This window comes from Canis lupus, chromosome 26, assembly GCF_003254725.2.
Source record: "Canis lupus dingo isolate Sandy chromosome 26, ASM325472v2, whole genome shotgun sequence".
NCBI classification, from domain to species: Eukaryota; Metazoa; Chordata; class Mammalia; order Carnivora; family Canidae; genus Canis; species Canis lupus.
In genome coordinates this window covers 23,191,734-23,243,147 of record NC_064268.1, presented here as the reverse complement: position 1 = coordinate 23,243,147, position 51,414 = coordinate 23,191,734, and the positions used below count along the sequence as shown (strand labels likewise).

Below are 51,414 nucleotides of genomic sequence, written 5' to 3'. Positions count from 1 at the left end.
GCAGAGCCTAAGGAGTACTGAGGCGTGGGAGGAGGCCAAGAGGCTGGGGTGAAAGGATCTAGAGGAAGGGAACCCTAGAATTAGGACCACAGAACAGGCCATGGCCCAGATATTTGTCTCAAGCAGCCGCTCTAAGTATTTACTGCCTGCCCTCAGGGCTCAGGGCATGGACAGTCAGCCTGGTTGGGAGGACCAAGGAAGGAAAGGATAAATGCATCCACTCAGCTCTTTACCAAGATCTACTAGGTGCCAGGTACTGCATCAGGCATGTGTGAGGAAGACTGGGCCCCCGGCCTCATGGAGTTCACAGTCCAAGGCAAGACATTTAGGCAAAGTGATTTACTCACAGTTGTGCTAAGCCCTAATAATGAAGAAATGAACAGGCAAGGTGAATGGAAGCCAAGAGCAAAGAGACTTTTAAGAAACAGAGGGTAGTGGTTACAGTGTCAGGCAGCAGCTGGGAGGTCAAGGCTTACTCAATGAGGCTCACTGGGTTTCTGCCCCAGCTTTGCTAGGAAGTGATGGGGAGGCATGGAAAGAATGGAAGGTGAGAGAGAGAAGGCAGGAGTGTGGGCCTTTCCAAGGAACTTGGCATCAGAGAAGAGGAAGAGGGAGCTGAGAGCTGAAGAGGGGGCATTGGAAACCAGACCATGTTGATGGGATTACCTAGGTGTAGGGGAGGCACCAGAGTTCTAGAAGATCCACTTAGAGGGAAGGCTAGTCCGAAGTAGGAGTTCCCCAGATCAGCCTGGTGTCAGGTCCTAGCTAGATCTCTGAGTGCTGGGGCAGGAGGAAGGGACCTTGACTATGGCCAGAGGCCATTGTTGCAATTCTGCAGCCTGAGGTAAACAATGCAATCTAAAGGTTACTATCTCCAGCCCTGGGTGTGTGGTGGGGGGGGGGGGGGGGGGGGGGGAATGGAGGGCAGTATGTCTTAAAATGAGAATCAAATTCTCACTTCACATCACACTGGAAATTCCCAACAATCGATAATCATCAAAGAATTTTACACAGCTGGTAGACTTCGGGGAGCCCTAAAGGGCATTTTGTCCAGAGTTTCTCAACCTATTTAAACTCCCAACCCTCCCCCATTCTCAGACCCTGGGATCTCAGCTACCCCCACCACCCAGGCAAGTAGGAGAAGTTTGCCTCGCTTAAGAATTTGCTGGGCTTTCACAGCGCTCTCCCAGCCGTGGAGGTTATATCATTTAGCTTCACTCGCTGTGGTCTGAATTACAAAAACAACAGGCACTTAATTCTAGTTTCCCAACTATGAAATTATGACATTGAATATGCTTTTTCTGGCTGCACGAGCCCACGCTCGGCACTCTGATGGGTCCCCTAAGCGTTCCACCATCCCAAGGGAGTAATTATGGTTTTCTTCTTCTTAAAGTGGTTTTCACAGAAGAGCCAGGCAGAAAGGGGGCCCTTCAGTGGGGTGAGGGCCAACCATGCCCGTCCATTTAGGAATTTTACATGCAGAGCTTACACGTAGGCTCCTGCCCTGTCTCCCTTCCTGTGTTCTAACTTGCTTACTCTGCATTCTTTCCTGCAACCTCGCAGATCTCAAGAGCCCATCCTTTTTATTGTTCTTTTGTTCATCAAGGGTGGCAAAAAGAGCACTAGACTGAAGGTCAGGAGGCTGGGGTCTAGGCCCTTAGATTCCAACAAGCCGTGTGACCCTGAGTCAGTTCCTTGGCCTCTCTGGGCCTCAATTTCTTCTTACAAGAAATGGGGATGATCATTCTGTCACCCCTCTTGCCTTGTGGGCACGGCTAATGGCGAGGGCAGCTGAGAGCATGCTGGGTGGGGGCAGAGGGCACTCGGAGATTGGTGAATCTTGCTCAAAGGGCAGAGAAGAAAACTGAGGGCAGTTTTCGGGCTACTCTGCATTTGGGGCAATTTCCTTTCCTCTCTTTTAATCACCCTGCCAGAAACTTCTTTTGCACAAATCACCCATTTCCAGCAGGCACATTTCCAATGGAATGCCGGGGTTCTAGGGCCAGGAAAAGTTCGAGAGCTGCCTCCGTCTGGATTTTTGCTGACAGTTCTCAGTGGAAGGACAGAATCCGGGAATGATGTGAACTCCAAAGCTTTTGGCTCTATGAGCAAGTTCTGTCAGGAAACCCCTTTCCCAAAGCTCCTCCCTCTAGGGGGAGCCTGGGAGCTGTCGCACTGGGACCCCTCTGGGTGATTAGACTGTTGCCCCTTCCCTCTGACCGGCAAATCAGGCACTGCAGCACAGAACCGATGGGCAGATGGACAGAATCTGATCACTTCTGCATCCAAACCACCATATTTGTTCAAGCTGCCATGTCTGGGTTAGTAAATGGCTTCCCAACTGGTCTCCTTGCTTCTACCTTTGGCCCCTGAACTGCAGGCAACATGATCCCGTTAAAATACATGCCCTTAGTTTGTTCAAGTGGTTTCCTATCTTGCTCAGAGAGAAAGGCTAAGACCATACGATGACACTCAAGGCTTTCAATGATATGTCCCCCATTATTTTTCTGCCTCCATAAAGAGGAATTCATTGGCCTGGAATTCATTGGCCTAAAAATTCATTCATTGGAATTCACAGGAGAGAGGCAACAGATGAGGACCAGCTCCATGACCCCGCCACAGGGGTGTGTGCAGCCTGTCCCAGCTGGCAAGTCAGACTCCCCCACTCAGGAGGGGTCTACAGAGAAAGGCACTGGTTCCTTCCCCAGAGTATTAACACAGAGTAACATGCAATGGCCATGCCAGAACTTTTCTTTGGGGATCAGGGTCCTCCAAATGGCCAGTGGCCTATTTGGCTTTTGACATTTACAGCAGGGGCTGAGCTCTGGGGTTAGAACCAAACTAGTCTCAGCCACTCTCTGGCTCTGTGACTCTGAGCAAGATGGCCTCATTTTTCTGAGCCACAGTTGTCTCTAAATTGAGATGTCGGCAGGATGACTGGGACAAGGTGTGCAGTTCTGGCCCGCTGCGAGGCAGGCTAGTGAACTCATACAGCCCTGCTCACTGGGACCCAGGATGAGGGTGGTGGGTGCCTCCCACCAATGCCCCAGATTTCTGTGTACCCCATCTCTCACCCTTCAGCACATCTGCTATGACCCCTCTATGGCAGTATTCCAGAAACCTCTAGGCTCAGGATAATCTGGACACACAAGAGCTGGCAAGAGAAGAAGACTGGTACAATCCAGCCTGGTAAGTGTGTGATAGGTGCCCTGCTTAGCTTTGTGTGACAGAAATTACCTTACTGAATCCTTGAGACAAAGCTAGATGATAGGTGTGATTGTAAGCCTCATTTAAAGGTTCAGCCACTTGCTCATGGCTGAGTCAAGATTTAAATACAGGTTTGCCATCCTCCAAAATCTGTATTTTCTGCCATTTGGCTTTCTGCCTCCCTATAGCTTGACACTTACTCCATGCATAGTTGGCTCAGCACAGAAAAGAGGACCTTTCACCTCCTTTGTTCTAAACACCATATTTCTATTAATACAACCTGTAATCAAGTCATTCCACTGACAGAGATGAGAGCAGAAAGTTGGGCAGGATATATTTTCCAAATCTCCACTTTGCAATAGTTTCCCCTGTCTGCTAGTAAAAGGAAAGCATGTCCCTTAGAGGGTCCAGTTTGACAGAGGTATATCATTAGGAAAGATTAGTGAGCCGAGGAGATAAGACATCACACAGAATTGCAGCCCCAGGGCAGGAAGTAGCCTCTCCGTTGGAGGCCTGTACAGAAGGGAGACAGCAGTGCACTCAGACAGCTGGAAAGGAGGAAGATAGACAAAAGCAGAGAGGAGTCCGTTACATGGTTAAAGGTGTGGGGAAGAGATAAGGACTGCCTGAGGAATACACGAGTCTGCTGGAGTTTAAAACAGTGTTAGAGACAGTGAAAACAAGATTATCACAGGACACACACAGGGGAGCAGGAGAAAGTGATCAGGCCTTAGAGGGATAGAAAGGGTATCAGGAACATGGTTTCAAAACAGCTGGGACAAGGGGTGGGGCATTTGAATGATTCAGCTGTACAGTCATCACCAAAGCTCTCAGCCTGTATTTTGTGGATCGAATATGCTAATTAGGCACTGTTCCCTGAAGACCGTGTGGGGGCCCCCCCACTCAATGTACTCACTGTAATCACATAACAAAACCACTCCTGTTGGCATGTGCTAAGAACATGTCAAGCATTATTTCACATCTCTTCCCAACCACCCTGTGAGATACAGTTATCATTATCCCATTTTTCCACAGGAGGAAACAGGCTCACGGAGGGGAAGGTCACCTGGCTAGAGAGTAGCAGAGCTAGAATTCAAACACAGGCATGTGCTATTTCCATAATCCATGCCCAGGCACAAGATGGGAGGACAAAGGGACCCACAGCAAGGACCGTATTTGGAAGGTTTGTAAAGTGAGATTTGAGGTAGCTTGAATCTTAAGCGTCAGGTTATGGAATTTGAGCTTGATCTTACCAGTAGTGGGGAGCCATTGAAGTTGTTTGAGCAAGGGAGTTGACCTGGCAGTTTTATGACGGTGCAGTGGAGAAGAAGTGTCCAGAGCAGCCGAGGAAGTTTTCTGTGCAGGAGTTTTGAAGGGAGGATAGGCCATGAGCAGCAGGAAAAGCAGTCAGTAACTCTGTACTCACAGACTGCCGGCTAACTGGCTCCCAGCTGACACTTTCTCTGCATTCCATCATTGCCTTGTCCTTGATGCCGGCTGGAGTCTGCCCTTGGCATGCAGTCTGTGTATAAATCCAAGCATATCAGGCCAAGGCCCCAGTGAAGAGAGATAAATGATTTTTACACAGCATGGAGCTGTGGATATGAGCATAGCCTCTGGAGCCAACTGTCCTGTATTTGAACCTCTGCCCTACTTTCTCTAGCTGTGTTACCCTGGGCAAGATACTTAAGGTCTCTGAACCTCATTTTTCACGTGTAAAATAGGGGTAGAGAACAGTGCCCACCTCAGATTGAGGATATAGTGACATAGGATATGTTAGTGGTACCAGGCCCAGGCCTGGCGCTGGTGAGTGCTTAGAGAAGGCAGGGGTGTGTGTGTGTGTGTGTGTGTGTGTGTGGTGTGTCCTCTGCATGGGCTAGTGCCTGCCCCTTTTACTAGGTGTTCATTCATTCTTCGTTTACACCGAAGCAACTGCCCTAACCTCCATTTTGCCTAGGTTATTTGTATTCCCCGCAACTTTGCACGTTGCTCAGACATTTTAAATTCATTGATTTCTGTCCTTTCTTCACAAGACTTCAAATTTATCCATAGGACAGTCCTTGTTCCTTGTTATTGAAAGAGCTGGCTGAGTTACAGGATGGAATCTATTTCTTATTAATAACTTACATTGTTTCCCCCCCCCCCTCTTATTACAAAAACGGTACAATGCTTCACGGCGTGGTTCACATCAGTAAGCAAAGAGAAAGAAAATTTCCACCATCCGGAAATAATTGCTGTTAGGATTTTAGCTTTTATCCTTCCAACATTATTTTAGAAAAAGGAGTATACATATGTGGATTTTTTTTACATATGTGTTTCCCACGAAAATGGGATCATATTACACATGCCATCATCCTTCATTTTTTTAAAAAAGATATTATTTATTCATGAGAGACACAGAGAGGCAGAGACATAGGCAGAGGGAGAAGCAGGCTCCCCGTGGGGAGCCCGAAGTGATACTCGATCCCAGGACCCTGGGGTTTACGACCTGAGCCAAAGGCAGACGCTCTACCACTGAGCCACCCAAGTGCCCCTCATCTACATCCTCTTTAATGGATTAGTGGTGTTGTATCATGATACTATACTTCAGTCAACCCATGCCCTGTCATTGTGCATTTTGATCGTTTCTCATTATTTGCTATGAAACTACAGTGAACCTCCCTGGGTAAATATTTGTCCACATCCATGACTATTTTCTCAGGGCAAATTCTTTGAATTATTTTTGACTGTTAGGTTGGCCTTCCTTCTAAGCAGGGTTTGAGAAGGATCATTTCCTGTATCATTGCTCACGCTGGGTATTATAATTTTTAAAAATCTTCACAAGTTTAATACATAAGAGGATATCTAGCTATTTTTATTTTGCAAATCTGTTCTCACAGAGCCTCAAGGAGTAGATGCAGGTATAAAATGGAGCAGAGAGAGTGGGGGAGATGGACAAAATGGGTGAAGAGTGGGAGATACAGGCCTCCAGTGATCAAATGAGTAAGTCATGGGAATAAAAGGTGCAGTATAAGGAATATAGACAATGGTATTATAATAGCATAATGTGATGACAGATGATAGCTACACTTAATGGTGAGCATAGCATAATGTATAAACTTGTCAAGTCACTGTATTATATACCCGAAACTAATGTAGCACTGCGTGTCAACTACAAATTAAAAAATTAATTTAAAAAATTAAATGGACCTGAGAAATAAACCTCCTGCACACTAATCCCCAACCCAGAGTCCTGGGGAACCCAGCCTATTATAGGCATCGTCCTTGTGTCTACTGGGGAAAAGCCTAGAATGTTCTAAGGGCTGGTCACTTTTTTCTTTGAGCTGCCAGGACAACTTGGACTCCACCCAGAGCTGAAAAGTTTTGAACCTTGGCAGGCAGCTGTAGAGTGCCAGCCTGGATAGTCCCTGGCTGGGTTAATTAAGCAGTCAGCTGGGTGAGGATTTACCTCACAGTAATCCTTACTCCCCTTGACACCCCTCCAAGATGACAACATCTCCAGAAATAACAAGAATCATAGCTGCCATTGTGCAATATCATGGTGGATATTTTACAGATGAGAAAACTGGCTCACTGACAGTAAGTAACTTGCCTAATTCACACAGCCAGTGAGTGGTGGGGCTTGAATTCTAACCCAGGACTGTCCATTCTTTACACCTCACTAGACCTATTCAATGGGAATAATAAAACAACCTCTTGGATTATTGTTCAAATAAAGTGACACATAAACTGCAAAGCACTTAGTACAATGCCTGGCTCATAGTAGGTAGTTGAGAAATGTAACCTATTAATCAGAAACCCTCCAGGGGCTTACCTTTCTTTTTAGAATAAAATTCAAACTCCTTTGGTATGACCTACAAGACTGTACAGTATCTGACCCTATCTATTACTCCTTCACTTCCTTCAGTTCAGTGAATAAGCCAAACCCATATCCACCCCAGGTCCTTTTCACTCGCTGTTCTTACTTCCTGAAATACTCTTACTCTTGATCTTTACCTGGCTGAGATTTCTATTTAAATCTCAGCTCAGGGGCACCTAGGTGGCTCAGTGGTTGAGCGTCTGCCTTTGGCTCAGGTCGTAATCCCGGGGTCCTGAGCGAGTAGAGCAATACTGGATGCCAACTTCCCAGAAGAGGATTTCAGAGGGCTTTGGTAGCTAGCTTTATGAGGCACCCAAGCATTTAAGCTTTTCCTGACACCTGTGGGAGGGGAGCAGGTGGGGAGTCCTTGGGGCTTTCTCACTGTAAAGACTGTCCCAGCTCTTGACTCCAGGAAATACCTCAGGCTGAGCTTGGGAAGGAAATTTTTCCAGTAATAAACAGCTTCTTGGTGCCAGTCTGAGGAGGGTGTTAATCCTCATTTCCCCCACCTGGGAGGCACACCCACCCAAGGAGCTCTGGGGAGGCCCAGCTCCCAGTTGGCAGTGCTACTCGAGGATGAATCCTCATTGCAACCTCAGGAAGGGGAACTCTGGGCCTCCAAACAGCTGGGTTCTAGGCCAGGAGCCAGGGCGGGGGGCTCACATTTTGCATTTCTTTGCATTCACACTTTCTCTGGGCAGCCCCCTTTTAACTTATTCCTCCCCCATTATAAGAATAATACATGCTTAGGCCTCCTGAGTGGCTCAGACAATTAAACATCTGCCTTTGGCTCAGGTTATGATCCCAAAGTCCTGGGATGGAGCCCTGCAACTGGCTCTCTACTCAATGCAGAGCCTACTTCTCTCTCTCCCTCCGCTCCTCTCTCTGCCTTGTGCTCTCTTTTTCTCTGCACTCTCTCTCTCAAATATTTTTTTAAAAATCTAAAAAAAGGGATCCCTGGGTGGCGCAGCGGTTTGGCGCCTGCCTTTGGCCCAGGACGCAATCCTGGAGACCCGGGATCGAATCCCACGTCGGGCTCCCGGTGCATAGAGCCTGCTTCTCCCTCTGCCTGTGTCTCTGCCTCTCTCTTTCTCTGTGACTATCATAAATAAATAAATTTTTAAAAAAATCTAAAAAAAAAAAAAAGAATGCATGCTTGATGCAGAAAACTTAAATAGCAGAGAGAAATACAACAGAAAATAACTCAGAGTTAACCTTTATTAACAATTTTTAAAAATATTTAATTTATTTATTCATTCATGTGACACACAGAGAGACAGAGGCAGAAGCAGGCTCACCGAAAGGAGCCTGATATGGGACTCCATCCCAGGACTCCAGGATCACCACCTGAGCCATAAGGCTGAGCTCATAAGGCTCAACCATTGAGCCACCCAGGTGCCCCTCTATTAACAATTTGTAGTGAGCATTTCCAATTTTTTTCTTATACCAAAAAAATGCATCATGCTTTACATGAATTTGTGGCTTTTTTTTCCTCACTTAGCTTTATATTTTGGCTTCTTTTTTTTTAATAAAATTTTTACTTATTTATGATAGTCACAGAGAGAGAGAGAGAGAGAGAGAGAGAGGCAGAGACACAGGCAGAGGGAGAAGCAGGCTCCATGCACTGGGAGCCCGACGTGGGACTCGATCCCGGGTCTCCAGGATCGCGCCCTGGGCCAAAGGCAGGCGCCAAACCACTGAGCCACCCAGGGATCCCCAGGAATACGTATTAAAGAAAAACAAATTGGATTTCATGATCTTTTTTTAAGGTTTTTTAAGTAATCTCTACACCCAACATGAGGCTCAAACTCACAACCCTGAGATCAAGAGTCCCACATTCTTCCAGCCAGGCGCCCCAGGGATCCAAAATTTAAGAGCATGCATATGTACATAGGGGGAACTCACACACAGATATGGAAATTCCCTGGTATTGCTAATCTTTTTCATCTTTGTTGATTTGGCAGGCAAAAAATAGTATTCCACTTTGTTTATTAATGAAATGGGCATCATTTCCTGTTTGTAGCCATTTGTATTTCTTGTAATAATTGCCTATTTGTGTCATTAGCCTTAGCTTCCAAGTTATTCACCTGTTTCTTATTAATTTGGAAATGACTGTTTCATGTATTAGTGAGGTTGGTGCTTTGCCACATTTGTTGGATATTTTTTCCAATTAAAACAAGGTTTTATTTATTTTAAAAAGATTTTATTTATTCATGACAGACACAGAGAGAGAGGTAGACACCAGGCAGAGGGAGAAGCAGGTTCCATGCAGGGAGCCCAATGTGGGACTCAATCCCAGGTCCCCAGGATCATACCCTGGGCCGAAGGCAGGCGCTTAAACCGCTGAGCCACCCAGGGATCCCCAAAACAAGGTTTTAAATGACTGCATATTTTACCCCAATAGTAATTCCTATTTTGGATATTTTGTTTTCATTTTTCCCATTATAAAAAACACCATGGTGAACATCTCTTGTGGACACCCACATTTTTTTTTTTTTTTTTTTTAGAGGCAGAGACACAGGCAGAGGGAGAAGCAGGCTCCATGCACCGGGAGCCCGACGTGGGATTCGATCGCAGGACTACAGGATCGCGCCCTGAGCCAAAGGCAGGCCAGGCGCTAAACCGCTGCGCCACCCAGGGATCCCGACACCCACATTTTTTAAGGAAAATTTGCCACAAGTGGAATTTCTTGGGTCAAAGGTATGCACATTGAAGATACTAATACCTAGGTACAAAATATCCTATAAGATGGTGCCATTTCACACACACTTTCCTATAGTACATGAGTCCTATATATATTTGATATAGAATGGCATTTACAGTATCTCCTGTAGGATTTTCAAGCCTCGTGTTTGCCACCATATGCCTAGCAGCACCGAGTACAGTGCCTCACACAGTGGCCACCCAAATGTTTGTTGAATGAATGACCAGACTATGTTCCTTGAACCTCTCTTCTTCACAGTCCTGCTGCTCCATGGCCTACCGGCAGTCTTCTGGTTCTCCAGGTCCTTAAGCATCCCATGTGTCTCTACCAGCAGTTATGTCCATGTGCCAGGATCTGTGAGCATTTAACTGCATTTAACTCCTTTAATACAAAGAACCCACACAGACAGCGCTTCCATTATCCCCATGTAACAGACCAGGAAACTGAAGCTCAGAGAGGTCAAGTGCCTTGTCCTTGGTTCACACAGCTAAAACTGGTAGAGTGAGGATTCAAACCCACCAAATAAGCACCATGATAAACCAAACTTATTAGAGAGGGAAACCCTGGCAGGATGGTCAGAGATTTGGTCCAACTTCGTCATCAGAAGATGCGATGCGTCATCAGAAGATGGCCCCAGAGAGGTATGCCAGCTGATGCCAGCATTTAATGGCAGCATAGAGAGGACCCTAGGGGCAGGGAGTGGCCCAAGACCCGTGGGCTAGGGTTTTTCTACCAGCTGAATCCAGGGCTTCCCTATAGTTAAGCCAGTCAGCCTCCCTCTCTATGATTTAAAAATGGAATTAATGGGGTGCCTGGGTGGCTCAATAGGATAAGCATCTGCCTTCAGTTCAGGTCATGGTCCCAGGGTCCTGGGATCCAGCCCAACATCAAGCAAGGAGCTTGCTTCTGCCCTTCCCCTACCTCTCCCCACCCTGTTCATGCACACAGACTCTCTCCCAAATAAATAAATAAAATCTTTTTTAAAAATGGAATTATTGGGGCACCTGGCTGGCTCAGTCAGTAGAGCATGTGACTTTCTTGGATTTATTTAAGTAATCTCTACACTCAACGTGGGGCTCAAACTCAACCCAAGATCAAGAGTCGCATGTTCTACCGACTGAGCCAGGCACCCTGAGCATGAGACTCTCGATCTCAGGGTTATGAGTTTGAGCCCCCACATTGAATGTAGAGCTTACATTTAAAAAGAAAAAAAAAAAAATAGAGAAAGAGTGGAACTACTGATTTAGAAGTTAAAGTGGAAAGTAACACCTTCAATTGTACCTCATGTTTTGTAAACCAGAGTTCTTTGGAAGTTAATGGGGAACCCAAAATAATGGAATCTGCCGTTCAGATGTTTGTAGAGGACTCTGAAGTGGTCTCAACCGACAAGTGAAGATCAGGTATAATTAACAAAGCACTAGATGCAGAAGCATGTCTCAGGATAATTTACATTTATTTATTGATGACTCCAACATACTTCAAATGTGGCAGAAGTCAAAGAGTCTGTCAGGTGAAGCTGTTTCTTGCCAACAGCTAAAGGTGGTTGATGAAGAGTAATCTGAGCATCATCTTCAAGCTGAGGCCCTGGTTCTGGGCAAACAGCTGGTGCGTGGATCTGGTCCTTTCAGCGTGGGTAGGGGTGTCCAAGGAACTACTCCTTATTCTCATACTTGTGCTTGATGTGTTTCCATAGCTTCTGCATTTTAAAGGCAAGAACCACAAACTTTTAGCTTTGTCTCTCATATTTTACAGCTACTCCTATTGTTCTGGTCTCTAAAACAAACTTAAGAGAAACATGTACCATGTCTGGACAGTTGGGGAGGGCAAACTGGAAGCAACACTAGGCTTGATGCATATACTTAACACTTGTAAACTGCTTTGATGTTATCAATCCCATGTAAAGTTAAGTGGAAAAGGATGATCTTTCTTTTATGGGAAACTGAGGTAAAGAGACTGAGGTAATTACTCAAAAGTTCACAATCATTAGGGAACAGAGCCTCGAAGAGGTTGTCAACTTCCAGGTATTACTCAAGAGGTCCTAAATGCATAGCCCCAAATAATTCACATTGAACCATTTTTTTATTTCCTTAAATCAATGATCCTTGGGTCAGGGATTAGTTGGATTCTCATCCCCACCCCCTTTTTAAAGATTTTTTTTTTTTTTTTTTAATAATCTCTACACCCAACATGAGGCTCACAGGGAAGTGAGATCAAGAGTTGAGCACTCTACTACTAAGCCAGCCAGGTGCCCTTAATTCTCATTCCTAAAAGCACAGATTGGTAAGCTGACAGCATACTTAAAGCCCTTTCCCGAAGACTGGGAATGGCCAGCAGAACTGCTTGCAAGAGATTGAACAGTAGTACAACACTTTCATAGCAGCAAGTGGTCCTGGCCACAGGCCGAACAGCATTAGTGGACAGGGTCGGCCTGGGCTGTAAGGTCAGACAGCTTCAAATTAAAAACACAAGTGAATGTTGAAACAAGGTTATATGCAGGAGACCTTCCCTAGTATGAGCCACAGCGTAATGATAAAAAGCATGTACAACAGCTAGCAGTGTCTGCACACAGTGAGTCTAAAAGGTGTAGTTATTCCCTATCTTCCGCTTTCACTTTCTCCTAAGGAATGTAACAAATGTTATTTTTTTGAGTACATCACCAACCAGGTACTGAGGTACCTTGCCTGCATCTCATACAATCCCCACAGTAGTTCCCTACTCTAGTTACCATTATCTCTAGATCACAGATAAAAATGAAGTTCAGAGAGGTTAAGAAACTCGCCCAACTGAATGCCACAGTTACCAAGGTGACAAGACCCAGTATCCTCATGCAGAGCTCTCGGATTTTATATTGTCTCCCAATCGTTGTTACTACCACAATGTCTGCGTGGGAATCCTTGGAAAGTGAAGAGTGCTGTATCTGAAAAGGCCAACCACAGTACCTAAGAAGCTTTCCTTTTCATGACCCCTGCACTTTTAAATCTGCCCTTGAAACCCTCAGAGGAGACTGGGTCCGGGTTCCAGCCCAGACTCACCCTGATGGTGTAGCCCTAATCAGTCCTTTCACTGGCCTTTAGTTTTTGCTTCCGCAAATGGACAAGTGGGTATATGGGGTGTAAGACATCAATACTTAGAACCCACCCACCCACCCACCCCCCAGAGTGGGATCATTCAATGTTTTGGGATTCACATCCTGCGGAGAGGACATATGCCAGTCGACTAACAAAGACGCCCAACGTTTTCCCTCCTCTTAGTAAAGGTAGACTGGGTCCCACCCCACCTCCACTCCCACTGTCACCCCTCAGGCAGGCCCAAGGTCAGGGATGGCCCAGTCCCTCACCCCCTGGTTGATGTGTTCGTAGATCGCATCCGCGCCTTGATCGAAGGCGCGCTCGAAGAACAAGGCGCCCACGGCGATGGTGAGGGCGAAGGTGGAGGTCCTGCGGAACAGCAACGAGTACAACCTCGCAGTAAACGTCGGGGCCGCCATGTTTCTCCGCTGTCAAGCCTGCGCCTGCGCCGCGGCCGACCATGCGCTCCAAAAGTCCTCGACGTACAACACTCTATGGGATTTGTAGTTTTTCTGAATCTCAGAGCTTATCGTTCTGAAAGACAGAGGTAAGTGATGGCTTGCGGGGGTAAAAGTCTCATAGGATTCAGATCAGGACAGCCCAAATAGTGTGGTAAGATTTGTTACCCAGTGTTTCTCCTCAATAATTTCTTGCTGAGTGAACCAATCCAGAACTACAGCACCCAGAAGGCCTCGCGCTTCCCTTACCCGCCCCCCACCTCCCGCGCCGTCTCCCCCCGCGTCGTCTCAGCTACTTTGATTCCCAAAGGTTTCTGGGAAGGTCGGGCTGATACTCAAGGAAGGACTACGAACCCCAGCAAGCAGTTCGCGACACCAGGGCGCAGAAGGAGGAGGAGCTCGAGCCGTGGGGCCCTACGGAACCAGGTACTCTACTCTCTTTGGCAGGACGTCGAGGGGCGGCGAGTGTTAGTCGTCTTCTCTCCACGGGAGAATATGGGCTCTTCTTTCCAAGTCCCTGCCCCACTCTGTGGACCGCACCATTTAACGGAACGGGGAGTGAATAAAAGGGCGCCCAGGTCCCCGACTCCTCTGCGAGTGTTTTCTGTTATCCTCGAAGTCCAGGCCTAGAGTTGGAGCCTTTGGCAAAGTTGGGCCCAGGAACTTGAACCCCTTTAACAGGCCTCTGGGGCAGGAGCGGTTCTGCACACGCTTTGCCCCCTAAAACTCTGGCCTAGAAGGGGCAGATCTGGGAGCCATTCATTCTTTCTTGGGAATAGAAATAGGGGCTTTGGTATACTAGTGCCGTTCAACTGATGTTTTCGGAGCGCCACCTCTGGGCCATGCCCTGGGGACCTAGCGGTGAGCAAGTCCCTGCAGTCATGGAGCGCTCACCCAGTGTGTGGATAGATGCGGAGATGTGGTAACCACAAACAAGTAATACTCTAAAAAGCAAAAGGCGGGTTGATTGAGGAGAGTCTGGCGGTGCAGTTTTAGAGTGCGGAGGGAGACACTTTAACCAGAGACGGGAATGAATGGAAGTCGGCCAAACAGGAAAAGGTTGGTGCAAAGAAAAGGCTGCAGGAGTCCTGGAGTGCTTTAGGGGAGGTGGTAGGGCTGACTGTGAAGAGGTGGGCTTGGGTCAGCTCATATATGGCCTTGTAACTCATACTAAGGAGTCTTTTTTATTTTTAATTGCTCTAGGAAGCCCCTGAAGGGTTTTAAGCTGGGATGTGACATGATCCAATTTACATTTTGGCTGCTTGATCATTCTGGCTGCTTTCTGGAGAACAGATCAAAGAGGGGAAGTTATTGTGTTGGGTAAATTGAGACGGGATGATGATTTAGACTGGGATATGGATTAGAGTAGTGATCAGATTTGGGATGTATTTTGGGAGGCAGGCCAGATGGAAAAAGCTGACAGATGCGTGTAGGGGTGCCGGAAAGAAGAGTGGAGGATGGCATCTCTTTTAAGTTTTGACCTTAACAACTTAAAATCCACAGGGATGACCTTAAACTGTTTGTCATGTTAGGTTTGACCTTTCTCTTAGACATCAGGTGGAGATTCCCAGAGGCCCGTGGTAATTTGGATCTGAAGTTCAGAGGAGAGGTCTGAGCCCGAGATAAGTCATCAGCATCGGTACTGAAAACCAGGAATTAGAGGCCTGAATTTACCATTGACTGGGAAAAGCAACAGAAATGCCTGATTGGGGAAGAAAAATGTGAAAAGCCCTAAAACCAGGATGAGTTAAACATAACTGGGGTTATTTTCTATTTGCAAAACATCCTGGTAGCTCCTTGGGGCAGAACGTTGTGAAGCTTCTAGGAAAGGATATTTATGCCGTGCTAACAACAAATCTGGCCAATGGGAAGTTCAGAGAAAGGAGGAATTACTTTAATAAGGATGAGTTAGGAAAGACCACAGGGAGTTAAGTTACTTTATCGTTTTTTAGTTAATTTTCATTTTGGAGCAACAATTTTGAAATACCAAATTTTCTTTAAGCCACTTACTCAACTTAGAAATTATTCTATACATATCATAAATCTAGAAAAATAAGAAAAATGACCTTTACTTTTCCTTTGATGTTTGAACTCAAGTTGAACTAACCTTAAATTCTTTTAAACAGCCCATCTACAGCTTAATTACATTCCTTTACACATTTATTTCACTTATAAATTTGATTTTCTTTTTAAGTACTTAAGGTACATAACCTAACAAGTATGATTTTCTAAGAATATTTAAACATTACTAGAAAATCTAATAAATTAAACTTACAAACATAATGGATTTCAAGTTCTTGTAAACAGTTCAATACTTTTAACAGAGACAAATTATTTTATGTCACTGGTTCTCAGTCTGGGAAGCTAAAAATATATATATACACGGGTGTCATCTCTGACACGAAATGAGGATATGGGGGGGTGGCGTCAGTAGCTTTCACAGTACTCCAGATGATTCTAATATGAAGCCAGTTTTTTTAATCATTGCTGACCATTCAACTTGAAATGATGGATCTAATATTAATTACTGATACATATTTTATCAATTGCCTAACTGAAGTTTAATACTGAAGGCGGCATTAAACCGCTGAGCCACCCAGGCTGCCCATAATTAATGTATTTTAAATTGGAATATCAATGCTTATCTGTCATACTCAACATGTCAGATTATCTTCAGTGTTATACTTTTAAATACCAAGTATTTAAAGCCACCTGGGGGGATCCCTGGGTGGCGCAGTGGTTTGGCGCCTGCCTTTGGCCCAGGGCGCGATCCTGGAGACCCGGGATCGAATCCCACGTCGGGCTCCCGGTGCGTGGAGCCTGCTTCTCCCTCTGCCTGTGTCTCTGCCTCTCTCTCTCACTGTCTGCCTATCATAAATAAAAAAATAATAATAATAAAGCCACCTGGGTGGCTCAGTGGTTGGGCATCTGCCTTCGGCTCAGGGCATGGTCCCAGAGTCCCAGGATGGAGTCCCACATCAGGCTCCCCTCGAGGAGCCTGCTTCTCCCTCTGCCTGTGTCTCTGCTTCTCTCTCTGTGTCTCATGAATAAAATCTTTTAAATAAATAAATACCAAGTATATGCTGATTATTACTAAACTTAGGTTAGGAACATCAATACAATATGTTTGATTTATTTTACTACCTCTATTTTCAATTTAAACTTACCTGGAGCATGACAGGATATCTAACCAGTAAGAAAACAGCTTTATCCATTCTAATGAATTGTGTTTAGCATTCCAATCGAGTTGGGTTTACCCTTTCAGTGAGCTGAAATTATTTATAATCAGACAGATTTCTGACTGAGACAATCCAAGGGTTGTGTCTACCTAGAGTGACTGTCCCCATCAGAGGCTGTCTTTGGGATGCAGGGAATAGAGAGGTCGATGAGCAGGAGAAGCTTGTTCCCCCAGGCTTTGTGTCTTAAGGGGTACCTACTAGAGGGCACTAGATTCACTGATTAAAATGCAGATTTCTGGGCCTTGCTCCAGATCTGCTGAGTCTGAATTCCTGGAGATCTGACCCAGGAGATTTCATTTGTATGAAGCTCCTTAACCAGAAGTCCTGAAAATCTTGAGCAGGAATCATTCTAAAAGGGTTGATCTGATTCTGCTGCTCAGGGTGGGGTGAACTGAAGAGGCTTGTTCAGATGCCAGGAGATGAGACCTAACTTGCCCAGAAGTGAGGGTGGTGACAGGACCAGACTGTGGGTAGAAGAAGGGGGAGGTAGAGGCAGTTCTGAGTCCAGGTTTCTGGTTCAGAAGTCTCAGACTATTTTTAACTTTCCTTTTTGGAAGCTCTGGCCTCCTGGGACTTGTAACTATCTGATGAGAAACTCTGTCTCCGGCCTGCAGTTCCCTAGAGCCCAGATTTGGGTTTAGCCACCCTGTGCTGACCCAGGTCTGCTTGGAATCATGGTGCGTTCTATCAGCCTTCAGCCAAGGATTGAGGGTAATGTCTATTGTAGATCTCTTTCAACACCACCCCTGACTGGTCCATCCAGGTGAATCAGGTCATTGGCACCATCCACAGCAGCTTCATAAGGGAGAAGGAATAGTATTTATCCTTGCTTGGCAAATTTCCCACTTTTTTGAAGGGGATTTTTTGAGAAAATTTAAAACAATACACACTAAATGTAGAAACTTAGAAAAATACAAAGTGAGAAAAAAATTTGTACATAATCCTATTATCCAGACATAATCATAATACTCTGTGTCTGCCTAGCATTGTGTGTGTGTGAGGTGGGGGTGTTGGGCAGGAAGTTCTTTCTCCTTAAAAAGTGGTATCATATTGTACAAACTATTGTGATAAGGAGCCATTTTTTTATTTAGCTATATAGGGAATGGTCTCTTTTGATTTGATTTTTTTTTTTATTTGATTTTTTTAAAAAGATTTTATTTATCCATTCATGAGAGAGACAGAGAGGCAGAGGCATAGGCAGAGGGAGAAGCAGGCTCCATGCAGGGAGCCCAATGCGGGACCCGATCCTGGGACTCCAGGATCATGACCTGAGCTGAAGGCAGATGTTCTTAACCACTGAGCCACCCAGGCATCCCTCTTTTTCTTTTTTTCTTTTTTTTTTATTTATTTATTTATTTATTTATTTATTTATTTATTTATTTATTTATATTTATTTATTTATTTATTTTTATTTATGATAGGCACACAGAGAGAGAGGCAGAGACACAGGCAGAGGGAGAAGCAGGCTCCATGCACCGGGAGCCCGACGTGGGATTCAATCCTGGGTCTCCAGGATCGCGCCCTGGGCCAAAGGCAGGCGCCAAATCGCTGCGCCACCCAGGGATCCCTCTTTTTCTTTTTTTAAAGATTTATCTATTTATTTGAGAGAGATAGAGGCAGGGGCAGAGAGAGAGAGAGAGAATCTCCAGCAGACTCCCCATTGAGCATGGAACCTGATATGGAGCTTGATTCTATAATCCTGAGATCATGACCTGAGTCAAAACCAAGAGTTGGACATTCAACCGACTGAACCACCAAAGCACCTCTCCTTTGACTTGATTTTTAATGGCTATGTGGTAGTGCATTGCACAGATGTGGCTCATGCCTTACTCTTGATCCTTGCAAACTGTGGGCTCCTTCTGTCCAGTCGTTTTAGGATAAGATGAGGATAATGGGCTTTGTGAGTCATGTCATTGAACCCCTCACTCCTACCCTGTAGGGGAAACTGAGCAGCCTGCCTATATGTAATGGGCAATGTTTAACTGTCAACTGTTCTTACTGTTGGACATTTAGATTTCAGTTTTAGGACGAGCTACATTGCACTGACCACCTTAGTACCTAGGTCTTTGAGGTCATCTCTGATCATTTCCTTGGAGGAATTCCTATTGGATGTAGGTGCCTCTCCTTGGTGCTCTCTGGCACACAGCTTATCACCTAGTATTTTTACTAGGGGCACATCTGTCAGCCATCCCAGCATATATTCAGTGCCCCTTCTTGATGAGAGTAGAGACTTTGTGTCATGAGGTGTGAACCCATCTGGCAGAGAGGAAGTGTTCAGCAAATGTTCGGCTAGTGAATAAATAGCTGAAGGGAACCATTGAACTCAAAAGTTATGCCTGTGTTGGACGGCTCTTTTGACTCAACTCAGGAGTATTTTGGGATATGGGGCACTATGGATCTGTGACCATCACATATTTTAAGGTGATTTAGTTTTTCCATTTGTTTATTTCACTGTATCAGTAAGCTATTGCTGCATAACAGAGTGCCCCAAAACCTAGCAACTTAACACGACAAATCTCTCATACAGTTTCTGAGGGTCAAGAATTTGGAGTGGGAGTATGGCTGGCTCAGTCAGTGGAGCATATGACTCTTGACCTCAGGGTTGTGAATTCAAGCCCACATTGGGTGTACTGCTTACTTAAAAAAAAAAAAAAAAAAAAGAATTTGGGGAGTGGCTTAGCTGGGTAGTTCTGGCTCAGAGATCCCATAAAGTGTCAGTCAAGCTATCTGCTGGGGCTGTACTCATCAGAAGGCTTGACTGGGCCAGAGAGTCCACTTCTAAGCTTATGCACATGGCTGTTAGCAGGAGGTTTTAGTTCCTTGCCACATGGGCCTTCCCATAGGGCTGCCTACAATATGACAGCTGGCTTCCCCCAGAGTAAGTGATCAGAGAAAGAGGCACCAAGATGGAAAGCATATTGTCTTATCACCTGATTTTGGAAGTGACATATCTCCATGTCTACTATGTTCTTTTAGTAACACGGTCCTGATATAGTATAGTTTGGGAGCAGACAACACAAAGTGCAAACCCCAGAAGATGGCCACAGAGGCTGGCTACCACATCCAAATGTGTACTGAGCACCATCAGCATCCCAGGCACTGTGCTAAGCATCTAGTATCCATGATTTAATCTTCATAGTAATCATATGGAATAGTATTATTACTCCTATTTGCCAGGTGAGGCCCAGGGAGTAAGTAGTTTGCTGAGAGTGTCACAACCTAGAAATGGCAGGGATGAGATGCAGATGTGGGTTGAATGATTAGAGTAAGGACTGGCTTAGGTAGCCTGTGTGACGTTGGGCAAGCTCTCACCCCCTCTGTTCTACAGTCCATCATCTTCCTTAGACCAGCATTTCTCTGAGTGTGGTCTGTGGTCTGTGGACTGTACATCAGTTTTCTTAGATCCTGGCCCTAGCCCAGACCTGCCAAGTTAGGATTGCTGGGGGAGGGGAGGTGGCGGGCACTGCCTTATAGTGCTGGGAGTATGATGATATACATGCCTTACCCAGGGGGTAAGGTCAGGATGAGAGACATGTGTGGTCGCTCCTAAGCACTGAGGTATCTGAGGGAGACCTCTAACATAACGGGACTCCTATTAGGGAAGGCATCTGGAGCTTCCTGGCACTTCTGTTGGAGTTGGGTTCTGAGTGGGTAGCTTGCCGGCCACCCCCACAGGCAGTTCCGATGCCATCAACTCCAGACGGCAGGCATATGTGGCTCTGGGACATTGCTGTGCTCCTAGCGGGTGTGCAATAAAGCCATCTTCTGGCTGCCGTTTACTGTTTACCTGGGGTCTGGCAGTGCCATAATTAGAAGAAATGACAGGTGAGCTTCAGGGCAGCATGTGGTGAGCACAAGTCCTGGATAATTATTACAGTGCGCATCCCAGCCCTTGGCCACGGCCGAGCTGTTGGCTTATTTTAGCCTTGTGCCAAAGACAGCTCTGTACCTGAGACACACACAATGAAGGGAACCAAGAATATCAATGAAGCACAAATCTCTGCCCCACGACAGCAGACCAGTGGAATGGAAAGAGAAAGCGTTCGAGGCTCAATCAGACCCCAGAGGCAGTGCTGGCTCTCCACGCCTTGGGTGTGGGGTGTCAGCATATAGCTTCACAGCGTCAGGGTGGGGTCTCTCCAAGAGGGTGTGTGGTGGTCCTCTGTGCCACTGGCCACCAGCAGCACTCAGGCTGATGAGAAATGACTGTTACCCGTGTGTCTCCCAGTCTTGGCTTTGAGCAAATTAGGAGTATTTTTGAACCCGTGTCCTCCTCTGTGAAATGGACACCTTGCTAACTACTCAGAGGGTCTCTGTGAGAGAACAAAAGCCAGGTGCCTAGCATGCAGGGATCCCATGCTATCTTCCCTCACTCCATCCCACTGCCATTCTCTTTTTTTCCCTTTTCCACCCCACATGTCTCAACTAGTAGGTAATCTTTTCCTTGAGCTCAGAAGACTGAAGTCAGGTGCCACAGGATGGCAGTGGTTTTAAGTCCGTAGAGCAGGGCTCTGCTGGAGACAGAAGTCCTGCGGGGAGGGCAGTGGTGGCAGCGAGAGACCCATATTTGGGGTCTTATGTGTCTTTCTTCTCTTCCATCCTTATCCTGGTCCCTAGATCCACCCTTGAGAGGAGGGCCTGGGTCTGGAAGCTGTAGGTGAGCAGAGGGTGAGAGGCCTTGTGTTCTGCGGGCTGCTCCTTCCACAAGCAATTGCATGCGTGAGGCCCTGTTCCTGGTGCTGGGATGCAGGAGGATGGACAGAATTCTCGGTCGTGGACAGTTCTCTGCCTTCATGGAGCCTGTAGTCTAGTGGGGAGGCGGTACACAGGACAGTACACCAGCAGGTGAGGTGAGACGAGCTATGGAAAACAGTGGGTTGTAAGGGGGCGTGAAAGTGCCTGCAGCTGCCACTTTGGCCACAATTTTAAGTCCGATGGTCAGGGCAGGCTCACCAGGAGGGCAAGGGAGTGAGCCACCTGGATGGTCATAGTACCAGCAGTTATAGCCTCTGTTTTTTGAGCACTAATTATGTGGTAGACATCCTAATATACTACTGCCTTGGTCAATCCACAGTAGCAGTGGGATCCCTATTTTATAGTTAAGGACATATGCAGGGAGATGAAATAACTTTCTAGAGGTCACCTAGCTGATAAGTGGCAGAGATGGGATTCAAACCCACACCTGTGTGATCCCAGAGGGCCATCCCACTAGCCTTGCCTGCTGCCCTTTGGCCATGAGGAGCCACCTTGTCACCTGGTGAAGCTCCAGGGAGCCAGCAGATGCTGTTGCAAACATGGACCTGGTCCTTAAGAGTGGGTGGGTGGCACTGCCTGCGTTCCCAGCAAGGGAGTGCGGCTTGATGGTTCTGTATCGGACAGGGCCTTGCTTACATGCTGCCCAGTGCACCAGCCTCAGAGGATGAGGATGAATCATGGCAGAGCAGGCCAGCTTAGTCAGCACCCCATGCTGGTGTCTGGGCGCCATCAGAGATGTCCAGCTGTCTCCACCCCCCTTCCCTGACCTCCCACTCAGGGCTGCCAAGTGTGGTGATGCAGGCTGTGCCTTGTGCAAGGACACCTGGCTGAGGGGTGAGTTGGAGTGAAATACGCTCTGCTTGCCAAATTGCCAAATAAACTCTGGCAGGGCACTGTATCCGTCTGAAGGATTCTGCACCCACACCTTTTCCTAATGTGCATCAAGGCACTAGAGAGGGAAGCAGCTGGGTCAGGAGCTCTGGAAGTTCACACATGGCTGCTGCCTGGGTGTGATCACTCACTTTGCTAAAGCCCAGCTCCTGCCCAGGACCTCTACCTCCATGGGGATAGGCCCGTTAGGTGGGTAGGAAGCACTGGCTGCCCTGGAGCTTATCTGCTCTCCAGACACCATCCCCAGGCAGTATGGGCTCTGCAGAGCTGCTGTTCAGGGCAGGCATCCAGGTCCATTGTGAAGGCTAACGTTCCAGTCCCACCCCTGCCTTGTGCTATGTACTTTGGGCAACTCACTTCCCCTTTCCTGGCCTCACTTTTCCTCATCTGTATATGGACCACCTGACCCCAGTGGTCACTTGGACACCGACATCCTGTTCCTTGTTCTGAGCCTGTTTTCTGAAATATGGGCTTTTGGAGACCTATAATAATGATGGTGATGTGACTATTGTTTCTTGAGGGGCTCCTGGGGGCCATATGTGGATGATCTGATTCTTAGAACAATCCCTGAAGTGGGCACTGTTACTACCCCAGTTTTCATAGGAGGAAACTGAAGCCAAAAGTTAAGTAATTGCCCAAGATCACAGAATTAAAAAGAAGTGGCACCTGAATTTAAATCTGGATCTGGAGAGGCCCTTAGAGATCACCTGGTCTAGCTGCCTGCCTTCTGCTTCACATGTGGGGAGACTGAGGCCAAGAGTGGGCAAGTGACAGAGCCATAGCCTTACCTAGCAGAGCTGGGACTAGGGCGTGGGGTCCATTGAGCCAGCCTAGACAGCTGAGCACCTCCGCTGTGCCCGATGCAAAAGGGTAGTACTGCCACTGCACCTCTCCGCTGAGGCTGGTTTGTCCTCTGCAGTTTGCGCATGTGAGAGAGAAGGGGAAATGTGAACACACACAGAATCCGCTGCCGAGGGGCTCCTCATTTAGCTTCATGGAGGCTTTCCCAGATGATGGAAGTGTGGACACCATGAGACCTACCCGGTCTTTCCTGGAAGTGTGTCCTGGGACACCCCACAGCATCCCTCTGAGCCTCAGCCTTCTTTGCAAATGGGATTATAATCCATATGTCTTGGGTTTTGAAGGGGCCATGTGGTCTGAGGGGTTTAGTGAGTGATTCAAAATGAGAGCAGTTAGCAGTATGATTTGTTAGGAGGAGACTTTTGTAAGTGATTAGGGGTGTGGGCTCTAGAGCCATCCTGCCTGGATTCTGAACCCAGCTTGGCTGCCTTCCAGCAAGCATTGTGACCTCAGCGAAGTCATTTTGCTTCTTAGAGCCTCAGTGCCCTCATCTGAAAAGGTGTAGTAGGTCCTACCTTACAGGTTGTCCTGATTAAATGAGATAATGCATCATAAAGCTTTTAGCCTTGTGCCAGCACGTAGTAGGTACTCGGTAAATCAAATAATAGGAAACATTTATTAAGCACTTGCTCAGTGCTGGACATGATTTGTGCCATTTGTATTTGCATTACTCTTTCATTAACAGTTCATTTGGATTAGCAAACTTCTGTGTACTGCTCCCCCCGCAGTCAGCAAACCTGTCAGACCCATTGTCTCACCTTCCGGCAGTGAGAAGAGAGGCCTAGAGAGTTCCAAGGTCACAAGGCTGGCTTCCCAGTGCCCTGTGTGGTTTTGTCCTGCTAAGTCTGCTGCAGAGCCACCGCTCCATCTCTGCCTCCTGGAGGGACACCCTCCCCTCCCCATTACTCTCCGGAGCCAGCAGCTCCTCAGAGCTTCAGGCTTCGTGAATGGCTTGGTTAAGCACTCGGCCGTTAAACGTTCATCTCTTACAATTTCAATCCAATTCCTATAAGTTTATTGGCAAGACGGGGTGTATTAGAGCTGCCAAATTTAATATATCAAGTCTGTGTGTCTGGGATGCGGTTTCTCAGCAGTAATAGGAGAAGAGAGGTTTTATACGTTTTCATTTTGAATGACTGTCTGTTCCTGATCCCATTACAGCCCTTGACTTAATGGCTGCTGTCCCTGGTGCCACAGGAACAGCCTTCTCCATCGGCCCACCTGGCTGCCTGAACTGTCCAGGAGGCTTGTTTGTCTCTGTCTCTCTCCCCCTTCTCCTCTTGCCAAGATGCATTCTCCCATCCATCTGCCCTGTGGTCAGGTCATGGCCATATCTTTAATTTGCTAAGTCCCGGGAGTCAGGCTTTTGCTGCTAGTGTTGCTTGGGGAAGTCACTTCCCTTCCTCTTCTGAGCCTCAAGAACCTGCTCTGGGAAGTGGGGAATCAGATTATAGGATCTGAAGGGTGAAGGGGCTGGTCTGGGCTTAGCCTTTGCAGATCCCACTTAACAGCCCAGTGTTGCCCATTCATCTTCTGGTCTTGTGTCAGCAAACTGGGGACCCCAGGGCTGGCTCTGACACTCATAGAATTGCCCCCTGCCTATGGCTGGAGAGCTCCTGGGTCAGGTATGGCAGCTGTGGTCACCATGGCTGAAGGGTCTTAAGAAGCTTAACACCCTGAAACATTCTCATTTCCCTCTCTGATTGGTGGGGACCTGCCACCTAAGAGTTTAGCTAATCTCCTTGGGAACCTGTTTGCATTTCTGCCTGAGCCCTCTGGCTTCTGTAAGCTTTGAGCTCGCTATGGAAGAGAGGACACCCAGCAGTGGGATTTTTAGGGCATCTAAGTTTGCCTTCTGCTTATCAGCTGTGTGACCTTGGGCAAATCACTTTCTTTCTCTGAACCTCAGTTGTCAGAGAAGAATTGGGAATAGGAGAATGGGAATTAATCCATTTACACAACAAGTAATGGTTACCTACTCTGTACCCTGCACCACTTTGAGTACTTGAAGCTTCAGCAGTAAACAAAACAAAAATATCCCCGCCCGCATGGATTTATATTCCTGTTGGGAGAAAAAAGTAATAAACATATCAAGTGACTTATTACTTCAAAGGTGATAAAAATGAAGCAGGGAATGGGGAAAGCTAAGTACAGCGTTCTGCAATTTTACATAAAGCCGTCAGAGGAGATTACTAAGAAGATAGTATTTAAGTGAAGATTGAAGGAATCGGGTGAGCTGGGGTGGCAAGGAAGAGCATCCAGGCAGAGGGACCAGCAGGTACAAACACAGGAGGTGGCTGTGTGCCTGGTGTGTGTGAGGAGCAGAAATGAGACTGATGTGGCCAGATTGGAGAGATGAGGAGAGAAGAAATCAGAAGTGGAGTGGGGGTTGGGGGGAAGTGGCCAGTAAAGCTGTGGTTCCCCAGCCTCGCTGCATATGAGAATTCCCTGGGGAGCTTTGCAAAAATGCTGATGCCCTGGTGTCACCCACTGAGGTTCTGGGTCACTGCCTTTGGTGAGCATCTGCCTTTGGCTCAGGGCATGATCCCATGGCCTCAAGATGGAGTCCAGCATCGGGCTCCCCATGGGGATCCTGCTTCTCCCTCTGCCTGAGTCTCTGTGTCTCTCATGAATAAATAAGTAAAATCATTAAAAAAAAAAAAAAAAAGAATTCTTTTTCCTTGTAAATCACTAAGATATTTGTAAACTGATGGAGACTCGGGTCCTACAGGACTATGATCTCTGTCAATTCACCACTTGTTTTTCCCTTCCCTTAGTCGTAGGGCAGCCACAAGGGCCCAAGGCATGTCACATGTATCCCACCCGGGATTAGGGGGAGTGGACGTTGTGGGATGTCAGCCTGTGCTTTGTCCTCAGCTTGCCTTCTGCTCCCTCATCACCATGGGCATTGGTGTGGGGCGTTTCCTCCATACCCTTGACTGAGTGTTTTGGGGTTCCCAGGCAGCTGCAGCACCTGATGTAGGTGGCCATGGGGAAGCATTACTTCTGTGACTACTGCAACCGCTCCTTCCAGGACAACCTCCACAACCGCAAGAAGCACCTAAATGGGCTACAGCACCTCAAGGCCAAGAAGGTCTGGTATGACATGTTTCGAGGTGAGTGCTGGCTGGCTAGGCAGTGGGGCCAGAGGAGGGCAGGTCTCCAATCTTTCTTATTGTCAGACAAGGAAATGCCATGGGCCAGTGCCAGTCTTGGTCTGGGCTCTTTGAGGAGCAAAAAAGAGAAGGGTGTGGCCACTGGCCCCTAGGGGCAGATGGGCCCTCAGAGGGACAGGCTGGAATGTGAGCTCCTGCCCCAGTAATCTTGGCCCAGGGGAGGGTGCTGTTCTGCCATTCCCTGGGGATACTGTGGCCAGGAAGAAGGCTTTTCCAAGGAGATGTTGTTTGATCCAACAGTTGGAAAGATAGGGAAGAGCCAGCCACACCATTTGGGGCAGAGGGTATGCAGAAGCAGGCGGCCATGAGCAAAGCATCAGGTGCTCTTCCAGAAGAGGAGAGAAGGTATGGCTGGATACAGCAGGAGAGGAGAGTGGTAGGGGCTGAAGGCGGTGGCAGGGCTGGGGCCAGATTGTTAAGTCTGCAGAGGCCACAGTAAGGAGGGTAGTTTGTCCCCGGAGTGAGGGCTGAGGACAGTCTATGAAGGGCTTTAGGCAGTGGCCAACATGACCAGAGCTACATTTGACAGTGATGACTGCCTGCTGTGTGCGTGTGGGGTGCAGTAAGTGGCTGTTGAATGACCGGCTGGCCAGGTGAATAATGGAGCTGCCGGAGGGAGGGCTTTTCCGGGAAAGGCTTCTCAGAGGAGGTGCTACCAAAGCAAATGAGCTCAGGCCATAAGCACCTAGCACAGAGCCTGGCATCTTCGAGGTGCTCACTACAAAGGAGCTGCTGCTGCTGCTGCCCTGCTGTTATCAGACATAGACATTGAAGAACAGCCAGGGAAATGTTGGCTGGCCAGCCAGGAGCCAATGAAACAGAAAGGAAGCTTCGTGGTTGGGTCAGGGTGGGCCTGGAGCTTCTAGAATGAACTGGGGCAGGGCCAATGCTTCATGAGTTGGGGAGCAGGATTCCCAGAGCAAAAGGAAAGAGCTGAGTCTCAGCAGCCAAGAGGGGAGGAAAAGGGGAGACAGAGTCACCTGGTCTGAGACTCAGAATTCACCAGAAGGGAGTGGACATTTATAGAGTGCATGCTGCATGCTGGGAGACTTTTGTGGTTTGTCATTTGCTTTATCAGCAGTTCTCTAAAGCAGAGCTCCACCCTTCAAGTTAGGATCACCTGGAGACCTTGAAATAAAAAACGCTGGTCACCTGACCCCATCCCCAGAGGCAAGTTTGGGTGGGGCCTTGGCACAGTATTTTCAGAGTTCTCCCAGACTCCTTTCTGAGGAGGAAGCTGAGGCTCAGAGGCTTGGGTGTGGAGGATGGCCAGGCTGCTCAGCAAGCCAGGCATGGCTGAGGTCGTAAGGGGCTGAGAGCCGGGACAGAAGGGAATTCAGTGGCGGAGGCGTCTCCTAGGTGCCTGGGAGGCTTCTGTCTCTGGTTTCAGGCAAAGGCTCCTTGCGCGTCAAGTCCAGTGGGGACTGTGATTTGGCAGGAGCTAGGCCCCAAGATTACCTTGGTGTTCGCCCCCAGCCCCAGATTCTTAGGTGAGAACAGGTGGTCTTTGGGTCGAGGGCTGATTGGTAGAGGCTATCGTATTACTTAAAGGAAAGATGAAAGAGTGGGTGCCAAAAGCCCCTTCCCAGGGGCCCTGCATTCCTAGTGTCCTCACACATCCCCAGGCACATTCAGTCCTTAGGGCAGCTCCGCAAGGCAGCTGGGTAGGTGGAGATCCCACTTAAAGGTAGATTTACTGACCCTGGGCCCACAGGTGGCATATGAGCTTTTCCACTTGACGAGGCTTCCCCAGGGCTCCAGCTTACCTGAGCAAACCGCACAGACTTTGGGGAGGCACATGGTACCCCAGTCTGGGCTAGGACTCAACACCCACTTTGCTCCCAGCGTCATGGCCTTCGATGAGTCCCCTAACCCCCAGAGGGGCTGGCCATGCCTCTGCCATGGCCAGGACAACCATGAGGCCTGGAGCTGGACTGACTGACTACCTGTCCCACGGCGTCCCTCACTAACAATGCGGCCCTAATTCTGCCAATTGTAAAACAGCTGCAACAACTGTATCCACCTCCGAGGGAGTGACGGTGGCTCAGTGTTTTCATTGATGACTCTGTGGCACCTAAGGAACAATGTGCATCCACAAAAGGATTGGCCTCAGGCCCTTTATTTCAGTGAGCACTTAGCATGTCCTCAGCTCCCAGGCAGGCTCCGAAGACTTACAGGTGAATAAAACAGGGCCCCTCTCCTAGGCAATCTCACCCCCAGTTACAACAGTGTGTTCTGGGCAGAACCCCTGTCTTAGGTAGGCTTCCGTGCCCTGCCCACCTCGCCCTCCAAGCTCCACCCACTCTGGGCATTACAGGTACTGTCCCCTCAGTGGGCATGCCCTTCCTGCTGTCCTCCCTGCCCTCAGCCTCGCCCTTCCATCTCAGAACTCAACCCAGGCAAAGTGTCCTCAGGATGGCCTCTCTAACCCCTGGGTGAGGTCAGGTCATTTGGTGCGTGTTAGCTGTTCCCTGTTTATGTCCACATGGCTTAGTGTGACTGTTGGACCAGAAGGTAGAAGCAGGTCTGACTTATTCGCAACTAAATCCTCATCCTGGCATGGTGCCTGGCATACAGGACGTGCTCAGTAAATGTTTGTTAGATGAATATCTAAATGAGCGAGCAAACACCAGGCACCAGGGCAGCTGTTAATTTTGGGAGATGAAGCAAGAAGGACCAGTGAAGTCAGATCACGAGGAGCCTTGAGTGCTGGGTGGAGGAGCATGCCTTCTTTATGGAGGCCCTGGGTTCGGGTTCTCAGTACTGGGTGCCCTTCAGAGTCATTGAGGAGCTTTGAACAATTTTCATGCTTTCCCTCTCAGATTAATTAGAGCAGAACCTGAGAAAGATGGGCCTGAGGATTCCTGTATTTTAAAAGCTGCCTGGTGATACTGCCATGTGGTTGGGGTTAAGAACCACTGGCCAGATGCTGGGCAGCCTAGAATTTTTCTGCACACTGAGTCCTCCAGCCAGGGTGCCTTGGCAACAACTCAGGCTCAGACCCCCACCCAGGCTCAGCTGTCCTACCTCTGGGACATGGAGGTGGGGCTGGGTAATGTTCACACGCTCCCCTTCAGCCTGCCTCCCCTGGGAAGGTCTGGCACCAGCTGGACAGGGTGAGTCTGACAGGCCCAGTGCTAACAGTTGGGCACCCCCTACCCTGCTGGCCCCACCCACACTCCACCAGGTCACCCGGACTGAGTCCTCTGATAACCAACTCCTGACCGTAGCAGCCCACCCTCACTGGCTGCCTGGCCTGGGGAAGCGAGGAAGGGAGAAGCTCCCCTAAGAATCAGCCACGTACCCAGCCACCAGGAGACCAGCAACTACGTGGGGAGGAGCAGGGGCTTTAGAGTCACACACCAGGATTCAAACCTGGCACTGCCACTTCCTGACTGTGTGCCCTTTCTCCTGTTTGAACTTCTGTTTTCCCCCCTGCAAAATGAGGACATTTGCACTGTGCAGGAGGCTTGTGAGGAGGACACGAAATAAGAACTGCCACTGTTTGTTGCACATCCATGACAGGTTCTGAGCCCTGGCCTCACATTAGTGTCACCTGGGGAATGTGATGCTGAAGCTGCTCCCGGCCCCACTTTCCTGGCAATTCTAACAGGCCATCAGGGTTTGGAATCACTACCCACCTCTGCCAAGTGCTCTGCATCCATTACCTTACTCAGTTTTCACAGCAGCCCTACCAGAGGAGGATTTTCCTTGCATTTTACATATTGGAACAACTAACATGCCCAAGTCTCTGGGCAACAGAGACTTGGAGAGATTAAGCAGCTTGCCTGGGGTCAAGTGTACTTGAACTCTGAAACCCGTGGTATTTCCTTTACTCCAGCAGCCTCTAGAAAAGGCAGTGAACCAATGGGGAACGTGTCCAGCCCAAGCCCCCAGGGTGACATCAGGGCCTCTGAGTCAGGGCACATTCCTGTCTTACAGATTTGGACTGATTGGTTCCTTACCTACTGAGAAGCACAAAAAACTTCAACCATAAATATATGATGAAAATAATGGTCAGAAAAATCAGAGGAAACCAGGGTTAAAGTTTGCATCCAGAAAGATTGCTGGGAAGTCCTGTGGGGTCTGGCGGCTGGCCTGGCTGTGGCTCCGAGAACCTGCAGCTCACAGGGGCAAGGAGAGAGCAGAGAGCAGCTGGTTGCAGCCTTGGCTGTGGAGTGACATCTGAGCCCCAGGGCTTTCTGATGGGCTTCCTGGGAACCAAGAGGGTTTTTCTTAGCTTTCTATATTGACATAATTATAAACTCACAGGAAGTTGCAAAGACAGTATGAAGTTGTCTATGGTACCAGGATTTTAAAAAATGAAAAAACTGTCCAGGTGGTTCCATTGTATGGTCAAAGCCAAGAACCTCACACCTAAAACTTGGTTCTTGCTTTTGCCTGGGTCTGGGTGGAATGAGAGGGGTTGAGGTCACCTAAAGCTCAGATGCTTCTGCCCAGCATCCCCACCTGTGGTCATCCCCTCCTACGCTCCTCTGTGGATGGGAACTCTTTCCTCTCCTGATCTTGGGGGTAGGAAGTGCCTGTATGCTGCTGAAGTCTGAACCCAGACACTCTGTTCTTGCAGATGCAGCTGCCATCTTGTTAGATGAACAGAACAAACGGCCCTGCAGGAAGTTTCTACTGACAGGTAAAGTGTTCTACTCAGTTCAGGTTCCTCCAGGAATCAGCATGCCCTATCTGGCCTGCTTAGACCTCTGCGGAAGTCTCTGCCCTACCCCAGCCACCATCCTAAGTCTACTTTGTGGTCTTAGTACATTAGCCAACTAATGTCATTTTGAGGCCTTCCCAAGGTTTGTGCCTTGGGACTTCCAGGGCCTGATTCTTCAGCTCTTCAGACCTAGAACGTGATTTTATTGGCCCACCCAAAACAAGTAAACACTGGGAGATGGCAAATCTAGGAGACACTGATGGGTGTGATCGACTGGCTAATTAAGTTAGCCTGGGATCCCTTTCTCCACTGTGCCCTACTTCCCAGCAGGCAAAGCTGGAGATGGTAATGGGTTTGACAAGAAGCTTCAGAATTGGAGCCAAGGATGCCAAGTGTTGATTTGACTGCTAAATATCCACCAAATAAAGGTGCATGTAGTTCAAACACGTAAAAACCTCAGTCAGTGAAGGAACCAAGAGCAGATGAAAATAAGGATACAAAAAGTAAGACAAAGCTGAGAGAGTGATTAGTTTCCTCCATGCTTGTTTTGAGTTCCTGTATATTCTCTAAGGATTTGGCCCTGAGCTTCCTGGCAGCCAAGGCAAAGAGGAGACCATGGTGATTAATATGGTATGAAAGAGAGCTTGGCGGTGGGGAGAGGTAGTGCTGTTGGCCAAAGGAAGCCCAGTGACTGGCCATGCTCCCCTCAGGAGATGGGGCTGCCCCTAAACTGGTCATTAGGCCTGCACGTCAAGGGCTTCCTCAACAGACTTCACTTGGATGTGAAAACACCACTGGTAGGTGACGCTGGTTTAGGATACCTCTCGTCTCCTGTTATTTTGAGACACATGTTAGTCTCCCAGGCTGAGATTGGGAAAGCCACCCCGGGCTTTGGTGCGTCCTTGGTAAGCTACCATTAAAGCCTTTCTGGGGAGCAGTCCAGCAGCTCATGCAAGCCAGATGGGCAGGTGGGCACCAGGCAGGGGGCACAGCGTGTACAATGGCCTGGATTAGAGAGAGGAAGCATGACCCTTTCAGGGACCTACCTGTGGTTTGTTGAGGCTGGGGAACGGGAGCTAGGGGCCAAGAGAGTAGTGACAATGGACAAGCCTACAGAGGCCTGTACACCGCTATCACAGAAGGCTTCAGGATTTGATTCCAGGGTTGAGAGTAGGGCAGAGTGACCAGACAGGCCGCTCTGGCTACTTGTGTGGGTGGGGCCAGAGAGATTCCAAGTTTTTCTCTGGGGATGGGGTTGTTACTCTGTAATTCTAGAGGCTCATACCCTCATCAGGGTGCCCCTCAGCACATGGTGGGAGCTCTTCTAAGCAGTGAGTAACTATCTTCCCTGTCTTCTGTTGCAGGACAGTGTGACTTTGGCTCCAACTGCAGATTTTCCCACATGTCAGAGAGAGACCTGCAGGAACTGAGTATCCAGGTGGAGGGTGTGTTTGGGCAGGGACCCTGGGTGGAGGCATGAAGTGGGCTGCAGGGGGGATAGGGCCACAAAGCTGCCCTGTGCCTCCCCACCTCCTTCTCTTTGTGGCCACCTTGTGGGGATAAGCTGAGGGCTTCCTCAGGTGATGGGGTGGGTGTCAGGAATGCCTCCAAACCGCTGCAGCACAGGCATAAGAGGAGAAGGAACAGAGGAGCTTCCATCTGTGTTCCCTGCTGGGTTTAAAGTGACATGTGGGGCTTTCCTGTCCAGGAGCCGTGAAGGGTGTGCCTCAGCCTCATCTGTGCCCTTCTCATTCATACATCTCCTCCCTCCTTCCCTCCATCGGGTAACATCTATCTTGAGCCCTTCCTCGGCACCAGGCAGATCCCCTACCGCATTCTGGGGACAAAGGGGAGATGAGGAGGATACCTTCCCTGCCCACAGAATTCTTAGGCCTTGTAACAAGTGTAGCTCCCCACTGGAAACTGCCATGTCTGCTTTTGGGGACTTCATTTCTCACTTACCTAGTTAGAGAACCAAGGACATTTCCACTTAGATGGTCTTCGCTGATCTCAGGGAGCCCCTCACTGAACAGATGGAGGAACAGAAGCCAGCCTAGAGCGGAAGGGCCTCCCATGAGCCCCCAGCAGGTGAGAGGCCAATTCTGGCCTCCCAGGATGCTGCTGCCCACTCTTCCCTCTGTCCAGGTGGCCTCAGGGCAGCCAGTGGGTGTCCCTTGTCCCTTGTCCCCCAGTGGGCCTTACTCCCCTCTGACCAGTCACAACCTTCAGGCCATGCCCCGCCCTACTCTGGGGAGCCCATGGCTATGGGGCCACAGCTCTGGCATAAACACAGGGTTTCCAGGAGCTCTGCCAGGGCAGAAGTGAGGCCCCATTGGCCTCGCCAGCGAGTCCTGGCAGTGGTGGCATCTCCAGTTCTTCACTGGCCGTGGGCTCTCAGGGAATATTTGGCCATGGCAGAGAGAGCATAGGCCAGTGGGCCTGCAGCTGCGGATGATGCCTGGGAGACACAGGGATGGGAGAGGCCCAAGGGGCCTGGGGGCAGAGGTGTACCCCACCCTCAGCAGCAGCTCTAATCATCTTGGCTTTGCCACATCCCCTGTGACCTTGGCACATGGCTAAACCTCTTGGAGGCAGGATCCTGATTTGACGAACGTGACTGCTTATAAAGGTGAAGTGGGATGACGTGTGCAGTGCCAGCCCAGGCCCCGGCCCCCTCCTTGGTCCCCAAGGATGATTGTTTTTTTCTGGCCCCAGGCCCCATCCCAGGTCTTCCCGGGGACTCTGACCCATCTCACACCTGGCTTGTTTGAGCTGTTTGCTCACTTTAAAATGAGCAAAGAGGTTCTTATAGGACATTTTATGAAAAGAAAAACCAGGAAGGCTGAGGCTCCTTCCCCCACCAAGGGTCAGAGAGACCTGGCAAGTGGCAGAGCCAAGATTCAAACCCTGCTCTGCCCTGTTCTGCTGCCCACATTCCCCCCCCCCCCCCAGGTTTGAGCCCCTCCTGCGGACCAGTCTCTCTACAACGCTTTCTCTTAGGTCCAACTGCAAAAAGCTTGGGAGCCAGCTAGTGTTTTATTTTCACTTAATGAGGAAGCAGAGCGAGGCCCAGAGGGGCAGTCCTAGGAAGGTAGCAGCATGGTAGGGACTGCCCAGAGGCTCTCTGCCCCTGCCCTCCCAACTTGTACTCCCATCCCCAAGAAGGTTCTGGCTGCTTTGTGGGAGGGTGGGGTCGGGCGGTGGTGAATGTGCCTCTCATATGCCTGTTTCCCTGTCTCCGCAGAGGAGAGGCGGGCCAGGGAGTGGCCACTAGATGTTGTCGAACTCCCTGAGGGCCATCTGGAAGACTGGTTGGAAAAGAGAGCCAAGCGGCTGAGCTCAGCTCCGAGCAGCAGGTACAGGCCCCTTGGGTCCCTGCCTCCTATGCCCTCTGGGAGAACCAGCCTGCCCTCACCGGAAGCTGAACTGCCCTGCCCAGGGCCAGACAAGGATGCCCCCACAGAGCTCCTCAGAGGGGCTTCACTGGGAGTCTTGGGTCCCCAGGCCCTGGCCAGAGGCTGAGGGGCAGTCCTTTAAAGGTTCTTGTTCCCAAGCCTCATCCCCTTGCCTTAGTGGTTCCTCCCTTAACTGACATTTGTACTGGCTAAAGGGGAGGCAGGTGGCCAAGCCAACTTGACTCGACATCACCAAGTCTGTTGCCAGAGGGAGCGGCCAGATTGTGGTTACTGAAGCCTCAGTGTGCCAGTCACTGCACTGTCTCCTCTAGGGCCCTACCAGATAGGCATGGTTACCCCGACCCTGCAGAAGGGGAGGGGAGGCTCATAGGAAGATGTGAGTTGCCCACAGGCACAGGGCTAAGAGGCAGAGCTGGGATTGCTCATAGATGTGACCAGCTCACTGCCATTGTCTCACTGCCTCCTTGAGGAGGGGGCTGGGGCTGGGTCAGCCTACCTATTTCCTGGGCCCTGCACTAAATATAATATGCTTAGAAGTGGGTGGAGCTTCCTGGGTCAGGGGCCCTCAGGTTTGTTGCTGCCTATTGTCCCAGGGCTCCTGGGCTTCTTCCACCAGGTGTCAAAGGAGGGAGAGGGGAGGAAAGGGACTACTGGATGTGCTTGTGAGCTGACTTTGTAAAGTTGCCTGTGCTGGGCTGCCTCACTTTGCCTTTTTTTTTTTTTTTTTGAAGATTTATTTAGTTATTTATTTATGAGAGAGTACTAATGGGATAGAGAAGGGGAGAGGGAGAAGTAGACTCCCCAACTAAGCAGGGAGCCTTATGTGGGGGTCGATCCCAGGACTTTGGGATCATGACATGAGCCAAAGGCAGACGCCCAACCACTGAGCCACCCAGGCAGCCCCTCACTTTGCCTGTCTTGCAGTGGGGCTTCAGACCCGATTGTCTCTATGGTGTGGTCTCATGCGACAACAGCCTGGCCTGGGCCTAGGGAGCCTGGTTGGACAGTTGGGGGTGAGGCCTTGCCTCTGAGCTCTACTGGGAGGTAGAAGCTAAGTTTCCTGCCTTCTCTGTGACCCCATGAAGAGAGCTTTTTGTTCAACTCTTTTAAAATTAACTTTTAGTTTTATTTATTTTTTGAGAGAGAGAGAGAGTGGGGGTGGAGCATGAGTTGTGAGCTTGGGGTGGGTGGGGTAGAGGGAGAGATAGAGAGAATCTTAAGCAGACTCCACATTCAGCACAGAGCCCAGTGCTGGGCTCAATCTCAGGACTCTGAGATCATGACCTTAGCTGAAATCAAGAGTCCGACACTTAACCAACTGAGCCACCTGAGCACCCCAAATTTTAGTTGTTTTTTAGCTTCGTTTAAACTTGTGTCATTTTTTTCTCCCTACCTTAAAAAAACACAGTACAGACATACATGTTGGAGAGTTCCCTCCCTCCCTTCTGGTCCTGTCTGAGGTGGCTGTGACTTTGGTCAGGAGAGTGCCCCCTTTGAGACTTGTCCAGGGACCGTGTCCCAAGTGCCAGCTTCCCTCAGCCCATGTGTCATAGGGCTGGGGCTGGCTGGTGGCGCCCAGAGGACTCTAAGGCTTTCCCCACTCTCCCATGGCTGGGGCCTGGCCACCTGTGGGTCTCAGCTGTGCCCCCTGCTCACCTCCCTGCTCTGACTTGGTGGTTCCTCTGTTGGGAGTGAGCACCAGAAGCGTGGGCAGCTCCTGAGCTTTTCCCAAGGGCTCAGGAGACCCAGTGCCTGGGCTGGCTTGAGTGCAGGAGTGGGTTGAGGTGGGTGACCAAAGGTCCCCACCTAGGGACAGATGTGTCCCAGTGCTATCCAGTGCAGGACACCTGTGACCATGAGACTCCGAGGACTGGGGCATGAGGCCGAGAAACTAAGGCTGAATGACAGGCCCAGAGTCTCAGGTAGAGGTGGTTAGCACATGATGATCAGGTGCGTTTGGTGCTCTGGTGCACCTGGCCCTTGGCCCTGGGCAGTTAAGGCGATTGGTGCCCTTAAATTGGTGTGGCTGAGGAATCTCAACCCCTCCAGGAGATTGTGGCCACCTGCTATCTTCGGTAGCACTGAGCTGTCACTTGAGAGAGAGCTTAAGCCCCTGCTTGGTCTAGACCCTGGGCTACCTCTGTCACCAAGGGCCCCATCCAGCTGGAGGTCTGCAGTGGTGGTGGCAGTAGCCAGCTGCTGGGATGGCAGTAGGTATTTCTGGAAGACAGCCTGCCACTGGGGACCACTGTAGGGAGTCTCAGCCCTGTTTGTGCCCTTCACCCTCTAACCGCCCAAGCTGGCCCCTTCTGGAGTACGTGCTTTTCCCAGCAGCCACTTGTTCTCGGTGCTTGTGTACCTTTCCACTTGCCTCCTGAGGACTCAGAGCCAAAATGAATTGCTCTCTGGGCAGAGTAGGCCTGTCCGGCCTTGAGTAAAAGGTTGTTGGAAGGGAGGTGACCATTTATCATTACTTTTGCCATCATTGCTTCCATCTTCCTCGGTCCTCTCTAGTAGGCCAGTCTCACAAAAAATAATCCCTGAACCCCTAGCCCATGGGCTTCGGGCTCTGCCCCTCCACCTGTGGCTGCCCCTCCCCTGCAGGGATTCAAGGGGGAGGTGGATTCAAGCTCCAGGGCGGCTTTGTTCTGTTGCCTGAGTCTCTTCCCCTGGAGGCAGCCCTGCAGAAACCATTCCTTCTGTGCCCTGCACCCACTCAGCTTTCCAGAAGGCCACAGCTGCCCCGTCTGCCTCCCTAATGCTCCTCCCATCCATTCTCCACAGGAGCCCCATCCAGCTTCTAAAACCCTCCCTGGCCCCGAGCCCTGCGCCAACTCTCCTGGGCTTCCTCTGCCTCAGGGGTTCTGGACTGGGCAGCCCAGCTCCACGGACACCAGGGCACTTCCCTGCCACCTCCCCATCCCAGGCAGGCACCTTCTCACCTCTCACATCTGGCCTGTCAGCCCCACTGGACACTGGTGGCTTCTTGGATACAGTGGGCACTTCTGAGTTTTGTACACCACGTACACACTGTTTCTTCTGCCTGGAACTGGAATTGGCTCCCCACCTCTGCCTGGCAAAGTCAGACTCATTCTTCAAGCATTAGCTAAGATGCCCCCACCCCCCCATCCCCCCCACGGCACTGAGTTCACATTGTTGTCATTCGGGCTTGGCGCAGGCTCAGGACATATTGACTGCACCTGAGCATTTGGGGGAGCGGGGTCCCCGGCCTGGAGGACTATTCCCTAGGTGTTGGTGCTGTGGACCCCGTGTGGGGACCAGTGTGGCGGCTCCTCTTCTCTGGGTATGTCTCCTCCCTGAGGGACAGGGAGAATATGGCTACCTGGTCCAGTGGGGCCACCTAGACCCAGGGGCTCTAACCCCACAGGCTGAGCAAAGACTTCAGGGTGAGCCAGGCCAACACTCCTTGTAAAAGAGGGAAATGGGGGACTGTGACGCTCCAGCCAGGCACATTGTCCCATCCCCCGCAGCACAGTGACCCTGAGGGATCTGCCGAGAGCAGACAGTGGCAAGAGGGACAGGCTGGACTCAGACACACAGACTAATCCCCCGGCAAGGCCAGTGCTTATCCCGTTTTCCATTGTTGGCTCTTCAGATTGTGACTTTATCCCTCTTAATCTCCCCTTTTGTACCCCTCTCTGGGCTGGCGCTACTGCTCCGGCCCAGACGCTTCCCTAAGACTTTTCTTGTCATCAGAACCATGGCTGGGGAAAAGCAAAAGCTCCTGTCCTGGTGCAGGGGGGCAAACAGGTCCCTAGAGAGGCCACGCGCAGTGCACCTCGGTGTCCCCTTGTGCTCTGTGCAGGGCTGGAGAGGTGCGCTCCAAGAGCTCAGGGGCCCAGGGAATGTGTCTGTGTCTGAGCGCATGAAGGGGGTGCCCTCATCCTGGTGGGAGGCCCCAGCTGCCCTGGAGTCTGCCCAATCTTCTAGAGAAGGGTCCGAGGCTCACCCTCTCTGCAGAGAATTGCAGTCACCTTAACCCTGCGGGAAGCCCCAGGGCGCTCCCTTCCAGTAACTGCGGAGCTTCCCGCACTCCCACCCTTCTCTGAGGCTGGTGGAGTTTATGAAGTCTCCCCAGCGCCATAAATCATGCTGGGAGCTGCCTTCTGCGCTCTCCAGCACACAGCACGCAGCTAAGCAGGGGATTTCCCTGGCCTCCCAGAACAGGAGGCTGCCCGAAGTCCTCCAGTGGGCTCTCTACAGGGCTGAGGGGTCAGGGCCGAGGAGCTGCAGCCAGGCACACCCTCGGGGCTCCTGACCCCACCCCCCACCTCTACCTCGGAGGCCCGAGGCCTCTCCAAACCTTTCAGAGGACCCAGGACTTTCCCTCTTGGCAGAGGGCTGGCCATTGGATCCCAGCCTGCCTGGAGCTGCCAGGGCATCACGTCCACTGAAAGTTGGGCCTGTGGATTGGGGGGCAATGTCTGGAGCCCCTGTATACGTTGCCTGTTAGCCCCTACCCCCCCAAAACCCCAGACTCTGTCACTTGGGCCTATGACTGACTCTTTGTGCCTCAGTTGTCTCATCTATAAACGGGGTTCATGTGAGGGCGCTTAAGGTTTCTCTGGACCGTGGTGTCTGGCCCAGAGTGGTGCGTCAGTAAGAGTGCTCAGTGTTGCTACTTGTTGTCAGCAGACATTCACTCAGTGGCCTCCCTGTACCAAGCCTGGCTCCAGGCACTGGGGGACACATGGATACCACCCCTAACCCCTGGTCTCTTCCATGTGAGAGCTCTAGTCCCATAGGGGAGACATGAGCTCTCAGGTGAGTTCAAAGTGCTCCATAGCCTGTGAGGGGCTACACAGCCCTGGAGCAGCAGACTGAGTAGGGATTAAGTCCAGAAGCATTGGACTGTGGAGCAGTTGGGGGGCAGGAAGCTGCCTCTGTACCCCAGCTGGCTGCCTCAGGACAGGGTGGCCCCTGGCTGGGCACCCAGGTTGCATGCTCCAAACAGGCCCTGGTTCCCAGGTGGCAGCTCCAGGGTGGTGGACCTCAAGGTGAAGGAGAGTGAGGAGCGTGAGAAATGAGGCTTTTAAAAAAATTTTAGACAATATTTTTTTCTGATTTCAAAAGTTTGCGTGCTTGTAAAACTTCTCTTGAAAAGTATAAAGAAGTAAAAACAAAAACCACCCATAACTACACCACGCAGATAGAACCACTGTTAACATTTTGCTGTGTCTTCCAGGTTTTTTTTTTTATGCATTTATATATGTTATATATCTTTAAACAAAAATAGTATCATGCTATATACATTATTTTATAAGCTGCTTTTTCTCTCACACAGTACATCATGACACCTTCCTTATCAGTGCATACAAGTCTGCCGTCATTCTTATGCGGGCTGCATAGCATTCTTTGCTGTGGACGTGCATGTGTATTTATTTAATCAGTCCCCCGCAGGTGGACACAGGCTTTTTCTGCTTCTTGTAGCTCAGTCTCTGCCCACAACCCTGCTATTTCACTTGGGCTCCTTCCTAGAGGTGAGGTTACTGGCTCAAAGGGTCTGCATGTTTTTGAGGCTCTGCCTTCCAGAAAGGTCATGCAAGCAGCTGACCTTTCCCGTAGCTGGGGTGGTGGGGAGGGGGAGCTGGAGGGAGGTGCCCCAGCCCGGGGCCTGGGCAGGGCCCCATTCTAATTCTCTGACTTTCTCTTTCTCTCTAGGGCTGAACCCATGAGAAGCACCATCTTCCAGTACCCCATAGGCTGGCCACCAGTCCAGGAGCTGCCTCCATCCCTGCGGGCACCCCCACCCGGGGGGTGGCCCCTGCAGCCCAGCGTCCAGTGGGGCTGAGCCCCTCATCCCCACTTTGACCCCCATCTGGTCAGCTTTTGTGTCAGTCACAATAAAGATAAGGGCTACTGGGGATGCCAAGGGCCTCTCCCCCGCCTGCTGCCCCCTGTGGAGCCTCTGAAACCACATGCTGCTGGGCCTGGCTTGACTAAGGCCCCAGAGTTGCCCCAGCAGGTATAGCCCTGGTCCTAGCTCTGCTCCAGACAGCTCCATCCTCCCTCCCTCTTGGGACATCTTGAGAAGATGGGTGGTAAAACTTCCTTCTGGATGTTTATAAAGAAAGTCTGTCACCATGGTGGTGTGGCTTCCTCCTTGCCCGGCGCCCTTAGCTCCATGCCCCGGCCCCGGTCAGAGGACAGGCAGGACTGGGGTTGAGATGAAGTCCTCTGCTAGGTGAGAAGTGCTGTTGCCCTTCTCCTCAGAGGGCTGGCAGAGGCTCAGCACGGCTGGGCACAGGGTGTGCCAGTATGGCTGAGATGGTCACCTCCGTGAAAGGGAGCTCCAGATCTGAGAGAGGAGCTTGAGGACTCCATCTGCTGTCCCAGTCCCCGTGTCTGCCCACGCTGAGCTGGTGCCTGAACGTGAGATGGCACAACTGGGGCGTGGTAGGAGCTGTGTCTCTGGCCTGGACAGTGTAGAGAAGTTGGGGGACCCGGAAGGACACGCCCTGGACTTGGGGGAGTGGCCTGGCTGAGCTTCCTGGGCTACACCAGCCGCTTAGCCCAACATGACCCAGGGCCCCTCCCAAAGCTTCTGCCCTGGAGGAGCCCCCTGGCTGATGAGGAGATTGCACAGGCCGCTCAGGTGATGTGCAGCCTCCGGGCCCGTGGTCTGCTTCCCTCCTCGCTGTACTCCAGTTCTAGACTCTGTGCTGGGTAATGGTGGGCAAGGTGGGCCTCAGGCCAGTGGGCCTCTGGCAGGGGGGCTCAGAGGGTGCAGAGACTGCAGGGCCACCTCAGATGCCCCATCTGCTGTGAGCTTTTGCCCTTCCTGAAAATCCCTGTTGAAGGGGGATACTGAATCTGGGGGCCCTCAGCCTCAGGCTCTTCATCTGTGAAATGGGCAAATTCTCTCGCCTCAATGGGCACATGGAGGAAGGCTAGGTTTGAGTCTAAGGAGGGTCAGAGAAAGGGACCCCACAGAAGGCCAAGGGCCTCCTCAGGCTGGGCCAGGGAGTAGGGCCCAGGAGACCTCAGCCTCACCCCCTCTCTAGGAGGAAGCCTTCTGCCCCCATCTCTACCCTGCCCACAGCCCTGGGCAAATCTCAGGGACCAGGGTCAGGTTGGCTGTGTGGCCCTGGGCACAGGGTGCTCCTTCCTGCCTAAGTGACCACAGCGGCTACCAGACCCTATACGAATGCCTCCTAAGTTTCCCAGGAGCTCCTGGACAGTGGGAGGGAAGAGCTAGTGCTACATACAGGCCAGGGTGGCAGGGTGCGGGCGGGGCTCGGGGTGACCTCAGCCACCACCGGGACCTCGCGGCCAGGCCATGGCTCCATGCAAGGGCCCGCAGGGGCGGGTGGGGTGGGGTTGCCAGACGTCCAGGCCCTGGAGTACACGCGGCGGCGGTGGCCCCGGGAGCCGAGAGGGAGAGGACTGCAGGCGGCCGTGGGTGCGGAGTGGGCCCCAGGCACTGCGTGTGCCTACTTCATGCCGCTGCGCAGCACCTGGTTGGCTGCGATGAGCATGACGCTGATGATGAAGGCGATGGCGAAGGCGCAGATCAGACTCTTGCGCACGCACGTCTGGCGGATCTGCTGGTTGGAGCAGGCTGTGGCCGCCCGCCAGGGAGCACCAGGGAGAGACAGACGGGGACAGCGAAGCATGGAATCAGGAGCCGCCTGCACATCCGCACATGGGCTTGTCCCATGGGACGTGCAGGGACACGAGGCCGGGGCAGGCAAGCAGGCCCCCGCCCCGTCCCCGGCAGACCCTGGTTCCTCCTCCCCTGCCCGAGCAGTTGGCCTGCCCATGGGCCACCAGGGGTCGTTCACTCACTCTCCACGTCCACGGGGCACTCCTCGGCTGTGCCCAGGTGGCTTTCCTCCTCCGTCATGATGATGTTCTCAATGTCCTTCATGGACAGGTGCTCACAGAAGGTGTCGTACAGCAGCCGCTTCAGCTCGTCCACGGTCAGCTTCTGCATGTCGCACTTGGAGGGGGAGGAGACATGGTGCTTTGGCCACTGCCACCACCACTGCCACCACCCAGTTCCCTGCAGCCACCCAGGCTCAGTGACAGGCCTCCAGATTCTGGAGGACTGGGAACCACTTCTCTTTTTCTGGGAGATAAGACATCTGGAGGGGCGGGGAGAGAAGCCTGGGATAGCCAGCCCCCTTTACAGTGTGGCCCTGACCATTCACTGGCCCTATACAACCCTCCACAGTGTGCACAAGCCTAAATCCAAACCAGCCAGGGCATACCTTCCAGAAGACGGTGTCAAAGTCAGTGCCGTGGAACTTCTCTGGGATCCCCGAGGTGGAAAGCTTGGGTCCCAGGAGGGTCACAAACTCCTCGAAGTCCACTTGGCCATCGCCTAGGGCAGGCACAGGTCCAATCAGGGGTCCAGCCTACAACTGGGCTGGGGCCCGGGCCACCTTGGGCCACTGGTACCTGGGGCAGGTCCCACCTTCTCCGAGCCTTGAGTTATTTTCAGGGACACCTAACATCTGCCAAGCTCTGGACGGCTGCTAAAGCCACCAAATATGACCAAAGCGGTGATGGAGCACAGCAGGTGGGCAGAGCGTCCAGGAGAGCCTCAGATTTTACTCAGAAACGTGGCTCCCCGGCACCCGCTGCCTTCGCCGGGGTGGGGGTGGGGGACTGTGGGGCTGACATTCTCAGTGCACAGACGGGACACAATCTACCCAGACCACTACCTGCTCTCAGGGTGGAGAGGGGCAGGGTGGGAGGCCCATGGTGGGGTGGGGATGGGAAAAGGGGACCGGACATGACTGGTCTTTTTCTTTTTTTTACTAGGTTTTCCTTAATAAAGTGCCAGGTGGCAAATAAGACTAAATGAGTTTTTATTTGGGGTGAGGGGACCTGGGACATTTAATACATCCTTTCTACTTTTCTGTACTTTAAAAATTGCTCCGGAGGACAGCTCGCTGGCTCAGTCAGTAGAGCATACAACTCCTGGTCTTGGGGTTGTAAGTTTGAACCCCATGTGGGGTGTAGAGATGACTTAAAATCTTAAAATTGCTCAGAATGCAGAGCAAGAGAGCCAGAGCCTCTGTGTGGGTCTGGTGGCAGCGGCGTACTCTAGCCTCTACTCTCCAGGCTAAGAAATGGGGCCAGACCTGGCTGCATACTACCTTGGGCTTGGGGTGCCCTCAAGGAGACACTCAGGGTGGGCTCAGCCTCAGAGGCCCAGGTCAGGGGTGAGGAAACTGAAGCAGAGAGTGGTGCTCACCATCCATGTCCAGCCGCTGGATGATAACTTCCAGCTCCACCTCGTTGGGCATGTAGCCCAGGGAGCGCATGGCCGTGCCCAGCTCCTGCTTGGAGATGAAGCCATTGCCATCGCGATCAAAGACTTTGAAGGCCTCACGGATCTCTGTGGGGGGGAGCAGAGCATGTTGGGACCTTACCTCCATCCCAACACCCCTCTCCCTAGGCCCCCAGGATCCCTGACCCCACAGCCTGGGCATGGCATTGAGAATCCTCTACAGACCCTGCAGTTCTGGTCAGAGACAAGTGGCAGGTGGCCCAAGTGCCCCCCATAGCGCTGCCTTCCGGGAGCTCGGGGCGAGCCAAGGCAGGCAGCAAAGGTGTGCCCAGGCCTGAGTACTGACGAGATCACCCTGGGGAGGGGTCTCCTCTGAGTGCCAAGCTCCCACAACCTCTCAGGACGTGCTCACGACGACCCCGTGTGGCGGGTAAGCATGAGTCCCACTGTGCTGGCTGCTGGCTGGCACCCCAGGCCTCTGTGCCTGCCACAGGCTTCCCGGTCCACCCCTCCTCCTTCCATCCCCCACTCCCCCGCGTCCCCGTCCCCATCGCAAGCTTTCTCCCCTGGGCTCCGCTTGCAAACTCCAGCCAACATTCCATAATGGCACCAGGTGAGGCAACCACCAGCTCCAGCTCAGGGCTGACAGGCCGACAGCTCCACGCAGAGACTGCTTCCCCAGCCCAAGGTTTAGGGGAAGGCGGAAGCTGGATGGACGGGCCCCAGCAAGCCCAGGCCTGCTCAGATGTGGGGATTGTCCTCTGCACCCTACAGAGGAGGAGACTGAGGCCTGAGGGCCTGGGTGACTTGGGTGGAGAGAAATCAATGCCTGGGCGGGGAGCAGTGAGTGACCTTGGGCCAGACCCCGACCCCGGCAGCAGAATGCTCAGTAGTGATGTGCATATGGCAAGGCTTTTACCAAAGATGTCCAGAAACCCTCCGAACCTCTCCCTGCTCCCCTTCCCTCTACCTGCTGTCCCTTCGTGGTCACTCAGCCAAGAAGAGCCCTACAGAGCACTTTCCTTTGGCGGAGAAGGGAACCTCACTCCACTCACACCCTCCCTGCTCTGGCATCCTTGTTCGGTTCCCCTGCTGGCCTCCTGGCCTCCCGGCCTTCGCCTCAGCTGTCCCCGCTGGCTGGGACTTCAGCAAGCACAATTCTGCCCCTGAATGTAGGTGTGGGTGTATTTTGGAAGCAGAGACAGATAAATGCTCCATGCTGCAGGCCTAGAAACTGAGGCCTGGAGAGGCAAAATAGCCAGCCCAGGCTCAGTTTGGGGTCAAGGCTGTTTCTGGTGAGAGCAGGAATCTGGCTGGCCCAAGCCTGGCCTTAAGGTTGTGTGAATCCCTAAAACTGACCCACGGAGTTATTCCGTGATTCTGCTGGCCCCATCGCAGACTAGGGGGCCATGCAAGGTGGCTGAGGCTGAGGCCCCAAATTACATCAGGTTCTTCCTACATGGTGTCTGTACCCAAGGCCTGGAGGTTAGACAAGAGGACATGTAGGCCAAGACAGAGACAGACAGTGGGCTACAGCCGAGTTGCCTAAGCCCCCAGACCCTCTGACTCTGGACCTTCTCCAACCATCCTAGACTGGGCCTGAGAATCTGGTCTTACCAGGGGTTCCCAGGCCAGAAAGCAGCTGGCATGCGAGATCTGGTCCAGGCCCCAGGGTTTCTATAAACCCTGGACTCGGCCCTCCAGGCTGACTCCCACCTAGCATTTTCCTGGGCCACTGACAAGGTGGTAAGCTCCCCATCACCGGAAGTGTATGAGTGGAGGCCCGGTAGTCATGGAGGCTACTAAAGGGGTCCTATTGCTGGGAGTCTCTAGGTAGAGACTAAGGCACTGACCATGCGACCAGGCACATGGTCTGCCACTTTTGCCACCACACACACTTAGGTGTGTGGCCAGAACTGTTGCCCTCCTGACCCAGCCCCAGGCTCTGCCCACCTCAGGTGTCCTGAACTCCAGCCCTAGGGGCCCTTTCAGCCGTGGTGAGCACCAGGATTGCTCCATGTCCACGGTTTTGATCATATGGCTTCCCTTGCCTGGAAGTTCTTCCTCTCACCATAGCAAACTGATGCATCTCAGGTTCCCAGCATAGACAGCATCATCTCCCTGGGTATCCTCCCTGCCCCCCAGAACTCTGGCCTTCTTCTGGGATCCCACAGACCCCACTCTTCCTTTGCACTGACCACATTGGACTGCGACCTCGAGTGCCATGAGGGAAGGAGCCAGGTAGGTCTTGTTCACAGCTGGGTCCCCATCACCTGGAATAGTGCTGTCTGTCAAGCATAAACATCTGCCCAACTAGTGAGTAAATGAATGAATGACTGATTCAGGGAACACACCCATCAGGAGCACACAGAGGAAAGAGCTGAGCAAAAGTTCATGCACCACTTGGTGTGAGGCCCTCATTCAGAGCCCATTTACTCCTAGTTTACAAACAATCCTAGTAAGAGTAAGCATTTGCTTTCCACTTCGTAAGCAGGCGAGAAGCATGAGGGGAAGCTGAGGATGCTGCTTGTCCCCTTGTCCAGCCCCCAAGGACCCCACACCAACCCAACCTATGGGCCACCACAGAAGAGGAGAATCAAGCCAAGGGCAGGGTTGAGGGTACCACCTCCAGATTTCTGGGTGAGAGGCTGATTTTGAGAGGAGGAACCCAGGGTCAAGGATCCCATCTTTCTGGGTGCCTCAGTTTCTTCCTCTGTAGAGGTCCACCAGGATATCTCAAGTTGGGATGGCAAAACCCTCGACACACAGGCGCCTGCGGTGGATGCTGGTCCCCTTCCCTGCAATGAGCTGGGGTCCAGGCTGTCCCTCCCACCCTGACAGGGGCTGGGTGTGGCCCCCAGAGTCCATGCTTGCTTCAGTCGGAGCCCCCAATCCTCTTCTGGAAGCCCTGAGGAAATGTACCAGAGACTGTGGGCAGGTGACAGACCCTGAGGCAGCCCAACAGGCCTCCGGGGGCATCAGCACTCTGGCAGGAGGCTGGAGTCCAGAGAGGGGGTGCACACTCTGGAGGTCACTCAGGAAGGGGGGCAGCGCCTGTCCTCTGCAGCAGCTGCCATTCCCTGCGGCACTGGCCCCGCACCCCCCCCCCCTGGCATCCCTGAGTTTCTGGTCTGCGCAGACACAGCTGCTGGGCTTGCAGGGAAAAGGGGCAGGATGGGGGACTCCCCCACCCCCCATGCTCCAAGTGCCCTATTTGGCCACTCTCAATGCAGCCTCCACTGTCTGACTGAGCAGGCCAGGTGCCAGCCTCAGAACCCTGCCCTGGTGGCTGTCTGCCTGTCTGTCTGTCTGTCTCCTTCCTCTTCTCTCTGGCCGGAAAGGGCTGGGCTAAGGCTTGCAGTCACCCCACTCCTACCCTCAGGTGTTCACGTCTGTTGATGCCACTGGGGCCAGCCTCAGTGCCCCTGCAGACTCTGGGGGGCTCTGCTGGGGGTCTATGTTGTGGCGGGGGTGGTGGGGTGGGGGTGGGGCGAGACAGGTTGAAGTTGGAAAGCCTGTGCCGCTCCTTCTCAGGGGTCAGACAGGCTCCAGGCCAGCCACATCTACCCTGCCAACCACCACCCACGGTTCCCCAGGGCCACAGGTCCCCAGGTGCCTTTGCCAGACCTTCAAGGACTCTTCTCCCCAGCCTTTGGCGATCCTGCCTGCTTGGTCCATCCCCCTGCACACCCTGGGTCCCTAGCTCAAGAGCTTGACCAATCCTCTCCACACTCCAGGCTCTTACTCCTACAAGAATCCCCTCCTTGGCCTCCCCTGCTGCTGCATCTGGGTCTGCAAGCTCCCGCTGTGTGCCAGGCACCTCCATGAGTGCCTCCATTGTACCCTCTGTCACCAGCAGCCCTGGGGAGGGGCAATGCCAGGCCCTTTTTACAGATGGAGAAACAGAGGCAAGAAAGGCAAATGATTGCTCAAGGTCACTCTGTGAGCTGAGGGTGTAGAGATTTGAACCTGGTGCTGCCTGGCTGGGAAGTCCTCATCTACACCCTGTGTTCTCCACCTCCCTTACTGGTCCCTCTCCCCCTCAGATTAACCGCCCCCTGGATTTCTGCGGCAGGCACATAATGTCTGCAGTATTTCATCCCGAGCCGCCGGGCATCCTCTTCTCCGCACATGTGGATCCCCCACTGGTGGGTGGGTGTCCTCCCAGCAAAGGGCCTGGGGCCTCTCTACCCCTGGGGCAGGAGCATGAATGTAGGGCACTGGGCAGGGGGGCAGGGGGGCTGGGGAGGTCACTTCTTCCATCCGGCCCTGGCACTCTAGGACCACCGGGGCCTGCAGAGACTTGGTCTCCCAGGAGGGCGTTTGGGGTGCCTACAGCCAAGAAGGGGGTCAGTTGTGGAGGACTTCTTGCCCTCATCTACAGTTGCCCACAGGCTGGGAGATAGGCTGGGGCCCCCCAGACATTTGCTTGTCTCACGACCCCCACCTGGTCACCCCAAGGAGGGCCTGCCCTTCAGATTTCCCCTGGGCCAGGATCCCCCTGCTCCTCAGGGCCCAGGAAAAGGGGACAGGAGAGAAGCTGGGAGTGCGTTTGGTGTGGCTGGTGACTAACGCTGCTGGGTTCCTGCCAGTGTGTCCGCCAGGCGGCCTGAGAGGAGCCTGCGGCCTTCTTACCCCTGCACTGCCCTCCCTGTGCCCACTCACCCCTGCATCCCAGCCTCTTCTCAGCTTCTCAGGGTCTGCACCCTGGGACTGGGAGATCAGGAGAGGAGAGACCCAGCCAGGCCCACAGCTTCGCTGCCAAAGTCACGGTGGGGTGTGGAAGCAAGGGCAGGGAATGAGGTGGAAGCTGCAAGGGTTTTGGGGGGGACACTGTGGCCCCCTGCCCAAGTGGCCAGGAGGAAGAGATAGAGGAGCGCCCATGCAGGAAGACACTGGCAGGAGGTTCGGGGTGGCCCAGGGCAGGAGGAGACAACAGTGAGGAAGACACGGCCTGTGTCCCATCCCCTGCTCTCTTGGTTCCCATTGCATCTCTTCCTTTTCCCAGGCCCTGGTCAGACAGGGCAGATGCTAGGGCTTTGGGGTTCAAGGCCAGAGATCCAGCAGCAGCACTCATCTCTCTGTTCTGCCCGTATCCAACAGCGGACCCCATCTCTGTGGCTCTGCCAGCCTCTGGAGGCTTTCAGGGGACTTGAGAGGAGCAGGTGGCTCATAGTCTATGGTGCAAGGTGTGTATGTGTGTGTTGGGAGGACAGCTCCCTTCTCCCTCTTAATCTTCCCCTCACCAAGTCTGACTCCCCCAAGATCTACCCTCTCCACGGCTTGGAGATGAGGGAAGACCTCTCTCTATGCCTCCCCCTGTGCTCCCATCAGCATCCCTGACAGCACTGGTATCTCAATTGCACCCCCCTAAGCTCCGATGAGCTCCCGGACCCCAAAGACCCTTGGACCCAAGATAACTGAAGAGAGGCACAGCCTCTGGGTGATCTTAGCCCCTCACCCAACAGCAGACAAGTAGATCGCAGGCGTCCAAGACTTCTATCTGCCCAGAACCCCCACTCCACTCCACATGGGGCCCTAGGAGATCTGGGGGATGGAAGGCCCACCCACCCCCAGCCCAGGAGGGAAAGAGCTTGCAGGCCCTAGGGGTCTCAATGCTCCCCAGAATCTTCCTTCCAGAGCCCCCAGCCCCTGACCTCTGCTCTGATCTTGCCTAGCCCCTTCCCTACCCCATTCACGGTGAGAGGCAGAGTGACTGGGGTGGGGGGTGGGGGATGGACATAGAATTGGGTCCCAGCCTCTGCCTTTCCCTTCCGGGCTTGGTTATCGCGACCCAGCAGCCAATCTGGCCACTTGTTGTCGCCACCACCTCCTGGGCCGCCCTCCCAGCGCTCAGGGTTGGGGGTCCCCTCAGGGCTGTGGGGAAGTGGGGAAGGCCGCAGGAGGGACTGGGGACAGCCCCGCAGGCGGCAAGAGCAGGGCAGTCGCCCTCTCCCCTTCTCTGGCTGCCGGAGCAGATTGGATTTTAAAAGCGACACGAGCGGAATGTCAATGCGAGCGCAGAGCAGCAGGCGGGCGCCGCGGAGGGGATCAGGATGCGGGTGCTCCGGCCGGGCCCGCGCGGGGGGCGCAGCTCCGACCCCCGCCCCAGGCGCCGCGTTGCCGCACCGTCACCGCGGTCTGCGCGGCCCCGTGACCCCGCTGCGGGGCTCGGCAAGTTTCCGCAGCGCGGGGGACCCTGCGGGCAGGGGCCCGGCCGCCCTCCGCCTTGGCTGCGCCCACCGCGGCACCCAGAGGTGCGAGTTGGTCCTGACTCCCCGCGCAGCTGCTCGCCGGAGCGCCCACCTGGCAGCCGGCACCTGCGGACGGCCCCCCGCCCCTGCGCCCCTGCTCCGCGCTCCACCTGGGCGCACAGGTAGGAGGCCAGCGGGCGGGGGCCCGGCGGGGCACTCACCCTCCAGTTCGTCCTCGGGGATGTCCACGGGGCGCTGCTCCGACAGCAGGTTGGGCACGGTGTAGATGCCCCGGTACATCAACGCCGCCGTCACCGGGTGGAACGGCATCTTGGAGGCTCCGCGCCCGCCCGCCCGCCGCAAACTTTGAGGTCGGGGCTCATGGGCCGGCGGCGGCCCCGGGGGCGGCTGGAGCGGGCGGGGCGCGCGGCTGCGGAGGGCGGCCCGGCGGCAGCGGCGGGGCGAGGCGGGGCGCCCCTCCGGGGGCCTAGTGCCCCCGCGCCCCGGGCCGCCGGTCCATGCCGCCCCCTCCCTCGTCGGGCTCCCGGCCGGGGCGCCGCAGGGGGCGGGGGCGGGGGCGGGGGCGGCGGCGCTCGGGCCCCTGGGCTCCGGCCGCCCGCGCTGTGCCCGCCGCGCCGCGCCGCTCCCCGGTGCCCCGCGCGCCCCGCGCTGCTCGCCGCCCGCTGGTCCGCTCGCCGGCGCGGCCGCCCGGGCGCCGCTCAGGTCTCGCCGCCTCCCCTGCTCGCTCGCCCGCCCGCCCGCTCTGTGCCGCGCTGGCTGCGCTCCCCGCCTCCCCCGCCCGCCGCCCGCCGCCCGCCCCCTCCGCGCTCTCCACCCCCGCCCCCCGCCGGCCCGGCGCGGTCGCCCCTAGCCCGCCGCGGGCGCCTTCCCCCCTTCGCCCCGGGCTCCCTGGTCCTCCCGCGGAGGATCACTCGGCTCTCGCCCCGAGTCCGCAGCCACCGGACCGAGGTGGGGGTGGGGCCCTTCCTTCCTGCCCCTTGGCCCGCCCCTACCCCCCACGAACAGAGCAGGAAACTGAGGACCAGAGACCTGGCGGCGAGGTGAGATGGGCCCCAGGCTCCCGGGTCCTGGAGGAGAATCATACGGTGTTGGTGCCTGGTGAGGCTCCAAGTTGGGGAAACTGAGGCTGAGAAAGCAGGGCGTTGACCAAGGTCATAGGGTGCTGGTGGCAGTCAGGAGTTTGGGACAGACTTGGGGCAGGCTCCCCCTGCCCTGTAGCTGAGACTTGGCAGCTGACCTTGCCCCCCACAGTGGAGCCCCAGGCCTGGCTCCTCTCCAAGCCCCCACCACTCTGCCTGGGGAGCTGCCAAGGGTCTGTCTCATGCCCCTCCCCACCCCCAGCTCAGGGCACTGAAGATCAGAGAGGTGGCTGGGTGCCTGTAGGGACTGGTGTGAGAGCCTGTCAGTGCACATGCCTGCTTAGACCTAATGTGTGTGCAAGGCTCACCCAGGCCCCAAGGCATGTGTGCGCATCAGGGTGAGGGGGCAGGTGTTTGTGGGAGCAGCATGTGCGTGCATATATCTGTTATCCAGAAGGGTGTGTTCATGTGTTTTTGAGTCCGCACGCAGATGGATGCATGTTGGGAGTGTGTATGGAAACCTGTGTGTGCCAAGGTTGTGAGCTGGCAGGG

General features: G+C 52.5%; 3 protein-coding genes across 7 annotated transcripts; 1 reads left to right on the top strand and 2 right to left on the bottom strand.

Annotated features, from left to right (window-relative positions):
* Window positions 1-11,206: 11,206 nt before the first annotated feature.
* Window positions 11,207-13,488, bottom strand: LOC112676792 (cytochrome b-c1 complex subunit 9). Of its 2 annotated transcripts, XM_035706453.2 has the most exons (3): window positions 13,108-13,316; window positions 12,571-12,687; window positions 11,207-11,466 (listed from the first exon to the last, which is right to left on the bottom strand). In XM_035706453.2, the coding sequence occupies exons 1-3, from the start codon at window positions 13,255-13,257 to the stop codon at window positions 11,422-11,424; spliced, it is 312 nt and encodes a 103-aa protein (XP_035562346.1). In that variant the 5' UTR covers window positions 13,258-13,316; the 3' UTR covers window positions 11,207-11,421. The 2 variants fall into 2 exon arrangements, with proteins under 2 accessions (XP_035562346.1, XP_025330282.1); XM_025474497.3 differs by lacking the exon at window positions 12,571-12,687 and having other exon boundaries at window positions 13,108-13,488.
* Window positions 13,489-13,587: 99 nt separating this feature from the next.
* Window positions 13,588-40,413, top strand: ZMAT5 (zinc finger matrin-type 5). Of its 4 annotated transcripts, XM_025474494.3 has the most exons (7): window positions 13,607-13,722; window positions 21,153-21,380; window positions 26,004-26,158; window positions 30,807-30,869; window positions 32,255-32,335; window positions 34,135-34,246; window positions 39,989-40,413. In XM_025474494.3, the coding sequence occupies exons 3-7, from the start codon at window positions 26,032-26,034 to the stop codon at window positions 40,116-40,118; spliced, it is 513 nt and encodes a 170-aa protein (XP_025330279.1). In that variant the 5' UTR covers window positions 13,607-13,722; window positions 21,153-21,380; window positions 26,004-26,031; the 3' UTR covers window positions 40,119-40,413. The 4 variants fall into 4 exon arrangements, with proteins under 4 accessions (XP_025330277.1, XP_025330279.1, XP_025330281.1 ...); XM_025474492.1 differs by lacking the exon at window positions 21,153-21,380 and having other exon boundaries at window positions 13,588-13,722; XM_025474496.3 differs by lacking the exons at window positions 13,607-13,722; window positions 21,153-21,380 and adding an exon at window positions 14,156-14,355.
* On the bottom strand, window positions 39,489-50,218 carry CABP7 (calcium binding protein 7). The gene is made up of 5 exons (XM_025474491.3): window positions 49,984-50,218; window positions 43,533-43,676; window positions 42,541-42,653; window positions 42,116-42,269; window positions 39,489-41,888 (listed from the first exon to the last, which is right to left on the bottom strand). The coding sequence occupies exons 1-5, from the start codon at window positions 50,090-50,092 to the stop codon at window positions 41,761-41,763; spliced, it is 648 nt and encodes a 215-aa protein (XP_025330276.1). The 5' UTR covers window positions 50,093-50,218; the 3' UTR covers window positions 39,489-41,760.
* Window positions 50,219-51,414: the final 1,196 nt, after the last annotated feature.

Bases quoted from the DNA above. Each gene is read 5' to 3' on its own strand.
- ZMAT5 (XM_025474492.1), top strand. From the start codon at position 26,032: ATGGGGAAGCATTACTTCTGTGACTACTGCAACCGCTCCTTCCAGGAC. The intron at 32,336-34,134 runs GTGTGTTTGGGC...CTGTCTCCGCAG, and splicing joins ACTGAGTATCCAGGTGGAGG to AGGAGAGGCGGGCCAGGGAG. The intron at 34,247-39,988 runs GTACAGGCCCCT...CTTTCTCTCTAG, and splicing joins AGCTCAGCTCCGAGCAGCAG to GGCTGAACCCATGAGAAGCA.
- CABP7 (XM_025474491.3), bottom strand. From the start codon at position 50,092: ATGCCGTTCCACCCGGTGACGGCGGCGTTGATGTACCGGGGCATCTAC. The intron at 42,654-43,532 runs GTGAGCACCACT...TGCCTGCCCTAG, and splicing joins CCAGCGGCTGGACATGGATG to GCGATGGCCAAGTGGACTTC. The intron at 42,270-42,540 runs GTATGCCCTGGC...TCCCCCTCCAAG, and splicing joins TTGACACCGTCTTCTGGAAG to TGCGACATGCAGAAGCTGAC.
- LOC112676792 (XM_035706453.2), bottom strand. From the start codon at position 13,257: ATGGCGGCCCCGACGTTTACTGCGAGGTTGTACTCGTTGCTGTTCCGC. The intron at 12,688-13,107 runs GTGAGGGACTGG...TGGCCTTTTCAG, and splicing joins ACGAACACATCAACCAGGGG to ATACAGCACTCTTCACTTTC. The intron at 11,467-12,570 runs GTAACTGTGGCA...TTTAAAATGCAG, and splicing joins TACTGGGTCTTGTCACCTTG to AAGCTATGGAAACACATCAA.